The sequence below is a fragment of the Ictalurus punctatus genome, chromosome 14, assembly GCF_001660625.3.
Source record: "Ictalurus punctatus breed USDA103 chromosome 14, Coco_2.0, whole genome shotgun sequence".
Taxonomy (NCBI): domain Eukaryota; kingdom Metazoa; phylum Chordata; class Actinopteri; order Siluriformes; family Ictaluridae; genus Ictalurus; species Ictalurus punctatus.
In genome coordinates, this window is record NC_030429.2 from 5,627,683 (window position 1) to 5,696,705 (window position 69,023).

General features: G+C 39.8%; 1 protein-coding gene and 1 long non-coding RNA gene across 7 annotated transcripts; one reads left to right on the forward strand and one right to left on the reverse strand.

The window, feature by feature from the left end:
- Positions 1-28,596: 28,596 nt before the first annotated feature.
- cxxc5b (CXXC finger protein 5b) lies at positions 28,597-56,375 on the reverse strand. Of its 5 annotated transcripts, none has more exons than XM_017485128.3 (3): positions 56,352-56,375; positions 44,130-45,161; positions 28,597-30,865 (listed from the first exon to the last, which is right to left on the reverse strand). In XM_017485128.3, the coding sequence occupies exons 2-3, from the start codon at positions 44,955-44,957 to the stop codon at positions 30,821-30,823; spliced, it is 873 nt and encodes a 290-aa protein (XP_017340617.1). In that variant the 5' UTR covers positions 44,958-45,161; positions 56,352-56,375; the 3' UTR covers positions 28,597-30,820. The 5 variants fall into 5 exon arrangements, with proteins under 5 accessions (XP_017340617.1, XP_047015757.1, XP_047015756.1 ...); XM_047159801.2 differs by lacking the exon at positions 56,352-56,375 and adding an exon at positions 55,067-55,450; XM_047159800.2 differs by lacking the exon at positions 56,352-56,375 and adding an exon at positions 55,058-55,450.
- A 92-nt stretch (positions 56,376-56,467) lies between these two features.
- Positions 56,468-58,489, forward strand: LOC128634880 (uncharacterized). 2 transcript variants are annotated; one of them, XR_008397797.1, is made up of 2 exons: positions 56,468-56,897; positions 58,271-58,489. It is a non-coding gene; the product is annotated as an uncharacterized LOC128634880 (long non-coding RNA). The 2 variants fall into 2 exon arrangements; XR_008397796.1 differs by having other exon boundaries at positions 56,468-56,860.
- Positions 58,490-69,023: the final 10,534 nt, after the last annotated feature.

Here is a 69,023-nt window from a genome sequence, read left to right on the forward strand (position 1 = left end):
CTAAGAGTTGTTATGGTTATTGTGAACAGGTTGCTTGAGCTTTTTTTTTTTTTTTTCTCCCCAAATTGCCATTCTAGCTTGGTGCAGTTCTAGCCAATCTCTAACAGGGTTTTAGCTTAATGATGTCATTAGACCCTCATTGTACTAGCTTGAGGATATGTTTTGATGGAGACTACAAAGCACTTCTGAAAGTCGTTCTGCATAAGAGCATCTTTCCTCAACAGAGGCGTCACTACAGGACAGGTAGTAGCTTGGGGTCTACAACAGGATACCAGGAAACTCCTAAAAGGGCACCATCTTGCTCAGTGGGACAAGTTTGTGAAAATATTTAAAGAGGAGGCTGTGGTATATGTGGTAAGTGGAATTAAGGATAAAATCTGTAGAGCTATAAAGTAAGGTAACGCTAGCCAGACATCGTTTTGGCAAACAAACAGCTAGTTAGGTGTTGGCTCTCAATCTGGAGTATGCAATGTTAATTATTTAGCTAGATTTCTCAGTTTAATTGGTCATTTTCCTCAAACTGTCTTGGACTTTTAAAGCAAAGTCAATAGTTTATATAAGGTGTTGTGTTGTAGCCTACGTGATGTAACAATGCTTTATCTAATTGGGAAGCTTGATCTAGCACTACATCTAGTATGCGGAATATAGCGCTAACACTTTCAGATGGTCATGCTAGAGTTGTCTCCTCATTTTGAAGCATAAAAATATGCCTATAGTAAAAAAGAAATGCTTTTTTCCTTCTGCTAAATGTTGTAAATATACATTCTGTACATGTAAATCTTACTATCCTATCACTCCTTACCTACTCATGTTTCACTCAATGTTTTCACCTGTTCCCTGTTTCCACCTCTCTATAAAGTTCTTTGTTTTTTTTCTCTGACTTGCGAAGTCTTGCATATGCTTTTGCAATTCTAAACTATATACTTTATTTTCCAATTTACGCTAGATTTCTTTCAGGTCCTGACCTCTGCTAATATGTCTAGTGCATATTAGCATATTAACGCATATTACCTCTGCTAATATGTCTAGCGCATAATATGTCTTTCAGGTCCTGACCATGTATAGCGCCCCCTTGTGGAGAATCTCAACACAATGGAAAACGAGTCAACCGGATTGCGTAAGCGTTTAGATTGAGATTTTAATCAGTATTGTGGAAAAGTCGAACATGTGTCATGGTGACCTCATCAGCTCTGGTGGTGACTGATAACGGTACGCCGCGAATCCTCCTCTATAGTGTGCGCTTTTGATTAGACGCTGCTGCGTGGCTCTGCTCTGCTACCTGGAGCTCTGAATGACCCGCCCGTTCTGCCCGTCCTTACTGTCAACATCACACACAAACACACACACCTTTTGGGATCCTCGCAGAAAGCAAATTCCCCCTCTCTCTCTCAACATCTACAAAGGGTGTGACTGTTTTGCCGTCATGCTCAGATGCTCTAGAGAAGCTTCCGGAGAGAGAAGAGGGGTGGGGGTGGGCCTCAGGGTCGGAGGGACAGGGGTACTCAGGCCTCGTAAACATCTCAAAGCACACACACCCACCCACACACACACACACACTCCCCCACTGCAGTGGGATTCTCTGAAGGGAGATAAAAAGAGTGTGTTGTGTGCAGGAAGAGAGCCGGCTCTGTGACCCCCTCCCGTCGCTCGCTTTCTCTCTTTCTCTGTCACCCAGAGAGAAAAAAGGGAAAGAGAAAACGAGAGAGAGAGGGAGAGAGAGGGGAAAAAACATTGCAGTGCCTGGTGGACTGAGCTGAGCTGATCTTCAGTTCCACTGACCCCTGGTGAGAGAGAGAGAGAGTGTGTGTGCTGTTTGTGTGTGTGTGTGTGTGTCAGTGAAAGTGTGTTTGTGCAACTGCAACATGTGACAGGGCCACTGTGGATGTGCTGCTTCATTCCACCCGCAAACACACACACACACACACACACACGCACACACACACACAGAGTGCCCCCCACACCCCCCCACCCCAATCTCCCCTGCAGGCAAGAGCGGAACGGTCTGCTGTGAGAACGAGAGAACGAATCTCTGCAAGAAAAATGATCCACCGTGTGTGTGTGTGTGTGTGTGTGTGTGTGTGAGAGAGAGAGAGAGAGAGAGAATGTGCGAGTGAGAAAGTGTGTGCGTGTAACGGTCTACTGCGTCGTTTCCCCTCCATGATTAATCAGAGCGAGGGCAGGAGGCCGAGGGCCGAGGGGACTGCAGCAGGAACGCACTTAACCCCTTACAGCCCACAGCCGAGAGAGAGAGAGAGAGAGCGAGAGAGAGAGTGAGTGAGTGAGAGAGAGAGAGTCTGATAGAGCGTGAGAGTGATAGATGGAGATCACACTTTCCACTGGTAAGCCAACACAAAACCAGACCAATGATTTCGACAGAATTTTCCTCAAAATCTCACACCATTTTTCAATCCAGGACTCTTTTTTTTTCTCTGTGAAAACAACATGAGAGCACGACAATGAGAGAAAGAAGAAGAGAGAGGGGGGGGGGGGGGGGGATGAAACGTATTCTCAGAAGAGGGACATGACAGCTGTTGCTGCAAAGTTTGTTGGAGTATTTGAGCAGTAAAGAAAAAATAAAACAGTACAAAAAAACGGTGAACACTGTTGAGTGAAATTAAACTGACCAATCTTCAGTAACCTCTTCATCCTGCTCAGGGTCACTGGGGACCCGGTCAATGGGGATCCGGAGCCTATCCCAGGAATACTGGGCATGAGGTGCGGCCCTCCATCATAAGGCACCATGCACACACACTCTCACACACACTCACACACACACCATGCACACACACATTCCCACGCTTTAGAATGTTCCAGAACCCATGTGGAAATGTGGATAATAAAGGAAAGAGGTCTATGTGCTCTATATAAGATTGTATAGAATATAGTGTGTGTGTGTGTGTGTGTGTGTGTGTGTCTAGACTGAATTTAAATACACAACCTGGGAGTAGTGAGACAGCTCTCACTCACTGCTATCTTTGGCCTCACACATACGCACACAGAAATGCAGGCGTGAGTCAGAGTGGCAGTGAAACGGAAGAGAGTCCATCCTGCTATTACAGGCACTGACACACACACACACACACGCACACCGTGTGGCCTGCAGTAATCTATAGCTCACTGTTCACACACGCCCATGCGTCACACTCTGAAAGAGAAGATCTCGCTCCATTACAAATACAGCCAACACACACACACACACACACACACACACACACACACACACACACACAGAGGCCTTCCTCAGAAAGCCTCTTTGTCTTTCGCTCGGCTGATTGCGCCCAGCTAACAGGAGAAGGACACACAGCACCATGTACCGAGAAACCACAACGCCACAAAGACAGAGAGGGTGGAAATGAGAGTGAGAAAGAGAGGGAAGTGTAGTACTAGCAGGCCCACCAAACTGCCTGGAGAAAAACCCTGTTTTATTTATAGTCCGCCGTAACCATGGAAACCGAAGAGGTCACTGCGAGCCAGACCCGCATTTCACCCCTGCTCAGGGGAGTAGGATTTCACGGCAAGCCTCTCACTCTGTGTGTGCGTGTGTGCGTGCGTGTGTGTGTGCGTATGTGTTTGCGCCTGAGACGCAGAACCGTGACTGATGGTGGTCACGCAGTCCCTAGAGCGAGGAGCAGCTAGACCCGGTGCATGCTGGGATACGTGCAGAAAGGCTTGAGAAGCACGCAGGCTGAGACGCGTTGGAACAGTTTAGCACTGGAACGAACACAAGCACGCACACACACACACACACACACACGTCTGGAATAGATCTGCTTCTGCACATCTCTCCAAGACAGCAGACACCATAGTTGCTGTCACTGCAGGATAGATTGTGTGCAACGATTACAGATGGCAATTATTAGATTAATATCCCAGTTATTATTCATTATCACACGTGAAAGTGTAACAGCATCGAATCTACAGCGTTTGCCTAGTTTTGTTTTGTTTTCCGTTTTGTCTCTTGTTTGTTTTTTTTGGTTGGATTAAAGGACTATGATGAAATGTTTCAGCCTGATCTCTACTCAGTGTATCTGTAGCATATGTGTGATTACCACAGGCACCGGATGTCAACACATCCCCCTGTACTGAGAACAAGAAACAGAAAACGTGTTTATTCCAATTCCACGAGGGCAGTCGTTGAGTTTATTCGATAAACCTTTATGCGAAACATATGTTTTGTAGAATGCTTTCGCTTAAGTTAAAGGTGTTCAGAAATTAAATTCTCGCTTGCCGAGACAACTCTGCTTTCAGGATGAAATGGCAGAATTTTCCACTCAGCAGAATTTCCAGTACAGCTGGGGTAAAATCGCTGGCATCTCCCACACTCCAATATCCAGCCCAGCTAGCCCTAGCAGATTGTTCCATTATTTGAACCCCCCAGGCTTCTGTATATATTGAAAAAGAAATAAAAATGCATATTGAAATACACTAATTATTACTCAAAAGCAAAAAAGATGGCAATTCAAAATACACATAATATATTATATTATATTATAGTATATTACATTAAATTGCACCTGAAGAAATGCAGCACAGTGCATCTGCTCCACGGTACTTTAAATTTTACATCAGGCGTAAAATATTACATCGTATAAGACCGAGGAGCCTTCAAAGCAAGTCTGCAACAAAGTTCCATAAATGTATCAATCAGGGTTTGGTTATAAAAATAAAAAAAATATCCCAAACTTTAAACATTCTGTAAAGCACCATTAAATCTATCACTAAAAAAAAAAAATCTAAGGACAACAAAGTCGTCTACCAAAAGCCAGTGACTGGATAAAGAGGACATTAGTCAGAGAAGCAACCAAGGACCCAATGGTGAAAGACCCACAACTCAGATTCGGTAAGTTTGGCAAAAACCCAATACTGGTCTTTTACCCTGAGAACACTATCTCTGCGATAAAGCATGGTGGTGGTAGCATCAGGTTAAGAGTTTAGCCCTGCCGTCTAAAAACTGACCACATCATATATTAATTTTCGTCCTCTGTGTCCACTGAAGCTGTTAGGTTAACCTAAAGCCAATTTGATCATGTTGGAGACAGAGCTGGAAATGCTGAGCAGTGATAACCCAATCCTCTTGTGGTGAAGTTAAAAGTTGAGAAGTTTTTAGCTTGGAGGCAGCCAGGTGTTTGTTTGGATTACGCGAACATGTTATAGTTTGCACACTGCACCTGAGGCCCTGATTCGCCTGCTAGCACCCACTCTTTGAAAATGAAGGTAGGGTGAGTAACTGTTCCTCACGCGAGCCCTTAGTTCATGGTATGATGTAAGTTGGGCGGCTGTGGCTCAGGTGGTAGAGCGTAATCGTAGGGTTGGCGATTCGATTCACAGCCCACGTGACTCCACATGCCTTGGAAGTGTCTTTGGGCAAGACACTGAACCCCAACTTGCTCCCGATGGTGTTAGCACCTTGCATGGCAGCTCTGCTACCATTGGTGTGTGAGTGTGTGTGTGAATGGGTGAATGAGAAACAGTGTAAAGCGCTTTGGAACCGCTAATGTTAGAAAAGCGCTATATAAGTGCAGACCATTGACCATAGGTCACATATTAAATGATAGATTTCAACAACTTCCATTAGAAGAGAGAAGAGGTTTAAACACACTGGAGTATTCCGTTAATTCATCATGTGCCCTCTGTTTCTCGGCCGTGGTGATATGAGTAGCCAATCAGCGCCCTGTTAGTGTGTGTGTGTGTGTGTGTGTGTGTGTGGTGATGAAATTGTGATGGAAATGCAATTAGAGATAAGGCTGTAAACTTTGTTAGCCTGCGGATGCTGTAGCGTGAGATACAAGGCCAGACGGAGGCACTGCTCTCTCTCTCTCTCTCTCTCTCTCTCTCTCTCTCTCTCTTTCCTCTCCCCTTTTCCTTTCATGCTCTTGTTTTTCTTCCTCGCTGCATTTTTCTCCCACACATTCTCTTCCTCTCGTCTACTTTTCTGTTCACTCCCTCAATCTCTCGCTCTCGCTCTTTCCTTTCTCTGTGCCTCTCTCCCTCGCACATTCTCGTCCTCTTTTTCCCCCCTTTGCTTACACCCCATAACGCTACACCCCCCCCCACCCCAGTCTCACGCTGTTTCTCTTTCCGCTCGAAGCCGATCCGATTCGGTGACGCCAGGCGCGTATTTGCAGACAGACACCACGGCAACACACTGGACTGTGACGAGAAGAACAAGGGCCTCTCAGAGCTCTTCCTTTCAGCCTAGTCACGGCAGGTTCTAACGTTTATACTGCTGCAGAGAAGCTGAGGACTGACACAAGGCTTCCTGTTAGCATTATAACTGTCTCAAATGGTGTACTATACACTATATACAGTACTATACACTATATACAGTTCTACACACTATGCACTGAAAATGCAGTACATGTTTTTTGTAGCGTGGTAATCTCTTCTTGATACCAAAATGGCAAGTTCTCGGGTGCTGCCTCACATCTTTGAATCATGGTGGAACAGTCTCCACAACAACCAACTTTAAACATTCTGTGTATGGGTTACATTTTGGTATCTGGAACCTACAGCGCCCTCTGGTGGCTCCGCCCCTTTTGCTACATAGAGCAGGCAGTGATTGCTTAGTGCATAAAACATCCAATGATCAACATTTTTGAAGCAGTTGTAGGATACTGTCCAGCTATTAATAATGCACAACATCTCTGTTAGTTTTCGCGGTATTAACACACTACTCTACTCTGTAACCAAGCTGGAGTCTCGTATCGTGGGTTGGTCGTGAAATAGCTGGAAATGTTATCATAGATCTGTCAGACATCCAGTGAAGACAAGTCAATACCATCCACACGCAGTGTTAAATAAATCAACCTCTTGGACTATTGTGCAACACAACAGATAATACAGACACTCTCTAACTACAACTACACAAATACACAAAGCAGCTTTACAGACATCAGGATGTAGATTTAGATCACTAAGGTACAAGCCAGAGGTGAGATTGACAATTAAAATCTTCCTGAGACGTCACGAGGAAGGAACCTCGAGAGGAACTAGACTCTAAAGGCAACTCGTCCGCTTCTGGTTCACACCGGATAGTGGGATTATAAATCATTAGTAGAACAGGAAAGACAGACAGTACTGATCATGTTTACAGGATGTTCACTATGAGCAGATTTCTGGGATGAGTACAAGACAGTGTTTATGATTACAACAGCAGCAACAGCTCTTAAGTACAAATCTACAGAGTCCAGGTGTTGATTATCCACTGGAGCAAGGGTGAGACTTGGTACCAATAGGACCTACAGCCATGTTACTACTGAGGTTCCAGAATCTTAACTTATCCTTTCTAAAGTGTTCTACAATTAACTTAACTAAAGGGTTCAACAATAATATTCTTCAAGAACCCTTTTACTTAAGATTGGCCTCGAACCACTTCGTTAAGCCTGTTTTAGAACATTCAATTAAGTTTGTTCTAGAATTCTACGTTTGTTCTCAAACCCTTTAGTTTGGATAGTTCTAGAGCCCTTTAGTTAAGACTATTCTACAACTCTTTATTTCTTTTATTTTTTTTTAGAACCCTTGTTCTCAAACCCTTTAGTTATGATTGTTCTAGAATCCTCAGATTGTTCGTGGACCCTTTAGGTAAGATTATTTTAAAACCCTTTAATTATGTTTGTTGTAGGACTCTTTCAAACAATTTAGCTAAAATTGTTCTAGAATTACTTAGTTAAAATTGTTTTAAGAACAATTAATTAAGGTTTTTCTATAACACTAAGATTGTTCTCAAACCATTTATTTAAGATCGTTCTAGAATCCTAAGTTTGTTCCCAAGCCATTTAGTTAAGATTTTTAGAGCCCTTATATGAACACTTTAGTTAAGATTGTTCTAAAATCCTTTATTTAAAATTGTTTTCAAGCCCTTTAATTAAGATTGTTCTAGAACCGTTTAGTTCAGATTTTTTAGAATCCTTAGATTGTTCTACACACATTTAGACAAGATTGTTCTAGAACCCTTAGTTGGGATTTTTTCAGAACTCTTTAGTTAAGTTTTTTTTTTTTAGAACCCTTAGATTGTTCTTCACACACTTAGTTAAGATTGTTCTAGAATCCTAAAACTGTTTTACAACCCTTTAGTTAAGATTGTTCTAGAACCCTGAGATTGTTAAGATTCAAACCATTAACTTACTTGTTCAATAAGCCTTTAGTTAGGATTGTTCTAGAATTCTATGTTCGTTCTAAAGCCCTTTAATTAAGATTGTTCTCGAACCCTTTAGTAAAGATGTTTTTAGAATCCTTAGATTGTTGTATACACATTTATTTAAGATTGTTCTAGAACCCTTTAATTAAGATTGTTCTAGAAGCCTTTAGTTAAGATTTTTAAAAACCCTTTAGTCTAGATTGTTCTAGAAGCCTTTAGTTGGGATTTTTTCAGAATTCTTTAGTTACGTTTTTTTAGAACCCTTAGATTGTTCTTCACACATTTAGTTAAGATTGTTCTAGAACCCTATAGTAAAGTTTTTTTCAGAACTCTTTAGTTAACAATGTTCTAGAACCCTTTAGGTTTTTTTTCTCTTAGATTGTTCTTAATACTTAATTAAGATTGTTCTAGAATAATTAATTAGGTTTTAGAACTGTTATATTTCTGTATTTTCTCAAACACTAGTTAAGGATGTTCTAGGATCCTAAGATTGTTCTTATTGTAAGTTTCTTTTAATTAACTAAAGGGTTCTAGAGAAATCTCAGTTATATAAAGACACACATGCCAATGAAATATAATAGTAAAAAAAATAACAGCCGTAAAGAAAACAAAACAAATGAATAAAATAATAATTGATCATGAAAAATGTACATACAACATGTACATACAAGTTTGATAGGAATTCAAGTATAAGATTTGTATTTAATGAAGTAGATGTTCTGTAGAACTTTAACTGGCTGATTGAATGGGGTGTTGATCATGTGGAGAGCTGTCTGCTCTTTGTTTTGTTATAATTTTGTCCACAATAAGCTGAAATGAATCTGCTGCAGTCTCACTGCTCACTTTATTGTTGCCTTTGATGAAATTGAAAAACGATCAGCAAGCCTTCTAGTCAGTAATGTCATTGTAGCTGATATAATCTGGTTAACTAAACGGCCATTAAGATAAAAGAATGCTGTAAATCCAAACACATCTGTCGTGGGTTTAACTGAACACTGCTGCTGCTGTTCCATAATGATGATGCAGTTCCTTTAACTGGCCTCACTGTGATTCTTATCTGTTCACTCTGTTACTTCAAACTAATACCCAGGAGAAAAATTCCCAACATGTCCCCTTACAGAAAATCACACAAACGTCACATGAGAATAATCACATGGTTCACATATGACGTTTACACGTGAATTTTTTTTAGATACTTGTACAGTAAGTAATTTTCACACGATTCATGTATTTTCATCTGAATTTCTCAGGTGATTCATTTCACTTCACACGTTCCAATTTTTTCTACAAGCCACCTGTGTTTTAGTTTTCCACGTGTCATTTTTCACATGTTGAATTTCCACGTTTTTTTCGCCCACACGTGATCAAATATTAGAAGTATGATGACGTGTTTACAATACCCAAAAGTTGGGACGCTGTGTAAAATGTAAATAAAAACAGTAACACTTACTTTTCCAGCCTTATGTTGCCTGCGTCCCAACTTTTTTGAGACGTGTTGCAGCCATCAAATTCAAAATCACCTTATTTTTTTTTTCCTTAAAATGGTACATTTCCTCAGTTTAAACATTTGATATGGTTTCTATGTTCTATTGTGAATAACATATGGTTTTATGAGATTTGCAAATCATTGAATTCTGTTTTTATTCACATTTTACCCAGCGTCCCAACTTTTTCGGAATTGGGGTTGTACATGAGTTCACAATTTAAGAGCATACGAAGCTGAAATGTGCCTTCACGTGTTTTTCACTTGATCGCATATTACTCACATTACTCACTCACCCACACCCACCCACACACACACACACCCCTGATTTCCTGGTATTAGGAGCAATTATGCAAAAAAAAAAATAAAAATCCAACAAATCCAGGAATGACCTCACAGATATGCACAGGCATGAGAACGCGCACACACACACACACACACACACACACACACATTGGGGTCAGGGTCAAAGCACAGCTCACTGCATTAGTCACATGGTTGTCCGTTAACGAAGTCAACCTTTCGCTACCACGTATTAATGATTAACAAGCACAGTCGTGCTGCAGAATTCTCCCACTAAACCTCCACACACACACACACACACACACGTTTTCTGGTGCTCTCTGCCCTCCCATGCTGTCTCCAGGCAGCATCACCTGCTTCCAGCAGCTCTTCTGAGGAAAAACACATTGTATCTGTCTCTCTCTCAAACACACACACACACACACACACACACACAAATTCATCCTGTTTGTGATCAGTCTCTCTCACAGGCTCATTTTGTCATAATTTTTTCTCATCTTTTATGACCACACACACACACACACACACACACACACACACACAAACACACACACACATTTTGGCCCATTTTGGTTAGTTTTTGTCTGTAAAAGGTGCACGCTGCTTCAAGGCAGTTTCATGGATTCAGCTGGCTTTCCTAACTGCTAACGATCCACATTAGACCAGGCTAATAATTAGCTTCTAAAACCACACACACACACACACACACACACACACACACACACACACACACACACACACACACACACACACACACACACACACACACACACACACACACACACACACACATATCCTTTTCTGTTTCTCCTGAGATATCCTTGATCCAGGTATAAAACAGGCAGGAAGCTGACCACTGAACCTGATACACAGACTTCATACGTGTCTTAACCTTCTATGATAGGTGTATGGTGTTTGTTTTCTTTTGTGTTCCTCAAAAATCATGCAGTTTTGGTTTTGGAACATATTTCAGTGAATGCTTCAGAATATCATGAAAGCATCCTTGTGTTTCGTGTGACATCACACCGTATGACCACCGCCATTTCGAGGGTTGAATACAAGTCTGCCTGCGTCAAGGTTATTGAATCTGTGCTTCATTAAGAAATTCTCATTGTCATTTATACTGCAAATCGACTGACCTAATACACTTCACTTCAATATAGTCAAACTGGTAATACTTTACAATAACAGTACTTGAATAACCATGCATTAATCCCTGAATTAATCCTTACTTAAATATGAACTAATGATGAGTTAAGGCATGTACTAATCACAAACTAATGAAGAGCTAAGTGAGTCTTACGAATTCATGTGTGAATAACGACCACCTTAAGTACATGTCAGTACATGTGTGTTAGTTAATGTATTAATTAACACGTAGGGGTAAACGAAATCAAGCACGCTCTACAAGAACCAATATGAATTAAACATGCATCATTTCGAATTGTTTTGTATGATCTGCCGCGTGCAGCTGCGTACACAAACATCACTCTATGGCGCTGGATAACTTTCATAATTTACACTGATCCTCCTTATCACATGTAGAAAGACACACGAATAATAAACACCAATCAGTTCAGTTCAACACCGTCCAGTGATGTTTGTGTACGCAGCTGCATACGGCCAATTATACGAACAATTCGAAATGATGCACATTTAATTCGTACTCTTAGAATTACAATAGAGCGTGTTTGATTTAGTTTACCTCGATGTGTTCATTAATACATGAACTAACAGACATATACTTAAGGTGATCGTTATTCAAGCATAAATTCATAAGACTCACGTCGTAGTTAAGGTTAGCTCTTCATTCGGTCGTGATTAGTGTGTGCCTTAACTCATCATTAGTTTATATTTAATTCAGGATTAATTCAGGTATTAGCGCATGGTTATTCATGTACTGTTCTTGTAAAGTGCTGCCGTCCAATTTATCTAGCATTTCCTGTTATAAGATTACTCATAGATAAAACATACGATTATTAAACCTATGTCTGGACTTTGTTTGAACTCATTTCAAGCTGGAAATAGTGTATTATCCTATTGGCTGATAATTTTTCAAGAATGAAGCAAAATGATCGGCTTCCTTCTAAATGATTAATTATCTTAATAAGAAAACTTAAAGCTTAAATCTGAGTAAAAATGTCTCAAAATGTATTTAATAATCATATATTTGCTTTCTTGTCATTTTCTAATAGAAAATACTAGATCAAATGGACTATATTCAAGATATTTTCATTTTGCTAAGATGTCAGTTTTCGCAGTGTTCACTACATATATTATATCTTCATCTTACCTGTGCTGCCTCATAGCTATGTTAGCTAGCTAGCTACATTTTGGGAAAGCTCAGACGTTTATTTGGGCAGCAACTATTGTTAACATTAGCAAAGGTTAGTACGCTGTATCAACTTACTCTCTTTATAATAAGCTGAACTCTTTCAACTCTTTCAGCTGTCCAGTTTTGGTGAGTCTGCGCTCACTGTAGCCTCAGACTGTGGTTTTCTGCTGTTGTAGTCCATCTGCCTTAAGGGTTGATGTTGTTGTGCATTTTGAGATGCTTTTCTGCTCACCATGGTTGTAAAAAGTGCTCATTTTAAGTAACGATATCCTTCCGAGATCAGGTTTTTCCCGGATTCTGATATTTGATGTGAAAATGAATCGAAGCTTTCGACCTGAATCTGCATGCTTGTATGAATTGTGCTGCTGCTACATGATTGGCTGATTGGATAATTGCATGAATGAGTAGGGGTATAGGTGTTCCTATTAGTGTATATCAGGATGTTTTGTTTTCTGCCAGTTTAAGTGGAATCACCAGCTTGGGGGAAATAAAGTTTTCAGAGTGCCACTTCAAAACAAGCTCCTGGACTGAAAACCATTCACATTCACCACTAAACAGAACCTTATTGTTCACCTGAATACTTGTAATTGAGCATAAAAGCAAATAGTCGGTTTGTTTTCCAGACTCAGGTTTGCCTTATGTGATTCGTGTCCAATCAAAACACCACACTGACACCCGTGTTACAGAAAGTCGACTATAGAGGGCAAGGAGCCAAACCTGTGTGCCTTTTTTTTGACGAATCTGATGACACTTTGACTGACTGCAAAATCACAATCCCATAGAAACTTGTGGGATTATTGGGAACAGCAGGTGAAACACCAGAAACTCTAGCTGAATTGTCACCCAGTCAGTGGAAGAGTGAGCTAAAAGTGACAGGAACTGTCTCCAGTTACCAGTGGCATCTTTCTCCATTTCTGGCAGGAATAGGGCTGGTGTTCAGGTGAAGGAAGGCGTAATGAAGTATTAGGAAAGAAATTGCAACTTTTTTTTGTCTTTAAGAATTTTAGAAGTGTTTTCTGAATATAAATGAAAATTGATGAATTTGTCCAAACAGAGCATCAAGCGCATATAAATGTATAAAACTGTACCTTTACTTGTCAATAGTTATAGTGCGTATATTCCACCTGAGATGACTGGACATTAAGGATCACCATTTTACTAAATGAAGCAAGTGAGTAGTATGAAAATTTCCAAACTGTGCAGGGCAGTGGATCCTGTACATTATGTTAAGCAATAAATCACTTTGGGTGAAGGCTGTTAAAGGAAAATAATCGACAGGGTAATATGCCTGCGGCCCAACATAAAGCAGAGTTACTGTTGCCACCTTGAAGTTGATTGTTTTCCAATAAAAGCATGTTCTGGAATGTTTTATTCCTCTGATGCCACCGCATTGATAAACTGTTGCGATTTATTTATTTATTTATTCATTAAAGAACGACACGTCATCATTTTTTGCCATTTATACACAGATCAGCCATAACATTAAAACCACTGACAGGTGACATGAATAACATTGATTATCTCGTTACAGTGACACATGTAAAGGGGTGGGATCTATTAGGCAGCAATTAAATAGTCAGTTCTCTGAGTTTATGTGTTGGAAGTAGAAAAAAATGGGTAAGCATAAGGATTTGAGCGACTTTGACAAGGGCTAAATGATATGATGGCTAGACGACTGAGTCAGAGCATCTCCAAAATGGCAGGTGTTGTGGGCAGTTCCTAGCACAACAAAACACATGATTTGTCTATACTAAACATTTGTCTGTACTATATCTCTGCCAACTATTTTTACTTACTAATGTTTCACGGCACACGGTGGCTTAGTGGTGAGCATGACTGCCTAACATGTCCAGGTTTGTGAGTTCGATTCCCACCACGGCTCTGTGTTTGCATGTTCTCCCTGTGCTGTGGGGGTTTCCTCCGGGTACTTTGGTTTCCCCCAGTCCAAAGTTCCAACATGCATGATAGACTGATTGGCATGTCCAAAGTGTCATATGTGATTGTGCCCTGTAAAGGATTGGTGCCCCATGCTCTCTGGGATAGGCTCCGGGTTCCTTGTGATCCTGAAGGATAAACGGTATAGAAAATGGATGGATGGAATGTTTCACAATAACAAGTTAATTGGAATATACATCAAAAAACAATAGATAACATTTCATAACAGAAATGTTATCTATTGTTTTTGTGTTTCATTGTGGAAAACATGCTGACAGCGCTAGTGTGAACAAAAAATAAATACAATGTTTAATCTGTCACGTTTGTAGTATTCCGAGAACATTTCTACATAACGTTTATAAATGTTCTAACAACGTTGCTGCAACGTTTATGTCTAACTGGGAATATTCCTGCAAGCATTCATGGTTTCAGAACTTTGCAGGAGCAAGTGTAACCTGTGAGATAACCTTACTGAACATTCTGATAACGTCCTCCATTAAATGTTTAGGTTATACAACACTGGTATCAATAATGACATCACAAAAATTCTTTCTAGGTGTGGCATGTTCCTTAGAATACACTACAAAAAATTTTAAAACTGTGATGTCTACTATTGTAAACAAACATACATACATAAAACAGTATTCCTGCCATTTTTTTTTTGACAATTCAGGAACTTTATTTGGTCTTTAATGCAAAATATACAGTGGGGGAAATAAGTATTGAATGCATCAACATTTTTTTTTTCAGTAAATATATTTCCAGTGAGGCTATTCACATGAAATTTTCACCAGACATCAGTATTAACTCAAGAAATAGGGAAATATAAAGAATTCACAACATTAAAGTCCATAAATAAAGTTATGTGTAATAAAGTTTTTCCTGTGTCATTCTGCATTATTACACATACCTTCATTTATGGACTTTAATGTTTGGATTTCTTTATATGTGTGGATTTCTTGAGTAAATACCAAAGTCTGGTGAAAATTTCATGTGAATAGCCTCATAGGAAATATATTTACTGAAAAAAATGTTGATGCGTTCAATACTTATTTCCCCCGTTGTACATATACACATAAACACAATGCAATGATAGGCAAATAGCAATAGTTAATCAACGAAGTAAAAAAAAAACAAACACATTTTCTTATCACTTAATTTGAATGAAAACAAAATCCAATGTCTTTTTCCTCACTTGAATTTGCACAAATTTTTCACATAATAATAACTACTTAAACACTCTTGTTAGTCTTTGTCTCTGTCACACATCTAAAACTTCTCAAACTACCAGGTCCTGTCTCAACCTACTTCCCTGCTTCAAACTTGTTCCTGTTCCATGTCCTTCTCCATCACTGTTCCAACTCTGCCCATCCTGCTTCACAATCTGACCCCGTTTCCTTGTTCCTTCCTTCTCTCACTCCTCTCCATCTCCCCCCATCTCCTGTCTCTGCCACTCTGCCAGGCTCCGGTGCCTGCTGGCGCATTGGCAGCTCAGGCGTACAGCAGCACGGACAGCAGGTGATACGGATTTCCGGAAAAGTGGAATTAGAGGTGTGGAAATCGCTGTCCAGTGACTGTTCATGTGGAAAATGTGGAGCCAGGGATGCAGGAAAAACCAGCCGTGATTTCCAGACTCAAAGATCCGCTCAGCCAAAAGCACATAATGCTTTGGCTTTACTTACTGTAACTTTTTGGGGGGTAGATAGAGATTAAAACCAAGTCATCCAACTAGTTACTAGTTGAAACTGTAGAACTGGTTCCCCTAAAATGGTTCAGAAAAAAATTGTTCAGATAGAAAATACTTATACTGTATAAGCAAGCCTATTTGTGGTTATTTTGGCTTTTTATCACATTTTATTATTTACTTAACAGTTTGTAGTGTTGTTCATAGATTTACAGTTCTCTTGTTTAAGATCGTTGGTGGTTTCACTAAAATATTTAATGATTTATAGTAGTTTTCATAGATTTATAGTTAATTCATTAAAGATTGTTGATTCTTTTGCTAAACTATTTAACATTTGTAATGGTTTCCATAGGTTTATAGTTATTTAATTAATGTCATGTATCAGAGAAGGAACTCTGGAATACAGTTCCCAGCAGCCACTGCACCTCACTGCATCACGGTCATGTGACCACCTGCAACTGAACCACGTTCATGTTGACGAGCACTTATGTGTATATTAGCCACAGTTTGCACTACACTCCTGGTCTTGCATTTGTCTTTTGTTGCTGTTGTTAATGTCTTTGTGTTCATGTTCTTTGTTAATGTTTGATTCTTGCCTTAGTGTTTTGCTTCCTGTTCATAGCTCTTGTTTTGTGGTTTGTTTTGGTATTCAGTAAAACTGAAAATCTGCACTTGCATCCATCCCCACCTCCAAACCGTGAGAGAACGCAAGACATCAACATGGATGCAGCAGAGTACAAGAGACCCTGTATGAAAGGGAAAAGCCAAGTTGGGAGAAGGAGGGAAAATTCTCCCTAATTCAAGCCAATGGCTAGAAATGATGTACTCCATCATTGGGGTATGTCAAGGAGGAGCCTTCCAACCAGGCTGGAACCATCTTCCACTCTCCCTCCCCCACTGGGCATCTTGTCCAGCATGCCGAGTCGACAGAGAACGTTGTTGAGCCTCCCTGCTCGTCTGAGGATGCCGCTCAGCATTCCTGTTCAGCTGAGGACGCCCCTCCGCCTCCCGACGTGGCCAAGAGCTCTGCTTTTCTTCCCTGCTCTGCCACGGATGTCACTATGCCAGGCTCCGCTTCAGACATTGCTCCGCCTCCCTGCTCGGCTGAGGACGCTGCCCCACCCCCATGCTCCGCTGAGGACATCGCTCCTTCTCTTTGCTTTGCACCATATGTCGCTCCCCTTCCTGCTACACGGAGGACATTGCTCCCCCCTCATGCTTCACGGAGAGCATCGCTCCCCCCTCTGGCCTCGCGGAGAACTTCGCTCCCCCTCAGACCTCGCGGAGAGCGTCGCTCCCCTCTCTAGCTTCATGGGGAATGTCGCTTCTCCCTCAGGCTTTACCTTGAGATTTGTTCATCCCACTGGCTGTGCAGTAGCCATCGCTCTGCATTTAAGCCAGGCTGGGGTCATGTCATCATGTCATCTCTCTGTGGTGTGGAAGAGACTGCCCCACATCTGAGCCTCAGAGCATGCCCAGTTCCTGTCTGAGGTCGACGACATGGCCAACCAAGTTCTGCTCACGCCAGAGTCTGTTGACACGGCTGACAAATTTCTGCCTTCCTCTTCTGCTGAGGACGTCGCTCTAGATTCCTGTTCCACTGAGAACGTCACTATGCCTTCTCGCCCTGCTGAAGCTGATGACCCAGCTTCCCATGCCGGGGTGCTGTCTAGCGACCCCGGCAAGCCAGCCCCAACCTCATGCCTGCCCCTCGGCTCATTGAGGACCCTGCTATCTGTTGGACAATGCCTGCCTCAGGACCTAAGGGACTATGAAGACATTTTGCCCAGAGGGCCAGGACTGCCAGGGGAGGGAGTGTTTTCTGGCTCCGTTAGTAGCACCTTTAGGGGGGGTTCTGTCATGTAATATTAGAGAAGAAACCTCGAAACCATGACAAAGATTGTTGATTGTTCTACTAAAATATTTAAAGATCTGTAGTACTTTTCATAGACTTTTACTTATTTATTTAAAGATTGTTTCACGAAGATATTTAATGATTTGTAGTAGATTTTTTTTCATAGCAGTTTTCATAGATTTATGGATAATTCATTAAAGACTGTTGACTGTCCTACTAAAACATTACTACTAATAATACTACTAGAAATATGATTTGTAGTAGTTTCCATAGATTTATAGTTAATTCATTGCAGATTCATTATAGTTAATTCACTAAAATATTTAATGATGTCACAGTTTTCACAGATTTATAGTTATTTCATTAAAAGTTGATAATTAATACTCTTTTTTATAAGTATTTTCTTCGTAAAACGCTGAGATTTTGCGCACAAAATGAAAATGTCATTATTAATAATAGTAATATAATTAAAGTTTATTAATAAGACTGCTACTATTTCAACAGTTTCTACAGTCGCATGTACATGCTTAACCGCAATTAAATGTGTAGCATGAGAGAGAAACTTGAGCAGGGAATTCAATAAATATAGCAGCAGGTCTTGGTTTCTCTTCCTTTGTGAAATCCCCAGTACCCTCACAACCTTCCTGCACATCCACACACAGCTCCAGGTTGTGTGTCCACCATCTCATCACTATGCGGTAGTGTTGCTCGCTTTGTCTGGGCTTCAACACAGCCGGCTGAATATCATATAGATCATCATATAAATTCTGATCACTATATAGAGTTATATAAAGGAGTGAGAGAGAAAGAAAGAGAGAGAGAGAGCCCCAGGGTGTTAAGTGATTCACCGCATCCTTCCTTTGTTTCTGTGCCAAATGGATGTACAGCCATGGGCTACGCTGTTAGCTGGGCAAAACAATACATCAGTAAATTGATACATAATACAAAATCTATCAATATAAACTACAAAATACTATGAATAAAATGTATGAAAAGAAAATAAGGGGGGGGGGTGATTGTAAGGAGGACATGAGATGATAAAGGTAATGCTAGCAGTCTAGTGTACGGTAGCTAGTGCTAATGTTAGTCTTCCTTCAGAAACCACACTGTGGTCTGCACTAAATCATTAACTGACAAATATTCTGTCTTGTGTCTTTACCACAAATGTTAACCCAGTATCACTATTTAAAGAGCCTTAACAATATCATAGCAGGGTTTTTTTTTTTCTTGCTAGCTAGCATCCACCGCTAGATATCCAGAACCAACAGTCGTGGATAGAAATGAGTCTGTCAAGATTTCCATTTCCTTCCTGGTGAGTCGGTTAAGCGTTTGTAAGCTGCTGTTCAGTAAGGTACTGTTTTTGATAAGTTTTTAGCACTTGGGAGTATTTCTAGCCGAGCAGCTGCTGTTGGGTGTTTAGCAACACAACGTAACTTAATGGAATTGCTTAATAAATTATAATGCAACCAGTTTTAATTTTGTTTTAATTTAATTTAGCTTGAATTAGTTTTACAATGTTGAAAGAAAAAAAAAAAACACTAACTAATAAACAATATATTGTATATTTCCGTAATTGAATTATATTAACTGACTTAATGACACTTTTCTTATTTGCATTACTGTAGTGCTTTTAAGTTGCATGCATATTCATTTATTCATCTTTAGAAACTGCTTTATCCTGGTCAGGGTCATGTGACTCTGGAGCGCTGGACATGAGGCAGGAATTCACCCTCAATGGGACACCAGGCCATATCAGGGCACTGCACTTAAAATACATTATGTAGATTTTTGTCTGCATAATATTAATTCTTAACATTTTACACAATTTGTCGAATTTAATAAAATATATCAACATTATTCAAATTTTCAGATGCTGTCAAATATTGAAACGTAATCAGGCAGGATGCTAGGATGAAACTAGTGGCTAAAGTTTCTAAGTCTAAAGAATGACTTCTTTTTTCCCCGCACGTGCCTTTCTCCTCTGTAATAAATAACCCTTGTAAATCTTTTTACAAAAATCAACATTTTTAATACGAGAAAACATGCATTGAACCATACAGTAATGTGTTAATCCGTGTAAGGCAGCGCTATATCGCACACGTCTTTGCTGACAATTTTGCTGTTGTATCAATAACAGAGTTTTTTACCTTGGAAATAACAACTACACAAAATCGGGTTAGCTTGCATCCATGTTAATGGCATAACAACATTAAAGATATTATAATTTACTTATTACGTACTTACAGGTACTTAAAACTTTCAAAGTGACTTAATCGGCCGATATCACAGTATCATTGAGAATAAATGATAGGAAAAAAGAACTTACTTTTCTTCTTACCACAATCCTCAGGAAATTCAGATGACGCAACTTCCTGTTGACTTGTGGAATATTCCACATTTTCCTAGGGGTGAATGTGGACAGGAAACAGGGCTGAGTGAACGCTGTGAAACTAAAATGTACATTTTTCGTATCCTATAAATAATGACTCGTAGAAACAGATCATTCGAGTGTGAGATCTACACATTAATGTAAAGAATACATTTCTGATGTATTTTAAATATCATGGAATCACCAGGTACAGATTTCTACTACTGATGTATCTTTTAGGTGAATGTTAAGAGTTGACTCACATATGTTAGCCTTTTTTTTTTTTTTTTTTTGCATCTGTGGGCAATGTTGTTACTCCTGTAGTGTAATTTAATCAAAATGATTCAGTGGACACATCTGAGCTGTGTCTTGAGTGTGAATTCATTCATCTTGAGTAAGCACTTTATCCTGTTCAGAGTCAGAGTGATGTTTGATGTTACTTTTGTTTCTTTGTGTGTCCATGAGCGTCCGCCATGTTTCAGTTTAAAAGCATCACTAAGCCACGTGAGTTGCGTGTTTTTCATCATCGTTTATTACTTAAACCTCTTATCACTGGCAAAAATATTTTTGTCTTTGTCTAGTATAGAACAAAATGACAATTTGGGACTCGACTTTGATTGGTGCGCTGAGTCAAATGGCCTGACTCTCTGAACAGATGAGAATTCTCATCCTTAATTTGTACAGGTTTTAAAGAGTAACTTCAAATGAGTAGCGTGATGACTTTTTCCAGACAGTAATGAGTAGTAATTACGTTTTCAACAGTATTCATTACGTGACTCAACAATGGTCAAAACACAAAGCGTTTAATGATGTTTGAAAGGACAAATCTACACAACACGAAAGCATTTCGATTACATACTTGGTTCGTCTACAAATGTATTCTTCATTACTCTAAACTGTAACATGTCTTTGACATGCATGCATCCCTGCTTGGAGCTGACCTTCTGTTTGACATGGTTCACTTGCGTAAAACCTTTAAAACCTTAAAGGAACTAGCCTCGTCTGTATCAACTCCAAGTGAATAGCGTCGAGGTAGACCAGTTGTGAGTTTTGTCTCTGGACCATGTGACGTGTTTTGTTTTGAGGCTACTGATGACCTCAGTAATGCGTTACTCACTTAAATCAAGTTTCGTCAATAATAATAAGTAGATATTCAACCCTTTGATGATTTAGTTGATGTTAGAAAAGAAATTCCTCGTCATCTGCCAAATGAAGGTGAGAAGAGTGTTCGAGAGAAGAACGATAAAAAGAGAGAGAGTGAGCGAGAGAAGGAGGTAGTGAGCTGGAGAGAGAGATGGTGGAAAGGCTTCTGTAATTGGCAGTCAGTCTTTGTTGGAGAAGGCCGCCGGATTTAATAGGCTCTGCTGGTGACTCGAGCAGCGTGGCAAAAACCGTACACACACACACACACACACACACACACACACACACACACGGCCACCCCTCCCCCAGCCCTCAGAAGGGTGCCGAGTGCTCCTGACTGCCCCTCAGCAACCCAGCAAACCTCACTAACCTCCGATACGTACAGTGTAGGATTACATCCTATCGATGTTACAGTTCCTCACTTCCTTGCACACATTTCAGGAAATCAGAAGTGTCTGCTATCAAATGTCCCTACACATTTCTCAGAAATGTACAGGCATTCTGTAAATCCTAAAGTGAAATAGATTGCAATACCTATACACTCCCCCAACACACACACACACACACACACACACACACACACACACACACACACACACACACAAACGTACATACACTCCTCAAAATGAATTATTTAGAGCAAAATCCCCCCCACACACACACACACATATATCATACAAACTTCTACAGCAAGCCATGTCGTTGCACACTGCGCAGATCTATTGACAATACAGCTGTCACAGTGCTGTCAAACTGCACGAGCATGTTGTTCTAATATTTATTTATTTATATTCTTTGCATTCTATTCATTTATGTAAGGAAACAGTCAGGACGTGTCTTGTAAAAGTCATCAACGACAGGGTGGTGTGATCCGTTGATTCGTTCCATTATCAGCACTTCCTGAAGTGTTTTATGCCCCTTATACCATAGCAGTTTGCCAAAAAATAACACATTTTGACATATTTTTAAATGAACAAGATGTACAGTACTGTGCAAAAGTTTTAGGCACATGCCAAGAGCATGCTGTAGTGCAAAGATGCCTTCAAATTAATGAAATTAAATGTTCCTACGTTTTTAAAAAAAATACTATAAAGAGCAGTAAACAGTAGTAAATGAAGCAAAGTCAATATTTGGCATGACAAAAAAATTAATTAATTAAAATAGTAGTCTCAAGTACAATGTGTGTAGGTTTATAAGGAAATGAGTTGTAAGTTTAATTGAGCGTCTTACAGAACCAGACACGGTTCTTTTGGAGACTGTCGCACTCGCTTCGTATTTTTGCAGCGAAATCCAGCAGCCTTCATTGTGTTTTTTTTTCTCTGAAAAGTGTCTCTTACGTAATATGCTGCTTTCTTTACTGACATACAAACATTTTCCACTAATGTTTGCGTTCTAAAATGTTTTTTGTACAAACTCGATAATATAGAAGTCATCCATCCATCCATCCATCTTCAACCACTTACTCCTTTTCAGGGTGACAAAGAACCTGGAGCCTATCCCAGGGAGCACCGGGCACAAGGCAGGGTACACTCTGGACAGGATGCCAATCCATCACAGGGCACACAATCACATTCACACATCCATTCATACACTCCAGACAGCCTACCATGCATGTCTTTGGACTGGGGGAGGAAACCGGAGTACCCAGAGGAAACCCCCGCAACACGGGGAGAACATGCAAACTCAACACACACAGGGCTGCAGGAATCGAACCCCAACCCTGGCGGTGTGAGGCGAACATGCTAACCATTAAACCACCGTGCGCCCCTAACGTAGAAGTCATAAAATAAAAAAATATATAACAAAGCTTGTACTGTAAAAAAAAAAATAGGGTGCCTAAAACTTTTGCACAGTACTGTACTTTATAACTGTTTATTAGTTTATGTTGTTTTTAAAGGTTGAAGTTTACTGACTGTTACCAAGCAATGACACTGGAGAGTCCTTCCAAAAACTACACCATATAAACGATTATATGTTTTTTTTTTTCTTTAGTAAACAATTTTACCAGATTACATTTCTTATAAATCTGGCTAAAATTGGGAAACAAATTAAGATAGATATATGCTTATAAAGATTAGTGACGAGAAGTTCGGATCGTTTTACTGACTCGGATCTTTGAATCACGTTCAGCAAAATGAACAAATCTTTTTTCAAGTCATTTCAACAGAATATAATTAAAATGTTACACGTTAAATTCCCCAACACATCTAATGCTTATGCAAACGTTGATCACATCTGGAATAAAAAATAAATTATAGGCCAATGCAGCCAAGGCCGATTTATGAGAAACAGAAATGATTCATTAATTGCTTAGCTGGGTCTTCAGGCTATGCAGTTTGTTAGTTCACCTCACCTTCCAATCTGAGTCATTCTTTCGATTCATCTGTTCCCCAGAAACAGAAATGAATAGTTCACCTCTCGAGTCTTCAGGTTCAAATCATTCGTTCATCCTGTGACCACCCCATAGGCTGAATCCAGTGAGACTGTGACGTGATGAACCAACAATTCGAACCCAAAGACTCGAGATGTGAACTAATCATTTCTGTTTCCAGTACTGCATGGTGCATTGCCTATGCGGCGGTCACCGGAAGAACGAACAACTCGAACCTGAAGGTTCGAGACCTGAACTAATCATTTCTGTTTCCTGTACAGAACCTATGGGGATGTTGCATGCACATTCAGCAAAAAGACCGAATCGCTCTCTGAGACGAGTTCCTGAGTCACGTTAATGATTTGCTCAAAATGATCGAACAGTTCATGAACGACACATCGCTAATAAAGATACCGTATGTCTCTGATCTTTTATGATGAAATTTTTGTTAACCTGCAAATTACTCAGACATTTTCTTCTCACACATTTTAGGGAAGAGTGTCTAAAACGTACGCACACCTTTAGCAAATCTTTGCATAATTATGAGCAAATGAAAGGCTGCATCCAAATCGACGAGCACTCTGTCCAAAGTGAAATATTTACATCAAAATACCATGTGCACTTATCGTACACAACAGATCGTTTATTTACGGATTTAGTCAATAAAATGTAAGAAGGAACAAAATGTGCACCACACTTTCACTGAAATGAATGAATGAATGAATGAATAAGACTTAACATTTTATCATTCATTTTTCTGTTTGCCCGAAGATCTTTTTCTACACGTGATTTTTCTCTCCAGCCAAACGTTCATGCCCACCTCACATTCACAATTACAAATTCTGGCATTTGGCAGACATGCTTATCCAGAGCGACTTACAGAAGTGATTTGAAGTATCTATCAATAAATACATCTCTCACACACAGAACACACAGCTCAATCATGTGGCTCAACTTGTCTAGCCTGACTTTCATTTGAGACATCATTTGAGGCAAGATATTACTTGTGTTGTTCCTTTTCTTCATACTCTACCTCTGTACTCTCCTCATCGTCTATCCTTCTCTAACGTACAGCAATTAGTAACATTTTTTACGGTGTACGTGTTCGGTCGGGTCCGGTAATCAGGTTTGGAAGCTCTTTGGCTGTGCAGCCATTGCGTGTAATAAATTATTGTAGAAACAAAATGAAAATAATAATGCATAAATGTATCATGCTGTAACTTTGCATCACTTTTTTCATTCGGTAGAGAATGATAAAGAAGTTGAATTTTTATTAGGGGGATAATAAAATGGCAGCTCTGGTACAGCTATGGGAGATTTTGGAGTGGAGATTGTGTTAAATAATTGTAAATAGTGTCTAATTATTGTCATGCTATGTTATGAAAAGACTCAGACTAGCCCTTTTGCAATCGATTCATTTCTGCTTGTGTTGCATTTTTTTTTTTTACATCGTTTGCTTTAATATTATTAATATGTCAACGATATAACTTGTTTTTATATATATATTGAATGCTTGATGCACATTATGAAACTGTGTGAGAGTGTGCAGTCTCTACCACCCTACCTAAAAACCTAGCCATGCCCAAGTGTGTCCAAGGGTGTGCGTTTGACCAGATCTGTATCCGTAAGTGGTAACAGTTTGGTGGTAGGACTTCGATAGATCCTTCATTAGATATTAGGACACGAGGGCAGTGGTTAAGGCATTGGTCTACTGCTTAGAAGGTCATGAGTTCAAACCCCAGCACTGTGAAGGTGCCATTGTTGGGCCCTTGAGCAAGGCCCTTAACTCTCAACTACTCAGATGTATGAATGAGATAAATGTAAGTTGCTCTGGATGAGGGTGTCTGCCAAGTATCGTAACGTAAAGGACATGAGTTTGGTGTGTGTGTTTGTGAGAGGAATGAAGGTGGTGAGGAATATCTGACAGGTTTGACCTTGTGGGGACATTTAGCTGGAGCCGCAGCTTTTATTTTAGAACCTAAAAGGTTTCCTTTTGGTTCCTGAGGTTAAGATTAGAGTTGGATTTAGATGTAGGTCTTAGACATAGCATTAATTATAGTTGTATTAATAATGATGCCACTGGAAGTTCCTCACAAGTATAGTAAGACAAACATTGTGTGTGTGTGTGTGTGTGTGTGTGTGTGTGTGTGTGTGTGTGTGTGTGTGTGTGTGTGGTGCACAAGGGAAGCTGAATTAAATGGCTTCCTTGCAGAGAGAGACCTGAGCCTGTCCTGCTGCTGCCTCCCGCCACCACACGCAATTAAACCCAGACATAGCCTAGAGAGAGAGAGAAGAGAGAGAAGACAGAGAGAGAAAGAGAGAGAGAGAGAGAGAGAGAGAGACCAGCAGCAATCTCTAGATCTCTGGAAGAGGAGAGAGGAGGGAGAAATCTCTCACTCAGTGTGTTCACTCATGCCTCAGCGTGTACGCTCAGACAGATTGAGTTACAAAGGTGCTGCACGTGATGTGTGTGATTTCAGGCCTTGGGGGTCATCAGCATTTTTAGAAGGACGCTAATTCTGAACACGGCTTAGGTCGTCCTCCTTGTTGTTGTTGTGTGTTTTTGTTTTTAAATGGGTCTCTAATGATTCGAAATGATCTGTAGAAATAACATTTCAGGTCTGTGTGTGCCAGAAAGTCACCTGAGTCCCCACTTTCTGACACACACACACACACACACACACACAGAGAGAGAGAGAGAGAGAGAGAGAGAGAGAGAGAGAGAGAGAGAGAGAGAGAGACGTTTGATCTCTTGAATATTTTCTTTACAAAACAATTTTATAATCATCAGAGACCCATTAAAACATTTCCTAAGTGAAAACAAGCCGCAGAGGGGGAAAAAAGAAACAAGGAAGGAAAGAGCAGGCCCAAGGTCTGGGTTTTTTTTCTGCCTCTCTCAGCAGGAGGGGGTAACATCGTGCTGACACACGCACCTGGAAGTGCCGCTACGCTGCCTCGCACCAATTATAGCGCAATGTCTCGCGCTGCCGTTACCATAGTAGCACCGCACTACGTTCCCGCCTCCTCCGAACCCGTGCAGGAACCGCGGGGGAGCGAATATCTTATCATCCATCGCCCTGGATACCGTTCCTTCCCTCCCCCCTTTCATCCCTCCTTCCTCACGCACGCCCAGTCACATGAGCGTCAGGCCGCTCAAAGTGTGTGTGTCTGTGTGTGTGTGTGTGTGTGTGCGTGTGTGTGTGTGTGTGGCCATGTTTTTATTTCTTGGTGGGGGCCAAATGCAGAAGTATAGTTATCTGAAAGGGACATTTGGCTGGTCCCCATTAGAAAAACTGCCTTTTTTTGTTTGGTTATTTCTTTTTTTACAAAACACTGCAGCTTTTTTTTTTTTTTAAATAAAGTTTCCTTTTGGTCACTGAGGTTAAGGTTCAGGTTAGATTTAGACATAGCGTAGCATTAATTAGCTGTATAGAATTATGTCAACAGAAAGTCCTCAATATTTATGTCAATGGAAGGTCCTCAGTAGGATAGTAAGGCAAACGTGTGTGTTTGTGTGTTTGTTTGTCTGTGTGTGTGGATGCATACCTTACAGCACTAGAGTCTGGGTTGTGCTGATAACGTTGAAAGGGTCTCCAGCCCGTCCCTCAGTGTCACCCGTTCTGTGCCCACAGGTCACACACACTGATGCATGCAAGCTTTTTGGACAAGAGTTGGATGGTGAAATAATGTCTAATGAGTGTACACCTGTAGCGCACACAAAAACAAAACACAGCACATGCACAGGGACGAATCACTTTGTTCTAACAGTAAATTCGTATCGGGTCATGTGATCACCATGTTTATGGAAGAAGAAAAAAATAGCCTACCACCCAAACATTTTTAACTCTTGTGGTGCCTGTAATGTTGAGGGATCACAATCTGAAGATTAGTGGTCGATGCTACGCATCATTACAGTCCAATTTTACTTACAAAATTCTTTTTTAGATGCGATTTACCAACACATCTGAGGAAAATGTTGATATTCCGGATAGTTTTGTCTCATTTTCACAGTCACTGTGCCTTTACATTGACCGTATACCATACTTATCGGCTTGGTGATAGCTAGCTAAATCATTATCCTCATTTAGAGTCAACAGCAAAGTGTCTTTAGGTGTTCCCCCATTGTTTTGTCAACAGTGTTTTCATGATTCTGGCCATTGAGAGTACCTCACAAGGACAAATTTCTTTGGTGGTGGAATTATTTTTCCAATAGCTCAGATTCACGATATAGCATTGACATTTCTCAATATGGCGGAAACCCGTAGACGTTTGTTGTAGTCTGTTGTAGTAATTTTTCATAATTAAGCAAGACATCTGATGAAAATTTCAATGGGATATTTTTTGACATGTTTCCACTGGTACTAGTCACTGTTACTAGTACTAGATTGTTCATATGGACTATGTGCTAGTTAGCAAATTTTTGTCTCGTTACCTGTTAATGGGATGTCCACAATACTCTTTGCTATCAAGATGAAGGGAGATAACATTTATGACATTGCTATTCATATAATATTCCACATTGATCCAGCAGCCATCCCAAATAAAAGGATTAGCTAGTCATGATCACCAGCTAGCTATGCACAGCGTCCATGTTTCTCGGTTGCCTAGCAACCGTATTCCCTTTAACTTTAACTACTTGAGTGGCGTCGTGTTTTTGTCTTCCCATGTCATAAGCACTACTTCACAGTTTTCATCTGAACACGTCTTCAGTTTCCTTAACTAGCGTTCTTGTGCCTGTCCTCTCAGAGGGCCTCATTTATCAAACTGGATACGAACGAATTCATTTATCGTTCGTAGGAGCATTTACACAAGAAACGTGGTAGTCATGAAAATCCAGTAAAATCGTTAAAAATGTAGTAAAATCATATCCTAGGAGAGCTCCTGAGTTCCTGAGGTGACGAAGTAATGTGAACCCCGATTGATCGGCTTCGGTTCATATAACTGGTGATTAGTTACTGTAATTTTATACACGGATTACGCAGTCAAGTTTAAATAGCTTATTTATTTCAATAACACACAAATTGAATGAAAATTTTGTGAAACGCAGTCATTTCATATTAATGACTTAAAGCAATCCAAAACAAATCCATAAATCAACACAAATAAGACTAGCCATTCAATTAGGTCAAAAGAAATGGCGCCCTATAACAGGAGGAAGAGTTAGTGTGCATTTAAGGTAGCTGACTTGCTGCAGTGGCTGAGCTGCTTTACTAGAAGATTTAATGCATGTCACACTTAGGAGGCGCTCTTTCACCGTTTAATTGTCATTTTGTCGTTTTCCGCTCTGTCAACTTTGCCTTTTCTGTTGTTTTGCGGACGTCGCTAAATATAAATCAGCTGTGCTGTGAACACTCTTGGTAATTTATGGGTGATTGGCACTTATCAACATGCGCAACAAAGAAAACCAGAATTACAGAAACGTTTGTAAATCTGGTGGGAAATTTTGGCTTATGACAACATTTACGCACAACTTTACTAAACGATTCATAAATGAGGCCCATTGTTTCTGTAATAGGCTGAAGATTTAATCCAGACAGAGCTTACACAGAGAGAAAAGAAGAGAAAAAAAAGACAAAAACAAACCCCAGACCTAGACACTCATTCACTCCTACCCTCCCAACAAAAAAATGCACTGATGTGACTGCTTTTTCCCACATGCAGGCTATAAATCCTCCCTACATACTAGTAAACAGACTGTGACGTGGGAATGTGGAAATTTGACTGGGTATCGATTTGACCCTGAATGACCTTTGGAGCAGCACCCTATCTATTTTCTAATTAGCCTTCAGATCCATAAAACTTTGTACTTCAAGTCACACATTTACATATTCCAGCGGCAAACAGTGTAGGTTGGTATCTCTATTTATTCCAAAGCTGAGGAAAAGCTGCAACCTCAGAGCTGTCGGTTTCTGACACAGATACATGCATTCGTTTATTCAGTTTACAAACGCAGCCCTCGGGATGGTGGCTGTGGAAACATGGATGTCGCACTGAAGACCTTCAGACATGTTAGGGACCTGGGCTTCATCCATTTCTAGCCAGGCTTCAACACTAAATCAGAACAGAACACCACCAGCGTGACTGATTAAGCGGATTGTGGTCAGCCATCCAAGATGGCCTCCACCATGTGGTTATGGTGCAGGAGGGAGGGATGTCTTTTGTCCTTGAGCCTTTTTAATCTCACTGGGAATCTCACGATCTAGGTAAACGTACAGAGAGCTTTCTGACGTGGTTTGGTAGTATAAGGGCCACCACGTTTTGTTTAGAGATCTCGGCTGTGTCAGTAATTTCCGTTTGACCAATCAGGATCCAGTAGAGCAACAACCTGCCGTGGAAAGTAATCTGATCTGTAAACGCCGCCGGCTGGTGTTCGTGCTCCTTTTTCCGTTTGTCTCAGCCATCCTTGAATGACGTCAGTGCAGAACTACATTGATTCTGTTTCACAATACAAAAAAAAAATAACAGTAGATGGGTTTTTTTTTGTTTGTTTGTTTGCCAAAAGGGATGCTACATCATAATGATTTCTGTCTTTTCATCTGGTTTGATATCAAACATCGATCTGAAAATCAGTTTTTATGACAAACTATTCCCCCCCTCCCAAAAAGAAAACAAAACAAAACAAAAAAAAAAAAAAAAAAAAAAAAACAAGAACATAAAAAAGCCAAATCCAAATATACTGAAGCAGTCAGTAAGAACGTCGGTGCTAACTGTACAATAGTGCTCTGGATTAATAACTAGCTTTAATACAGAGTCTCGAGTTTACATTCTCTAATGCAAATACAGCATTCCTCCACACATGGACAAAACACAAAAAACACAGAAAATAAAATGATTGTACATCTTCTGTTTGGCAGTCCAGAGTTCCCAAAGTGTCCAACAAAGGACACGACTCCTCAACGATTCCCGATTGGAACATAGAGAACAACGAACGAACAAACAAACAAACAAACGAACAAAAAATAAACAAAGCAGTGACATACTGCCATGGCAGTCTATTTTTGGTTCAGAAGAACTAGCTTCGTCCTCGTTTAGTGCCTTCTTTTTTTTTTTTTTACCTCTCTCGGTTCATAGAGGCTGTTTGTTTATTCTTTTTGTTATTTGTGGCCAGTGTTTATGAGCCAGCAGCAGTCCGAGTGGGCGTTGGCGTTGCACGTGATTGGCAGTTTGTTAATTTGAGCTCGCCAGGGAGTCCGGCTGGCCGTCGTCCTACTGGAACCAGCGGAAAGGAGCTCCGGTGGGCAGCATCACCTTCTTAGAGACACAGGGAAGTAAAAGAGGGGGAGGGGGAGAGAAAGAGAGAGAAAGAGAGGAACAAGAGTAGTGGTCAGTAAATGAAGCATTTTGCGCTATGTTTAAATGGATTCTTCAGTGTCTTTCAACCTAATCTTTCAGACATTAATTTGAACACATTATCCTTACCAGAGGAAAACACCAGTTTACTCGAAATTCACTTTTAATGGAGGTCTAATGCCAGTTGTTGACATCCATTAAAAAACATTTATAATATATATATATATATATATATATATATATATATATATATATATATATATATTTTTTTTTTTTTTTTTTTTTTTTTTTTGCTAAAATACCTTTATAAATTCAAAGGTTTCTCTAAGCTCTCAAAGACCAGACTACTTTTTCAAAGGGAATAATTTGCGGATCTGATCGCTCATGGATACAACAACACCTTTGGAAAAGAGTAACGCTGAAACCCCTCCCTCACTTGTTCACTATTTACTATATCGACTGCTCCGTATGCAGCACTATATAGGAAGAAAGACTCAATTCAAACTTTAGTGGTCATTAAACAACAATTTAAAAAAAAAAAAAAGATTTCAATTTATATTCCACTCTGGTGTCCATTCTGACCAGTCATTTTCGAGCTGAAAGAACTCGCAATGGCCTGTATATTATTATTCTAGTTAGTATTGTAGTTATTGTTTTATTATTAATATACTGGTATTTTACTATGGGTAATAACATACGAAGGGAGTAAACCTCAGTCTTCCACATGATACGATGCGATTTTGACAGTGTTGTAGTTGAGACCAGTTCATCCGAGCTGAGTAGGTGGAGTTAAGACTGAGACCAGAAGATAGTAGAGTCCGAGACAAGACTGAGTCCAAATGCTCCCGAGTCCATGACAAGACCAAGACCATGAAAATATGGTCTTGGGACCGAGTCCGGTCTCGAGTACTACAGCACTACTCCATATAACCACCTGAATCCTGACTGTGTGCAGTTTTAAGATGTGTGCAAAAGAAAATAATCAGTCACTGGTTAGTATTGGATGTCAAGTCAGTCATTGGTTAATATTGGATGTCAATCAAGTCGTCAATTTAGTGAAAATAATAATAATAATAATAATAATAAGTGGGCTTTTTTTTTTACTCAACTGGTCTCGGGAATAAGTCAGATTCCATACTTGTTAGAGTCCAAGTCAAGACCAAAATCTCCCAAGTCCCTGACAAGACCAAGACCATGAGACCGTGTCCAGTCTCAAGTACTACAACATTAGATTTTGATTCAATATTTGATAATATCACCGAATCTGCTACAATACGATTCGTTTTATTAGATTCCAATCGATATGTGATCCAACGCTTTTCAGAATTTAGGGTAGGTCTATCCTTAAATCCTTAATTAAAATCCTTAATTTGCGAACGATAATGATGTAGCGAAGGACTTTATTTCTGTCAGAGTTATGCGCAAATCACCTCGCTAACCTATTTACACATCATTTACACCACCAGTTAGCATCATCAATCGTCTGTCCTTTGTTTTTTGGGCAATAATCGATTCATGTTTGTTGCCTCAATTTATTTCAATTGTTGCCTTTTAAATCAATGCATCGGTCCAGTTCACCCTCTAACATAATAGCTATCAGGGGAATAGAATGAGAATTCGAACAATGCTATAAAATGTCTGCATACCAATTAGTGCGCTAGTAGAAAACGAATGCAGACACGGCATTCTAGAGCTACTTTTTACTGTACAGTTACAGGGCTGGAAATTGGAACTCGTATCATTTTTGCAAAGTTGGAAACAAACATGGACGCCTTTGTGTTCATCTTTTGCTAGCAACAAGCTAGCCAGCTAACTGTCATGAGCAAACTGTATGGTCGATTTAACAAGCGAATATGTGTGTATGTTGATTGATCTAAAGCAATTCATCTCATTTATACAGTAATGAAGTGCTACATTATTTACTGTTGATGTGTACAGCCATGTTGATTTGACGGCACTTGCTGAACTCGGGGTTGAGGAGTTTTACATGTTCTAAGGATTTTTTTTCCCCCAAGTCGGAGGTCAGAAATTCAGACGTACGAGGTTTTAAGAGTTTTAGTCGAATGCAGCAGACGACCTTCAGAGTGTAACAGTTGTTTTATAGTTTTGCGTTTTGACGGACTTCAACAACTGTGCTTAGATTTCCATTATCCGCGAGTAAACATGTTTTCTGATTTTACGCGGAAATGTGTTGAAATTCTTGTCTGTGGTAATCACAAATACGTTTAGTGGAAAGGGATTAGATGGAAAAACACTGGAACATTCCTTTAAGGTAAACATCTGAGAAGAAAACAGCTGCTGACAAACTTCCCAGAGACTGGAGCATTAACACCTGTGTTGGACTGTGCTTTGTTTTTGTTCGTTCCTTCGTTCCTCTCTCTCTCTCTCTCTCTCTCTCTCTCTCTCTCTCTCTCTCTCTTCCTCTGCCTGATTTACCCCCTATTAGTCACGTTTGCTCACTCACCCCTCCCCCATCTCTCACTCTCTCTCTCTCTCTCTCTCTCTCTCTCTCTCTCTCAGTGTGCGGAGCTGGACTCTGAGCCTGTGGAGCCTGAAATGCCGCAGTAGTGGTGGATTTTTCCCAGCATGCCCTGCGGCTGTGGGGGCCGGCCGGGCGGCGGTGGGACGTGGGGACTGGCACTGACAGACTCAAGCCAACTGCAGCATTTCCTGGAAAAGCTAACCGTCATCACATGAGAGAAAGAGAGAGAGAGAATGAGACAAAGAAAGAAACAAGGAGGAGTGAAGTTGCTTAATTATGAAGTAACATGGGCAGACAATGATTTCACCTACTGTGACTTAATAACCTCTCACACTCATACACACACACACGTACTCTCATACACACTCTTTTCCTGTCCTGGACATCCTCTCCCTCTCCCTCATTACTCTCCAAGATAGCTGACAGGACCTTGGCATATCTGCACACACTCACACACACACAAACACACACACACACACACACACACACACACACACACAGTTCCCCTTATCCTTCCATGACCCCCCTGACAAGCCAACACAGATGGACGCCCGGCGCAAGCACATGGCAAATCAGTCCCTGGCCACACACACACACACACACTTACACACAAACCAGAAAACACTCATCCTTCCCACGTACACAAATAAATATGACACTGCAGACAGTTTCGGTCGTTATTTTTCTCACTGTTATTTTTAATTTTCTCTCACTAAATCACACACACAAACACACACACACACACACACACACACACACACACACACACACACACACACACACACACAGACATGTTCCTAAAATACCTCATCTGTCTGACTGTTGCTTAAGCTCTTTGGGAAAGGGGTGGAGCCTGGATTACTGCCATCCTTGTCTCCTCCCACACACAGCTGTCAAAGGTTTTAAGTGGAAAACATTACGCGCACGCACACACACACACACAAAGATATGGTCCACCTTTACAACATTTTACACATATCAATAACCCTATATGCAACAAAAATGAAGACAAACTATGACACACACACACACACACACACACACACACACACACACACACACACACACACACACACACAAACAAAACCAACTCACACCTTTCCTCTTTCCTTCTCCTGTCAATAAAACCTTGCATGTTCTCCAATCACCATAACCTTTGTAGATTCCCCCACTTCATCAATATGAGCCTGTTCATATGATACACACACACACACACACACACAGCCCAGTCAATATATGCAACACCCCCCCTGTGACATCAATAAGGGCTCTTTAAGCCGTATAAGCCTCCATGCTTTCATCATCCATCCCTTCTTACTGCCAATACGACATCATAACACAGCACAGCTGAGCGATATGACGATATTATGCTAATATTTTGATGAATGATGTCACAATACACTTATCTGTGAGTATCAAAGGTATCATAAATAATCCCGTTTTACTCATATTATACATCCTGAGGCTAATAAACCGAGAGCGAAACTTACTGACTGTTACAAAGCAATGACACTGGAGACTCCTTCCATGAACGGTGATTAAACGTCTCCTTACACAAAACGTCTTAAGTTTTTCTCTGATAAATAACACTATCTTTTAAACATTGGTCTATCGTTAGGCTAAAGTTACATAATTGTCCGCTTTGAGTTACAGTCGAGGTCGTAAGCTTACATACGCCTTGCAGAATCTGCAAAATGTAAATCTTTTTTTTTTTTTTTTTAAAGAGAGATCATTAAAATTGCATTTAGTTTATTTATTTAGTTCTGCCCTGAATAAGCTATTTCACACAACAGATGTTTACAGATGTATAACTGAATTTACACAAATGAACCAGTTCAGAAGTTTACATATGCTTGATTATTAATACCGTGTGTCGTTACCTGGATGATCAACGACTGTGTTTATGTTTTGTGAGAGTTGTTCACGAGTCCCTTGTTTGTCCTGAGCAGTTACACTGCCCACTGTTCAGAAAAATCCTCCAGGTCCTGCACATTCTTTATTTAGGATCTTCTGCATATTTTGCCCCTTTCCAACAGTCTCTATATGATGTTGAGATCCAATAGTTCACACTGAGGACGTCTGAGGGACTCGTACACGACTATTACAAAAGCTGCGAACATTCACTGACGCTCAAGAAGGCAACACGATGTATTTCCGGGGAGGGTGTGTAAGCTTTTGAACAGGACGAGCAATGTAAATCGTTTTTTTTTTGTTTAAAAGACTTATGTTTTTCATTTAGTACTGCCATTCAGAAGATATAAGATAAGATATATACGTCATCCTGTTCATAAGTTTATATCCCCCTTGGCTCTTAATGTAGCGTGTTGCGTCCTTGAGAATAGAGCGAGCACATTAATATACTGTACACCTGTGACATGTATTGAACTACTGTCGGAGATGCTGTTATAGAAAACGAATCAACACCTTCTGACCCACAGTATTCTCTGACAGATGTTCCGCATACTCTAATAACCAAATAGTATAATTTAAGCCTAAAAATATAAACATTAATATGGTAAAAATGAGATGTTCATTTAAATGCTTTGGAAGGAGTCTCTAGGTCAGCGTTTTGTAAAAGTCAGAAGTAATGCCTTTCCCTTACACATTCCACCTTTGCGCTTTCTCATGACAAAGGTTTTTAAGAGCAGTAGTTAAGTGTCCCCTCTGGTTCCTGTTACTATAGTTACTATCATCGTACATGTTATCTGCTATTGACATGCTGTATGTTTTATTGTAACTAATCTACAGGATGTCTCAAAAGTTAACACTTTTTAGCAAAATGCCCCCACCCAAATGCCCCCACCCAAACGCACCCCCCCCCAAATGCCCCCACCCAAACGACCCCCCCCAACAATAGCCTTGAAGAACGCCTTTGACAAAAGAAGAACGCACTGAACGTATCATTCTCGTGGCTGAATCAGGAAGCTTTCGCAAGCTTGTGATGGACTTTAACAGGAAACATGGCAAGCACATCACACACAACACTGCTGCCAGACAGGAAGTGTTGCGAACCGACCGAGACGCAGTAGACGTCCACGAACATCCGCTGACGAAGGCACAACCGACATGGTGCTGCCGTACATAATCCACCATATATGCAGACTTTTGGGACACCCTGTACATTATTGCTCATGCACTGTTGTTGTTATTCATTTTATTAAGCTTTCTTACACACTTACAGAGAAAAAAAAAAAACCCGACTGTCTATAGCTGTTAAAAGGTAAGTGATAACAGGAACAAACTTGTCTTGTGGACCTTCCATATCTGTAACTATAAATCGTTAAAAAAAATAAATGATGAGTTCTTTAATTAATAGAAAAATGCAACGGTTGGCAAATTCCTGTGTTAGAAGGGGGTACAATACTTCGGGATGTGCCGTAACTCCTCTTCACAACTCCTTTTCAGTTGTGTTTTACTCCTTACTTATCTGACTTTTACTTAGTAATGTTACTCTTACCGACTATTGAGTAAAAGACGACATAGCGGTGCTGTAAAGTGACAAATACAAACAATTAGCTCGAATGATTCCTCAGATCAATCCTACAGTCATGTATGGTCATAACTAGAGATGCACCAATGTATCGGCCAGTAATCTTTATCGGCCGATAAAGGCTATTTTTCCCGCTATGGGCCATCGGAAGATAGTTTAAAAACATCCGATGGTCAGGGCCGATTATATCCTGTCAATCAAAAGAGGGCGGGAAAACACATGGATTTCGTGCTGTGTGTAAAGATGATGTCTCTTGTGTGGAATGACGACAAAACGGCAGTTTGTAATCTCTGCACTGATAAAATTTTACACCGGACGCTGCAGCAGTGAAGCGGGAGTTTCAGCGTCAAGTCTAATTTTCTTTTGCTGCGTTGCTCGAGCTGGTCGCGCTGAATAAAGCTCCAGTACACCGTTGAAAGATTTAAATGAAGATGAATTGACAGAAAAGTATATATTGCATAGAAAAATATATTTGTAGAGTAGTATATTTCATATCCAGTTAATGTTAATATATATATATTAAAAAAAAGTGTATATTATATATTACCAGTCTGATGTTAATGATGAAGTAGAAATGCTTTTGTTTGTGGTGAGTGAACGTGAGACTAACAGGAGGTTTTTTTTACAATTCAGTCAATGTTAATATGAATTAATAACATTCAATAAATTAAGAAATCTTACTTTAATCTTCAGAATTGAGTTCATGTGTTAATGTTAATTAGAGTAATGTGTTTTCGGTTCATGAGACCAGTTACTGTGAAACAACTTGTTGAAATGGAGAGAATAAAGTTTTTATTTGCATTTCTTTCAGAATTGTGGAATTAATTATTATTCATTTATAATAAAGCATAAATGTCAGAACTATCGGTATCGGCCGATATCAATCTGAATAATCGGTTATCGGTATCGGCTGGGAAATTTAGCATCGGTGCATCTCTATTCATAACCTTAGTTCCCACCTCCAATTCGTTCCCAATTCGTTTTTCTGTTTGATCCCCAAAATTAGAAGATAAACCTATTATCCATGGTATCGTCTTATCCTGTCATATACAAGCTCTCATTAAATGTTTAACCGTTCTTGGAAGGAAACAGCAGTGATTGTTGGTTCATTGTGATGGCTCTAAGTAGCTAGTACAGTTAGGTTCCCTTGCAAATCTGCCACTGAAGATAGTATGAAGCCATATCAAGTCAAGTCAAGTCGACTTTTATCTACAGAGCACATTTAAAACAACAGAAGTGCTTTACAAAATCAATCAAGCAAATAAGCTTGTACACGTAAACATCAACCTACAAGCAGCACGTGTGAAAGCAGGGTTAGCTGTCAGTAACTATAACTATCTAACTAGCTGTCTACAGTCTCTTACGTGAAGCACAGCCCGTTTTCAAACGTTGTGTCTGGAACACAGGTCATGTTTTTGGGCTGCATATCTATCTGCATATATATCTATAGCAGAGCTATCTGCTGATTGACTAGTCCAGTTGTAGTTTACAACGCATTAAACTAAACACACACACACACACACCTTTAAGCCTTTTTTCACGACCCCTTTAACTCCCATCAAAATCCTCCCCAGAGAAACTGGAGCATTCAGCAGTCCCATGTACACACACACACACACACACACACACACACACACACAAACATACACGCACACATACTTACACACACAGACAGATGCTCAGCAACATACGTGCGAGACTACAATCATTGCTTAACAGCTTCATATCCTCTGTAACTGATTAAAAAACACAACCAGTTTGATCTATAGCTAGAGCTGTGGCATTTACAAACACCATGACTAGTGAAGGGTTGTGTCTCTCTGATGCCAAATGACACACAAACATACACACAGGATTCCAGGCCACACTGACACCTGGTGCTCCAGATGACAGCCGCAGTGGCCAGATGGACCGGGTAAGACTCACACACACACTCTCTCTCCACCCCATCCCATCCCCCCACATGCACATGGTGTACGCTCAGACCAACGGACACAGCCGCACACCACGGTCACTTTTACAGGACACTGGGAGGAATTTACAGTTTAACTATCACTAGGTGTTGTCTAGTGATAACTGATGGAGCTCTTTGGATGTGTAGCAAAACATTCGCAAGATCATTTTTGACACGATGACCTGGAATTGTGACCTTCTGTATCGTGATGATGTGGTTATTAAATATTTGTCTCCTCTGTGATAAAACCATAACAGCCAGTTGGTTACAAATGAACGCAAAGCATGCAAGTTTCTTATTGTTTACTTCACACATCATCAGACCATTACATCACTTAAAGAAAACTATCATCATGATATGGTACAATATATGAATATAAACTCAGATTATTTTTTACTGTCTATTTTTTTTCCCTATTGAAGTATTTCAATTACTTAAATAGCATTTACGCATATTATTAGCAATCGTAAAAAAAAATAAAATAAACAAATAAATAAAAAAGTCCAACACACAATGAAACCTCTGCTTGAAACATCACGGAAATGGCTAACTGGATGACACTAAAACGATCAGACCACCCTCGAGTGAAAAAAAAAAAACAGCACCTGCAAAGGATCATATTGCCTCAGCAGTCCGTGTAAAACTAGAACTCTTGCATGATATAATGTTCAAAGGACCCCAGATTATAAAATGGTGCTGTAACAGAGAAAGTCTATACACAACAAGCCAAATATATCAAAGCAAACAGATATTCAGTCCCTCTAGGATTTTGTGATCAGGGAAATTAACGCCAAATCAAGGAAATTCCGCAATATTCGGACGAGCTTGCAATTTTTCTAAATTACTGCAGATTTGAACCAAGGCGCATCATGTGACGTCATCACAACGCGCATTCAACCAAAGAATTCTTCGATTCACGTGCGTTGAACATGAGTACAGCTAAAAGGTCTCATTTACCAGCAAACATCACTGGGAAAGTCTGTGTATGTTGGTATATGCGAAGAGCAATTCGAGTAGTTTTCCGTGCAAAAAAAAAAAAAGCACAAAAAACTCAGCAAGTTGCATCGCAATTTTTTTTTTTTTACATTTATTTAAAGGTACAGTAGTTTTTTTTATTATTATTATTATTCCTTACTAAATCAAATAGCATGGACAATATATAGAACATGATTAAAACAAAACAAGCCTGTGGCCTTAACAAAAGTGTATTAATTCACTGAGAAAATCCATTGGAAAACCGACTTCCGGTCCGGAATGCTTGTTTGTGCTTGGATGCACCTCCTCATTCAGTAGACACTCTACTCTACAGGCCACAGTAGATCCTGGGGGCGGAGCTTCGTGAATGTGTTCAGGAGTTATTAAAATGTTGAATCCACCTAACCGTTAAGAGACCTAATTTTGAAATTAATAAATAAATAAAAGACTAATCGTCCCTAATGCGCCTTTGTATTAATTTTCTAACCTTTGAGAATTGAAGGTCGTGTCCACCACATATGACAAAATATTATGCGGATTTATCTCACAGTTACAATTATATATCGTGTAATTGCACCCAGCAAAGGTGAAAACGTGCAACAGAGCCTACCTGAATATTCTTTACAGCGAGAACTGGACCCTTTTTGTCAACTCTTGTCACAATTGTATGATAGTGACTCGTAGCTGTGAGATAAATCTGTGGAACACACTTTCTCATATGTGACGGAAACAAGCTTCCACTCTTCTTGTGACATCTCGTTAAGCCAAAAAAAAATTAATCTTGAAAAAATATTCCTCAGGTTTGGAGCGATATTTGCATATTGTGTATAGAACGGCTTTCAGGTCTATGCTGATACCTGACCCGTTGTTAATTATTTACATACTTTTAATTAAACACAGTCCGGAACCTTTTAGTGTGAGAACTGTGTGAACGATGAAGGTTGTTATATAAAAAAAATTTTACATGCAAAAACAAGAATCAGAATCAGACATAATTCAGACTGCGTTGTTCTTTATTATATTATTTCATTAATAATGAAATGACTGTCTGCTATCTATTGGGGAAAAAGTTCATTTTTACAGTTAGTTACTGTCACACTTGTGGCCTGTAGAGTATAACTGAGCTTGAATTGATTAATATTTTTACAAATCTTTTTTTTTTCCATACGATTTGGCTATAAGCAATGCAATAGTAAAAAATTTAAAATAAAAAACATTTAAAAAATTTTTTTTAAAAAAATAATTTTTAGATAAAATTTTTTTAACTATCTAATTTATTTATTTTATTTATTTTTCTTTCTCAATTTTTACATATTATTTCATATATTAGTTTTTGTTGTTGTTATTGTGATATATATTGTTATTATTAGTTTCCTTTTGATGTAGTTGTATTATTTGTCTGCACATTAACATGTTGTTTATGATATTGAGAAAATTTTACATTGTTTAGGCTTTAAATAAGCCCTTCCCAGTTTTCTGCCTCTCACTGCACTCTAAATATTCGTATTTTTGCTGTTTCTTGGTATATATTTTAAATTGTGCAAAACAATAAAAGACAAAAAGACTGGTGACTTATCTTGTAGACAACGAAACTACTGAATAAAAAATATCTTTACAACTAGGGCTGAATTTACAGAATTTCAGAATCATGGTTATAAGCTAAGAAGTGCCACAAGTCTACAATCATCATCAAGTCAAACCCACATGTTGGGTTAATTTTGGGTGATTTTTCCTGTCAAATGCAGACTCTATTATGTCGCAGGTATTCAGGATCTTTTCAGAAATAGAAAACCAGTCTCCTATAACAGCGGTTTAAATACCACAGCACTTTAGAATATTTCAAATAAGTGTATTCATTTTTTAAAAATTCACTTATGTGATGTGAGTTTGTTCGTTTTGATGTCAGAAAGTCTGTAATTACTTGACGACTCGACTTGGTTTTAATGTATTTGCATAATTCTAATTGACTATCATAACCCCGGCTTACGACAGTCAATTAGAACATGTTAACAACATTTGACTTATAGCTGCGTTGCAAAACTGAAACAGTCAAATTTGGCCACCAAACATGTCTTAACTTGTCTTAATTTTAGGTAAATGATTTTTTCCCCCTTCAAATATACTGTGTATTACATTGCAAGTATTCAGCTCCTTGTTCAGAAATAGAAAATTGGACTCATATAACAGTGATTTAACAAACATTTATATTTAAAACTGTTTTTAAGTACAGAAATCTCTTCCTGCTGTGTGGAGGACTCCATCCTAACCAAGAGAAGAGTGAATGTTGATACCACTTTGGATATTATTACATTTTTGTAAATTAGCCACGTGTTCATACACACACCTGATCCAACCTATTGAATTTATTACAGATAATAGCAAACCTTCCCATAATGCAACTCTACCTAGCTATCAAGTACAAGTTCAGGTCAAACCTTCTGTTCCCATCATCCTGCCACCAAAAAACACCTTAATGATTTAATTACTTAATGGACGAAAGTATATAATCGGTGCAAATTATCCATATAACCAAATTATGACCGATTCTAGATAAGCACTCTTACTCGGAGAAGTTTCCAGAAGGTCCCCATGGGCAGATAGTGTGATGGTTTTGGAAGAAGTAAAGAGCAAAATAATTTCCTGCATTAGCAAGGGGTCAGCCACAGTGGAACCTACAGCGGTTTCTCCATCCTCATGCACAGTTCAGTAATGTTACTGTCCAAACACTCTCCTGATTCAGCTCAGGAAGAACTTTAGACCTTTATCCACTGCCTACAACAACTGGAATTTATGATCAAATTCAAACTTGAATCGAGCCTTTTCAACTGGCTACTGATTCAGTACCAAACTTTACAATTGTACAGCTTTTGGTACCTGATCAAGGCTGATACAAAGAAGAACTAATCGTACTTGGGGGCGGGGCTAGCAGTACTGTTCACTGCTGATTGGTTAGACATCACGCAACATGTCAAACCATACACACAGACAAACAGAAAAAATAACACCAAAAAAAAAAAGCTAAATAATCTGGTTTGTCTGAGCAGTTTATTTTTACTGTAGAGGTGTAAAAAAAAAAAAAAAAAAAAAAAAAAAAAAAACACTAAATTAAGCTGATTTATTTCTCTAAACATTAATTTATAAAAGTTTTTTTTTCTTTATTTCTTTTACAGACCAACACAGCACGAACAAACAGAAAATACAGAAGTTTTGATTTTCCGTCCATCAAATTTTTTTTGGTGTATTTTGAATTTTCTTCGCATTGCTAGTTTCTTGTTTTCATTTTATCGTATTTTCATCAACAATGGGTCAAAACAGCGGTTTTGTTTTTGTTATTGTTGACAAAATTTAAAAACCCTTCATCATCAAGTCTTTCGTCATTCATTTTGGTGCACCAAACAGCCAATCAGACAAAGGAGTAATGTTAATCATAGGACATCTACCACGTTCAAGCTTAACAGTGGTGACGTTTTGAGTCACAATGATGAATCGGTCGCTTTTATTGTTGTTACTGTACCCGTTTTCGCCATCTCTTAAGTTAATTGAAAATGAACTAGAACCACATTCTCATTTTCGTGTTTTTGAATGTGCATTGGAAATATATGTTACAAATTAGTCCATGACTAGAATAATGGTGTGTTTTAAATGTAATTAAGGAACGCGTGTACTTCTTAAATGGGGATTGGGACATTTTGTATTGGCAAAGCTGCAAACATGTGCCTGTGAAATTTATTTCTTGTGCTTCCTTAGCTGAAGACCATCTACTTTATTATAACAGAATGATTTCACAGAGACTTCATCAGTTTGATGAGTTTGAAAAGGAGAGCCATAACTCTTTGAAATACAGGGTATAAGTGATGATTGATTCTTATTGTACTTATTCCAACCAAAGTTATCTACAGGGTAATGTCCAACAGTTTCAAATTCAGCTGTTTTCAGATCAAGAAAGAGTTTGTACAAGGGAAGAGCTGTGGTGTCAATAACCTCTGGTCTCGAACACTGCGGCTCATAGCCTCTTGTTGAGAAAGTCCACCAAGGCAACGTCAAGAAAACAAATAACCCATCCACATAGAGTGTATAGCTTTTACATGTTACCTATATATTAAATGTACCAAACAGAATGTATGATAAAATCCTGTAATGTGTAATGTTCATTTCTAAAAGCTGCTGTACATGCAAGGTCGTGTGCAATATTCTGGGTGTCTACGGCAAAACTATTGGAGCAGCACATTGGTGCGCCCAATTTCTTCTTCATCGTTGGAAACCAGTGATTTGTCAGTTTGTATTCATAAATTTTTTTTTTTTTTTTTTTTTTTTAGCATTTTACCTCTAGACCTCCAGCTGGTTTCTTCTTGAGCTCCTCACACTTCCTGAACTTGCAGATCTGGTGGCCGGTTTTGCGGTTACGGCAGCTGCTGCACTGCTCGCAGTTGATCCTGCGCCTGCAGGGCGGGCACAAACCGCAGCGTTTGCGCTTCTTCTTGGCGTTGGCGTTGGCAGCCGCTGCCATCTCACTGTGCGCTTGCTGCTGCTCAGAAGCTCCCGTCACCTGTGACAGTGCCCCATCAGCCAGGAACACTCCAGCCGGCGTCATGATGAAGAGGCCCGGGTGGAACGGGAAAGTGCCCCCGACACCACCACCATTGCTCAACAACGGAAAGTCTGTCACACTCCCCAGCGAATCAGAGGCTGAGACTGCCTCCATATCCCCACCCACACCAAGGCTGGAGGAGTCAGAGACAGGAAGTAGCATGCTAGCTCGTCGTAAGAGCTCTGCTGCCTGGGCCAGATGCAAACCGCTTGGAGAGTCCAGAAGGCTAGAAACCAGTGCACCCCGGTCCAGTTTGGAAAGTCCCACCTGGCCTCTGTGCTGGGCGTCTACTGAGTGAGACTTAATCCCTGTAGTTACTAAGGAACTCTGGGCAAGTCTGTTAGCATTAGCATTAGCAACTGCAGCTGCGGCAGAGCACGTGGCGATGTACTGAGAGAGCGCTCGGGAGTGTTTGAGGCTCTTGCTGAGCGGTGTGCTGATGATCCCGCTCCGGTTCCTCCTCTCCACCACGGGCGACGATTCTTCATCAGCGCAGCAGCTGTCCCGAGCATCCTCGTCCTCTCTAGCTTGGTTTCCCTCCATCAACCCCCCACTGGCAGACATGGCCCAAAGCTCAAGGGGGAGGGAGAGGGAGGAGGAGGGGAGGAGGAGTGGAGGGTGAAGGCAAAGGGCAGCAATGTTCTCACTGGTTGGTGCACGGCTAAGATTGACACCAGCAGAGGTGAAGAGTCGGCCTCAGGGTGCTCTCCTACAACTGACAGTACGCCGTGTTTGCACACATTTTAACAGCCTTTCCGACTTTGAGACCTGGGAAAGAGAGGGGAGAGGGAAGTTAGAAAATATATAATAATTAGACAGCTGATTTTCCAAGCTAGCAAAGATCTGCCTGTTTTACCCATCCATCCATTTTGTATACCACTTATCCTACAGGGTCATGGGGAACTTGGAGCCAATCCAAGGAAGCATGGGGCACAAGGCAAGGTGCACCCTGGACAGGGTGTCAATCCATAGCATAGGCACACTCACATACTACAGACACTCAACCTACCATACCATGCATGGACTGCCAGAGGAAACCCCCGCAGCACGGGAAGAACATGCAAGCTCTGCACACACAGGGCAGCGGCAGGAATCGAACCCCCAACCCTGGAGGTATGAGGCGAACATGCTAACCACTAAGCCACCGTGCACCCTGTGCCTGCTTTATGCTACATTCAAACAGCTTTTAACTGCCAGTATGTTAACATTATTTTTGACAGGAAAGAGAAAAAATTCAGCAAGCTTTTCTCACAAGCTTTATATTAGAAAATCACAGTGGTTTATATCAGAATATTTTCATTTCAGTCAAGGGTCAAGGTTTAATGCCATTTTCAAGGACAACGAAATTATAGAATCCGAATTAAATGGTTTGTGTTCTTTAAATATATTTTATGCAATAAATATGACATGATGTCATATCTTATATGTTATATATGATATGATGTTATATAAAACAGATACAAATATGAAAGACTCTTAGCATTAATCATATTTAGCCAAACCGTTTATCTAGCTTGCGATCATTGTTTAAGACTTGTCTATGATGAAGGGAGGGGCGCTGCTCAGCTGGTTTATAGTCAAAATTAAATTAAAACAGCGTATGTTGTATTAGTTTGTTTCAAGATATTTGTATTTATTGTTTTGGAATATTTTACAAGAATATTTTACAGTATTTGGTATTTCTTGTTTTGGAATATTTAACAAGAGTCTGTGTTAGTGAAAGCATGAAATATGTTGACCTGGTAAACTGCGACTATGTGCAAATATTTGTATTTGTATGCTTTTAACTACAGATGGTATATAATGCATAGCAATAATAATCCATCCATCCATTTTCCATACAAGAGCCTATCCCAGGAGGCTAGGGGCACAAAGCAGGGGACACCCTGGATGGGGTGCCAACCCATAACAGGAGAGAATTGCAGACACATTCACACACCACAGACAGTTTGGAAATGCATCAGTCAGTCTACGATGCATGCCTTTGGACTAGGGAAGGAAACCAGAGTACCCCGAGGAAACCCCCAAAGCATGGGGAGAACATGCAAACTCAAGTACACGTGGGGCGGAGGTAGGATTCAAACCCCCAACCCAGGAGGTAAACATGCTAACCACTAAGCCACCGTGCCAACAATAACAATAATAATATAACCATAATATTGATATAACAGTCATCTTTACAATATGATGTATTTACTCAGTTACTTTTAATGTGATATAAGCTTGAAAGATGCTTCAGTTTTATGAAATAGCTTATTACGGTTTCTTTGTGCAAATGTTATCTTTGGCATACTAAGCTAATGTGAACACTGATGGTGCATTCTTCATGTTCACAGTTTCTCAAGGCATCCCACCAGTTGTGCGGCAAAGCGCGTATTTCTGCCACAAACCTGCCTAATCTAATCATGTCTAAGCATTTGTGTGGATGCGATTATACACTTGTGTTTTACTCTTCGACTTGAGCTACGTCTAGCCAGTTCTGGTGACCGGTATGCAGAATCATTATTTCGTTGTCACAAGACAGCCATTACTCCAGTTGTTCTGAGTACAGTGACAGTAAGGAGGGTTAAACACCGACTTGTGTAGGTAGTTAGACTTGTCCAGGAGTTGAGGGACAGGAAATTCTGCTGTTGTTTCTGCTGTTTCTGTTGCAAGTCTTGTCATTCACTCACTGGCTAGTCAGCCAGGTCCCAAATCCAGTGTAATGGGGTATTCGATTTGGTGTTCAAATTGGTTGGAATTCATTTTATTACAACTCTTCTGCCCTGCTCAAATCTCTCTGCGTCCAGCTTTCCTGCCAGGTGATCATATAACAGAGCATTCACAGAGATGATGGGCTTCATTTGAATCAATATACACTTGGGAACACACTATGTTCCCTCGCTGGCTGATTACTGGACCATAAACTGTCAGGAAAAAAAGTATTGCGCATGCAGGTAGACTATTGTTCCCCAAGGTACAATGTAAATGATCCCCAAAGGTACACGTTGAGGGTGCACTGCAGCCACTTTTCCAGGTAACTAAAAGTACAGATGATGTACCCATAAAGGTACCATCTCAGTGAGAAATGTTTGTACCCTGAAAGGTATAGACCTTTTTTTCTGGGAGAGCTATGAGCAGTCTCAGTCAACTTACACAGCTGTACAGGTACTCATGGTAAAGCATTCCAGGGTCCATTGCCACTCTATACCTCTATAAATTTGAAAAATTGGCAATTCTTGAGGGGTTCTGAGGAAATATTTCCCCAATTGCTTTGTAAGCTTTACGAATAGATCGGGCAATGATTAAAAAGGATGGTGTATTTGACTGGAAATAATACATTACCAAAATGGTATCTGTGTAAAAAACTACACTCAGGAAAAGGCATTCCTCAAGGGCTCTTTGAATAGCGAATGGCTTCCTAAAGGGTTTCTTGGAATGAAACTCATAGAACCATTAATCGTTCCCTAATGTGACTACTCAAAGGACCTTTTGGGTTCTAGATTTAACGTTTTTTTAATAAGAGTTTATATAGACTGATTTGAGGTATTAATTGTAATTGAAATTGAACCCACAATTCTTGGGTTCTGGCTTACAATGCAGTGATGCACACGCTGTGGTTGGGATAATAGTCAAGGGTTCTTAGCAGGGCTGCAACTGACGATTATTTTCAAAATCAATTAATCGTCTGATTCTTTTCTTCGATAAATTAATCGATAAATACCATTTTTACAACTATAAACTTCAGACCAAAACTTTACATTAACACAACTGTTTGTCCAATTATATATATATACACATGTACATATACATACATATAACTATTATATAATAATATTTATGCATTATTTGTAATAGATGCAGTGATAATTAAACTACAGTCCTAAATTAATAATAAAATCTCATTACAGATCAGACATTACATTACACATCTTACACGCGTTTCACTGTTCATCACCACGTCTACATTGCGAGTGAGGAGCAAGGAGGCGGAATAGATCACTTACGTTATACTAGACTACAGAATTTACACTGCAAGCACGCAAATGCCACATATCATGGCAATAAACTTGATTTAAACTAAACCTCTTAAGCAACTCGCACTAGTTTCCCCAAGCCCTTGCACACAGTGGAGCGTTTTGGATATAAATGTAAGTTTGTGCTCGTGCATCACTATAGTGTTTCCGTGCTACACAGGCTCCACTTTGTAAAGTTTGCAGGTTACAATCTTCTACATTACATTTAATATAAAATGCTCCCATGCCTTAGAGGACTTTGGTCGCACACTTGACGATTATGCCTCCGTGTGAGGGTGACTGAGGTCATGTTGGGCATAAAAGGTAACGTTAACTCCGGGTATCTGCTAAAGCTAGCGACATCGTATTACGTGTGTTTGACATCACGTGTCATCGTCTGGGAAACGGCTCATACTTCTGGTTACTAAAACCCACTCGTGTTCCATTTGAGACGATACTACCCTTCTAAAATATACACTAGCTGGTATAGTGCATAGTGTAAGTGTATAGTACGTCATTTGGGACACAACTTTGGTCTGTACTCTCCGATGCGTGTTTTTGGAACAGAAGTTACACAATGAGTAAATGTGCCCAGTGCCACGCCCAGACCAACTAATCGATAAAGAGATTCGTTGACGGCGATTTTCATAATTGATTATTGTTGATTTGATCAATTAGTTGTTCCAGCTCTAGTTCTTAGTTTTCAAAAGGGGTTGTACTTAGAACTCTCTCTGATGGAAAGAAGTTGTTGAACCAAATGTTGTTGGTTCAACATTGAATTTTTGACGCTGTCTCAAGAGGGACAAATGAAAGAACAGTTTAGGGTTCTAGATTTAACCTCTTGCTCTTCAGTGTGTAGAGTTAATGAGAGGCTACTTGCTGTCTCACTAACATCACCGATATTTATATTATCCATTTCTCCTGAAAGAGATTTGCTTCTTTGGAACCATCAGGCCAATTAAGAAGAAGTCACTCCAGAACAGTGGGGAGCTGAAGAGATTGGACAGCATCAAATGGTGTTGCCGTATGCAGGTGGAAGGATTAGGTTTTTTCACCCCCATTTCATCTAACAGCTTTAGAACGCGATGTGGAAAAGCCACACTCCAAATCCAGACCATTGTTGAGCCAGAGCTTGTCCTTAACTGTAATTGTAACATGTGTGGGGTTGACCATTTGGAAGCTACTACATTGTAGGATGTACTGGGGGAAAATGGTGGGAAGAATGGTGGTTTTTTTTATGGAGTGCTCACCATTTCCATTATAAAGGCACACATCAAACACAAACTTTGTTCACAAGCTTCTTCCAAACAAACAGAAGTGGTCTCTTGAGGCTTTCAATCTGAAGCTAATTCGTGAGCTATGTGACAGTTATAATGGAAAGGAGCAACGTTTGTGTCGAAGACACGACTACAGCGAAATCTCAAACCTGGTCCAGTTTACAGGTTGTAAAATTGATAGACAGTGGACGTTGAGCAAAGACTGACAGATGTGTGGAGATAGGTCGATAGGTTAGTGGATATTTCACAAAAGCCTGCTTATGATTTGCTTGCTACGCTCATTGTTGATTCATCATTTTACTTCATCATCTTTATCATACATGCTCTTAAATTCAGTTCAGCTCATTTTATTTGTATAGCGCATTTAACAATGGACACTGGTCACAAAGTAGCTTTACATGAATATATAAATTCATTTAAATTGAATATACATTTAAATTTATCCCTAATGAGCAAGCCAGAGCCAGACCTTTATATTCGGTTCGGTCAATTCCTCTAAATAATCGAATCAAACAATGTTTGCAGTTAGTATGTTAAAATTATAGGCTGCTTTACACAGTTCTCAAAATGTTACTGATTTATTACTTTGCCCAAATATCATCTAATCTCTCAATATTTATATTTTCCTTAGCCCTTGATCACACTTCCTACAAAAGAGAAGATTAATACACTTATTAATGTAATTATTTATAAAAAGGGGTTACTTATCATTCCGAAGGTAATTATAGTGTGGTTGGTGATCCTCCAATAATTACTGTGTTTGAGTCTATTATCTAGTTTTGCCTAAAAGCATACTTACTAAGACACATATAACATTAATTTATATATATTTACATATATTTAATTTACAATATTTACATATAACAATATTTACAATTTACATATAAATATTTACAATTTACATATAACAAAAATTAATACATGAATTAACTCACTGGCGTACTCTAATACCAAACACAACAAAACTAAATGAACCTGAATATTTCTGTCTTCTTGGCCTGCCTGTGCAGCTGCAGTGCCATCACTTTGTTCAGGCCCGTCTTCATTCTTGCCTGGTGACCTCAGCTACCCCACGCGGCTTCATTCACACCCACGTAAGCAATCATATTTATAGTCTTACACAGTTATAATCGTATCGAACATCTGATATCCCTACCTTTGAATACCTTTGTATTTGGAACGTGATTGTTGTTTCCAGGTTAAGGTACTAATATCTATTAAATGTATGTTTGAAATAACTTACATATTACAGAATCTTATTTATGGAGAGATTTGTCACATATTGTGATTGAAATACAGTAGGGCTGATTATTTTCATAATCGATTAGTTGGCTGATCCCCCCAGCCCCACCCCCACCCCCACCCCACCTGACTGCCCCCGACTGATCGATTAATCAGATGGGGCGGGGCAAACTTTCGATACCATTTTTTTTTTATTTATTTAAAATAAAATCTACAAACTAAGTGTTACAAATATAAACTTAAGACTAAAACTTTACACAACTGTTTGTCCAATTATATAAGACTGAAAAGAACCCAGTACACACACTACACACACCAGAATATATATTATTCATTTAGGATTGTAGTTTAATTCAGTGCTTTTTGTTCGTCCATAAATATAATTCATAAATACTTATATATAATATAAATATAAACTAATATATAAGTTGATATATAACAGTATTTATGCATTAGTTTTTATGAAAGGTAACATTGATATAAACAGTAAACTGAAGAAAGTTATTCTTGCGTATGACGTCATGCGCCATCGACTAGGAAGCGGCTTATACTTACGGTTAGTAAAAAAAAACCCGCTCGTGTTCCATTTGAGATGACATTACCTTTCTAAAATTCATACACTAGACGGTAGAGGACATAGTGTATAGTGTAAGTGTATAGTACATCATTTAGGACACAACTTTAGTATTTACTCTCCGAAGCGTGTTTTCGGAACAGAAGTTACGTAATGAGTAAATCTCCCCCGTGTCGCGCACAGACCAACTAATCGATAATGAGATTCCTTGACAACGATTTTCATAATCGATTATTATCGATTTTATCGATTAGTTGTTGCAGCTCTACAATGCACTGGTTCTTTGATGTGGCAAAAACTGACCTACAATATTTTATCAAAATTATCCCTGTTTCTCGCTCTCACACTTGTGAATTTGACTTAATTTATATGAAAAGTTCAAAAGGTTAAGATTACGGTTAAAGGTGAGTTTAGACTTTGTACCATTTTGCACAACCAAGGCCCCTTTCACACATATATGGATTTTTTTTTTTTTTGCAATTTTTAAGAAAAAAATGCAGTTTTTTGTTTTCACAGCAGTTTGCCTTTCTGGTTTTTATGGGTCACTGAAAATGAAAGGTGGAAAAATGTTAAAACTCTGTTTTCACTGTTTACGTGTGGATTCTTGAGGTGTTGCGTGTTGCGCTTTTGTGTGTGTTATGAATGAAAAGGACACCTTTTAACAAGGCCGTAATAACCAGATTATTACTTTGTGGTCTGTAATTGTGTGTTCGATAATGTATTTGCCATTTAATTTAATATATTTTATTATTACACCATTTGTAGCACAGAGGCACCAGAATATGATATTCACTGGAACAAATTCTGGATAAGACCTGGGCGAACTAGCAGTTGGTGAGACAATTTCCAATCAGATGTTGTTGTAGCTGGTGTAAAGAGTGCATTTCCACGTTCCGCCTTCTCTAACAATATGCATGCTCTTAATATGATTCCTGAAGCGTTTAACGTAACAGTTTATGCCGTACCATGACCACGTACCGAACTGGCGTGCTTTATGTGAGCGTTTTCAAATCGTTTTTGCCTTTTCGTATGGACGAACATATTAGAAACTTTCATTTGTATGCAACCGAGCAAAATCCAACCACATCATCCTTTCTCTTTTGAAAAAAAAAAAAAAAAAAAAAAATTATGAGCTCAGGTCGACTCTATCTTAGCCCTAATCCTATCATGGCATCTTGATGTTCGGCTCAGGAGGCAGGGGATTTAGAAATGAGTCCAGTCTGGTAAATAGGATATGGTTATAACTTCTTAACCTACACTTCACTCACACACACACACACACACACACACACACACACACACACACACACACACACACACACACACACACACACACACACACACACACACACACACAGAGAGAGAGAGAGAGAGAGCTGGTGCATGACGGGAATGCAATGTTGGCCTCAGTGAGGAGGAAAAAAACGACTTAACAGAATTCTAAGGCAGGTAGGCTCGAATACACCCCCCACCCCCACCCACCCCCAGGCAAGTGAGAGAGAGAGAGAGAGAGAGAGAGAGAGAGAGAGAGAGAGAGAGAGATTAGACCGTCACGGTACTCACTCAGACGCATGAGGAGAGAGCGCGCTCACTATTCACGCACGCATGCACGCGCCCTGGTGAATTAACATTTACGTAAGGTAGACATAAACAATAAACAATAAAAGTGACATTGACAGCATTATCAAGCAATGCCACTATTCAAAAACACGTATATTGTTTTGAGTCAATTCGTTTAAAGTCTTTTTCTTTTATCAGTATGGGCAGAGTTGCATTAAATACCATAAGTATTTTTCTTTTCCTTTGAAAAAAATAAAATGAATAAAATACAGTCACCGACTAAAACCGTGTTGTGAGCAAGTATGAGACAGGTGTTGGGCTATGAGTCAGGTGCTGTTGTGAAATCACCGGGTAGCTCAAGCAGGCAGGACAAAGGGCTCGAGCTCGAGCTCGGGGCGCATTACCATTCGGAGGGGTAATAAATGATTGACGTGACAGCCAGATAAGTTCCGTCAACTGTTTAGGGGGTTATATAAACGCCGAGAGGAGCTATTGAACACAGAGGATGGGTAAAGAAAGGAAAGACACAGAGATTGCGTGATGAAGCGTTATCACGAGCTGCGCTTCAGAACCCATCAGCCTGATCCGACATCTCTGCGCTCGAGAAGAGAAAAAAACAGCAAAGCACCACGTCCGGTCGCGTATTGCGGTGGTTGCGGTGGTGATGGGGGGGAGTTTTTTGGGTTTTTTTTTTTTTTTGGGGGGGGTGTCACGGTGAACTCCCGCACGAGCGAGGGACAATAGAGCGACGGTCACCGCGCGGGAACAATGAACCCAAAGTCCGTCCTCCCTCTCTCTCTCTCTCTCTCTCTCTCTCTCGTGTCCTTCCTTATAAACGCGTTCTAGCTAAATCTGTTCTAGCGGAATAAATCACGCACGAGATCTCACCGGATAAGAATCAGCGCACAGATTATATCCCGGCCTCGTGCGTGCTCTACAGTACGAGCTGTTCATATGAATGCACGGTCAATAAAAGGAAACGAAGAGAAAAAGTTTTCCCACCAACTCATCTCGGTTCAATCATTTAACACATGACGGTCAATAATGACTCACTGAGCGCGTGCGGCTACCAAACCAAACCGACCAGACCGGACTGGGGGAAAGGAGCGAAAATGCTTAACAGGGTGTTTATTCACCGGTTTATTTATTATCGAGCTCACGTTTGTTTGTTTTTTGTTTTTTTGTTTGTTTGTTTATTCTCACATTAGCACTCGCAACCAACAATTCCCCCTTATGCAAATCCGATTAGTCACATTACTAGTGGAGAAGTTGTAAAAAGCCTGCGTGTTTGACTATAGTCAAATAAACCGTCGGTCACTTCTAACGGTCATTTACAGAGGAAAACAACAACAACAACAATAATAATCTCTATTGTTTCACAGGCTGGTCTGAGACCGGTGTGTCCATGGCGACAACAACAGCGGTTCGGTATGCGCGAGCACGTACACAGAGAGAGAGAGAGTGAGAGAGAGAGAGAGAGAGAGAGAGAGAGAGAGAGAGAGCGAGCGAGCGCGAGCTGTTTCAATTCACCGACATTCTTTCCGTTTATTCCTTCTGCGCTCGCGCTCTTCCGGAAGAAGATGTCATTGTAACTTTGAATAGTCCTCGACAAACTCTGATCCCTCTCTCCTTCCCTCCCTCCCTCCCTCCGTCCCTCAAATACTATATCTGCATATTCACAAACACACGAGCCCCGGGTTTGTGGGTTTTGGGTTTTTTTTCTTTCCCCCTTTGCTCGCACCTACCAACGCGGTCGCGAGCCGAGGGGAGCGACGAGCGACTCAACCCGTCCGAGCGTCCAAGCCGGTGATTAATACCGACAATAATAGGCTCAACAAAACACATACCAACATCTGAAGTAGAGATATCATCATCATCATCAACAACAACAACAACAAACAGTCAACACTCACCTGGAATTAGTGTCCGAGCTTGCTTTCTTTTTATATATATATATATAAAATAATAAATAAAAAAAACACACACACGCGCGCGCGCACACACACACACACACACTTTGTTTACTGTATTATGAAGAGCCGTCGGGGGAGAAAACGGAAACGGTGCTAGGATTTGGTCGGAACGGACGCGAGCGCGTGGGCTCCTCCAAGCCGTCGTCGCCTCGCGCTACCCTCCCACCTCCTCCACGTCCCCGCTCCGCCGAGAGCAACATGCAAACACATTTCATAGATTTTTGGAGCTTCACGCAAAAACCGAAGTGGACTTTTTTCCATCCCGGCGAGAGACGCGCGCCGAGGAAAAAAAAAAAACCCACTCACACACAGGCTACACACGTTCACAACATCAACCGACGCGTCCTTAATAATAACAGCGCGTGCACGTGACGCAAGAGCCGACTTTACATTTCTGTAGCATATGCACGCGTGTGCACTGTAGCCTAATGAATGAAGTATAGTTATGGCAGAGAGAGAGAGAGAGAGAGAGAGAGAGAGAGAGAGAGAGAGAGAAAGCATAGTGAGCATGGATAGGTTAGACGCAGCCCATTGTTGACATTATTCTTGATGGCTGTTGGCTGATGATTTTTTTTTGTTCCTCCCTACATGAGCCACATGGATTTTTATAGGCTGCCTCTTTAAGACACAAACTTTTTTTTTTTTTTTGCACATTCATGCTTTCCAGGAACTTTGACCTGCATCTTATAATAATATTATAATAATATCCAGGCAGGAAGAAAGGGGAGGTGTGTGTGTGTGTGTGTGTGTGTGTGTGTGTGCGTGTGTGTGTGTGTGTTTATATTAAACATGAGCTCCTGATCGAGAAAGATTGAGAAAGACAAATCAGTTGTATTATGACATTATTACATACCACACAGGCCATCATGGTGCTATGTGATCATATTCGGCTTACTGTTTAAAGATTGTGATGGACATGTGAGGTTTGTAAAACAGGATGAAGTAAAATGCATGCCAGAACAGATGTTCAAAAGATGTTCAACAAATCAGAGGTCAGTCTGAAATGCTGGAATAATAGCCTAAGCCGTGTATATTTATGATCTATTTATATAAGCACCTATATCAGTTTAGTGCAATGCAGTCTGGATTATTGTTAAGCAATGTGTCAGAACAAATCAAATAGTGTGTGTGTGTGTGTGTGTGTGTGTGTGTGTGTGTGTGTGTGGGTGGGTGGGTGGGTGTGTGTGTTTAAAGAATACCATGTGACCATGCAATATATAATCTATAGGCTAACGCATGTATTTTTAATAAGCAGTAATTGGCAGACACTTATTACAAGACTAATTGTAAATATGGCTATTCATTATGATATTGAAATGAATGAGATGCCTCGTTACCATTAGCCAACGGTGCGGGTTTCTTTGTGCTTTGAGTGGGGTCAGATCCGGGTCCGGTGCTGCACCGGGTCGTCTCGGTACCGGTACGGTAATAGGTACTTGCAGACCCTTGCGCCTCTCTCCTCTCCTCTCCTCTCCTCTCCTCTCTACTCCTCACCTCCTCGCTCCGTTCCGTTCCTCCGGCGCTGTATCCGGCGGCCACTCTTGGTCCACTCCACCTCTTCCGAGCGTCCTGTGCGTTTGGCAGGCGGCCAACCGAAGCGCGGGGAAGCGACACCGCCAGGGCGGCAGAAAATTTTCCCCTCCGTTTCGGGCTCCTTCCCCAGCGGCAGGCGGGCGGACATTGGCTGGAAAGTGGAGCAGCTCGTCAGGGACGATCAATGAACATCGATCCACGCTGGCCGCGCCGAGGAGGCTTTGGCTACTAAAAAAAAGAGAAAGAAATAAAGCAATGTGCTGCATGAGGATTTCTTTTTCTTTTTTTTTTCACTCCTTAATTGCAAAAGAAGGTAACTATAAAGTTTGGAACAACATCATGACACAAAGGTAATGTTTGTGTAATAAAGTTTGTTATAGGATATATATATATATATATATATATATATATATATATATATATATATATATATATGCTGGGGATCATGCTGGGAACTTGTCCATTTTATTAGATATTGTGCTGTTCTAGGATAATAATCAATGGCTACGTTTACATGGACAGCAGTAATCTAATTATTGACCTTACTCTGAGTAAGATAATAATGTGATTAAGGTGTGTACATGAGCCGCTTTTAGAATACTCCTGTCATGTTCCCGTTTTACATGTTATAGAACATAATTAGATTAACGGCACACGTCATTAGCGCCACGCCGTCCCTGCAGAATTTCACGTATCGACATAGAGTTCGTCTTCGTTATGGGACCGTATACAGTTTTGGGTGTTTTTATTAAATTTTTTTACGCTTTTAAATTTTTTAACGCTTTAAGTGCGGTTAATTATTTGTCATGCTGTACGTGCTAATAGACGACCGCTTGAAGACATGGGCTGCTTCCCAAACTTACCGTTTATATAGTAGCCGAGATACATGTATTTTTCCCCACTACAGGCCTATAGTAGGCAAGTAAGCGGTTTGGGAGGCAGCCGAACTCTCTTGTTCGCTGTAAAATGTTGAGCACTGCCGTGTGTGATCGTGTCCTGTCGCAAAATGCGGTGAAAACTCTCACACTACGTTAATAATATGATTAAGGTGTGTACGTGTCTGTAATACACGTCGATAATGAGACTAAAACAGGAATACTCCACATGTCTTAATTCAATTAGTGTTTACTTCAAGTATGACCTTAATCAGATTAAGGTAATTCAAAATTGCTGTTTACATGGTAGTATCTTAATCACAGTATTGTCTTAATCGGGTTAATAGTGGATTATTGTTGTCCATGTAAACGCACTGAATGACAAGGTGGTGCGATACGAGCCCTCATGGAGCTACTGCTACTCAATTTTTATTTGTACAGCGCTAGTGGTTAACACGTTTGCCTCGCACCTCCAGGGTTGAGGGTTCAAATCCTGCCTCTGGTCTGTGTGTGTGGAGCTTGCATGTTCTCTCCGTTTCCTCCCAGTACAAACACATGCGTTATAGGCTGACTGGCATTTCCAAATTGTCCATCATGTGAGTGTTTGTGTGTGTGTGTGTGATTGTGCCCTGTGATGGATTGGCATCCCATCCAGAGTGTCCCTCGCCTTGTGCCCCGAGTCCCCTGGGATAGGCTCCAGGTTCCCCACAATATTGTGTAGGATAAGCAGTACAGAAAATGGATGGATGGATGTATAGCGTTTTTAACAATTGGCATTGTCACAAAGCAGCTTTAAAGAAGTATATGAAATCAGGACATACATTTAACAATTATAAATGTATCCCTAGTGAGCAAGCCAGAGGAGACGGTGGCAAGGAAAAACCCCCTGAGACGATATGAGGAAGAAACATTGAGAGGAATGTGACTCAAAAGGGAACCCGTCCTCATCTGGGTGACACCAGATTATAATTATGCAATTATAGATAATTACTCTTATAGAACTGTGTGCTACATGGCCAGAATGTTGTGTAACCAGGAAATTCATTATAGTTTTAACATGAAGTCTATTTATTCTTCTTCTTTCGTTGAAGTTATCAACTGTTCACTCATGGAGACTTGAGTGCAAAACTCTGTGGGGCAATTGCAATCCTAAAGCTATCAAAGAAAGTCCCAAGCCATTGCAGCAAAACTTTGTATGCTACTGTCTTATATGATGTGGAAATGATAATATCCATAATGCTACCATTATTATGTAGCCATCTTGTGGAGGTCTTTAGGTCAGCTAATGGCTCGTTGCTTTGTTGTCCGTTGCATAAAGTACATACCATTGACAATGGTGAACATATTTTTGAGTTGTTTTGAACTTAAGCTAGGTTATTCAGTGCAATGAGCTACACATTAACTCACACTAGCTGCTGACACACTCCACTGACTGTTGGTCACTACCAATTTTTTTATTTTGATATCTTGAAAATGTGATGAAACAAAAACGAAATGGACATGTATTTCCTTAACGAGTTATTTTTTAAGCTGATGTTACAATCCGCTGATGAACTGCGCTTTGTTTTCTTAGTAAACAAAACTCACAAATAAGAGCGTTCCATCGAGGCAATCGATTAAGATCAGTCAGTCATTAGAAAGTAAAGAAATGAATGAAATTCTCAAAAATAGTCAAATCTGCCAAACATGTACAATTGCATTGGGGGGAAAAAACAGAACTAATGGTAACACGTCAGAGACCAGCAGCAGGTTCTACAACATGAAAGTTACTAAATGTGACAAAACTAACCAGTGAACATTACAGTACTTAGACTGGCAGGCTTCAATCCCACTCCAACACTCAAAGATCCATAATATAACAAAGAGCACAAGCATGGTCCCCACTAATCAATGGGAAACAGTAATGTGGTCTTTTCCTCTATCCGGGTGTGGTTACATTTGGAGAAACCCAATGTTTGTCCAACCACAATGTTAAACGTGGTGTTGCATCCATAATGGTATATGCAGCCATTTTTTAAAGGTCATTAGGTCGCATGATGGCTTGATGCTTTGTTGTATGATGCATAAGGTACTGTACATATCATTGACACTGGTGCAAATATCTTCCATTAATATGCTTCCAATATGTTATATTTAATGATATATATAAGTACAGTTATATATTTAGACCTCCTCCCAATCAATTTCAAGAGCGGTTTAATGATCTCCTGACATCAGCCTTTGTCTTCCAGAGACTTCTTTCTTGCTTTTACAACTCAGGACTTCAAGAATGGCCAAAGCTGTTCTCCTAAATGTCCCTCATTTTGCAATGTTGTTCCCGCTGCTTTCAGGTCGTCCGGCAACTCATTTTAAGTGACTGCTGGATCGTATTGCAAATGTTACGCTGTTGTAAGAAAATAATCAACGTCAAGGTACAGTAATGCAACATGACGTGAAGCATAGTTAATGCTACCAACCTTAACGTTGATTACTTTCCTACTGTATAACAGAACTACTCCTAAGTGTTTTATTCCTCTTATACCACAGCAACCTGCGAACAGTTTATTAATGAACAGGTTAGGCTTCTCAAATGTTTACAGTTACATTTAATCAGTTCCTTTTCAATTAAAAAAAAGAAGCATAAAGTCCCCTGTCCTGATGGCAGAAAACTTACTCAGTACGTTTACATGGACAACAATAATCCGATATTATCCTGATTAAGACGATACTCTGATTAAGAAACTAGCATGTAAACAGCGATTATTGAGGACCTTAATCCGATTAAGGTCATACTCGAAGTGAACACAAATCGAATTAAGACATGTGGAGTATTCCTGTTTTAGTCGCATTATCGACGTGTATTACAGACATGTAAACACCTTAATCACATTATTAACATCGTGTGAGAGTTTTCTCCGCATTTTGTGACAGGACACGTACACACACGGCAGTGCTCAACCGTTTTATGGCAAACAAGAGAGCACGGCCGCGTCCCAAACTGCGTACTTACCTACTATATAGTAGGTGAAATACACGTATTTCGGCTACTATACAGACGGTAAGTACGCGGTTTGGGACGCAGCCCACGGCCTCAAGAAGTCGTCTATTTGCACTTACAGTATGACAAATAATTAACTGCACTTGACGCGTTCGTAAAAATTAAAAATGAAACACCCAAATTTGTATACGGTATTATAACGAAGACCAGCTGTATGTTGATACGTGAAACTCTGGAGGGAACGTCGGACGGCGTGACATGGTGACATAATGACGTGATTAATCAATGTATGTTCTATAACATGTAACACGGAAACATGAAAGGAATATTCTAAAAGCGACTCGTGTAAACACCTTAATCACAATATTGTCTTATTCAGAATTAGGTCAATAATTAGATTACTGCTGTCCATGTAAACAGTCACTGACTGTTTGTTTTTCTTTGTTAAACGACAAAACATTTTAATCTGTTTTCTGTGATCCATGTCTCTGTAAACGGGTTGTTGCTATAGAAATGATAAAACTGTTAGAACTTTCATATATTACTATATTTATATTTGAATTACAGCCGACACTGCTGTCAGAGCTTTTGTTATAGAACATTAAAAACACCCTCTGATCAAACAGATTTGAGAATTCAACAGTGACATGGTATAAATAAGAATATTACACCGGAAAGTTAATTCAGGTTAATAACTACACACATTATTCACATTCACATTTCAATCCAGAGCGACTTTGAGTCAATCCCAGAGCTGAGCAGCTAAGAGTTAAGGGGTTTGCTCAAGAGTCCAATGGTGACAGCATGTCCTGGCAATCTTAACTGCTAAGCTACCACTTCCTGTTCACAGAGAAACAGATTTCAAACATCTTTATCTGTAAGCACTTTGGTCCAACATGAGTCTCTTCGTTTAACCTTAAAAGAGTACTCCATTATTTTTCCAATTAATTGCATCTGCAGTGTATGGGAGAAATAATACGGACCATGTTTTCCTGTTCTAGGAAAATTACACAAAAAATATTTATACTAATCTCAGTGATAATGAAGGTCTAAGGGAAGTTATTGAACGCACTGAACATTCAAACTGTATTTTTCCATGAATTCAGTTAAAGGTTTTCTCAAATGAAACTATAATCTATAAACATAATCCTTTCTGCAATGAGACTTGTATTTGTATAAGTTTAGTAATTCCTATTGACAGAGAAATCTATATTATTGCTCCTAAGTAGTATACAGGTATGGGTATATTGCCACAAATTGTCTTCCGCTTAACTTTTTTTTTTAATTTCTTTCTTTTTTTATTAAAAATTTGCATTTCTTTGTTTTTATTACTATGTGAATCACATAACTACAGCAAGCAAGTGAGCTAACAACGTCATATGAAATGAATAATTAGCTAACGTGAAGCTAGTTAGGATTTACAATGGACATTCAAGCTGGATTTTGTCAGATTTACATGAATAATGATCAAAAGTGTAAATCCATTTTTCTACGTTGTCAATTAAAAATGTTGCATAAATAGGTGGTGAGCATTTCCTAGTACAGCAGCTATATAAGCCCTGAAGACCTAATGCTAGTATAAAACTCAGTTCACATAATCGGTAATTCAGGTTCATTCAATGTGGTGGCATAATATAAATATAAATAAAATCATCCACCCATCGTTTATGGTGGTTTAGAGGAACTCTGGAGTTTAGAAGAATTTAGCTCCCATATTACAGGCACTAGTGTAGCTGATCAAACCAAGTGTGTGGTGAATTAGTGGTCATGTGCCTTGGTGGTTTGGGGATAAAGATTCTCTACATGCCTCCTCTACAATGATAACAAGAGTGCAAAACAGTGGTTGATTTCATATACTGTCAAATTAGTTCTGTATTAATGAGCGCTTATCGTTTGAAAATGAATAACCACGCCTCAAAACACTCTTGGTAAGCAGACAATTAAATAAATAAATAAATACATTGTAATCCATTTTTTTAAAAATCACCAATGCCTATATTGTAGCAGGCAGGTTATATATTGTAGATTCTACTAGCAAACATCACTGAATAACTCAAAATGAGCTTCACATCTCTCCTGAGGCCCCCCTCCACTCCTACACCTCAGCTGCTGCCTGTGTGAAGGTTTTTTTTTTTTTTTTTTTTTTTGGAGGGGCGGGAGGCTCTGGATTAGCATCACATGGTGTCCTCCAGCAAGCAGACACATGACCCCTGGCACAGCAGCGGATAAAGCCCACTTGAAAGACACCGAAAAGGAGATGGAGGGGTTGGGAAGGGGGAATTGTGAAGCAAACGTCCGGTTTCACAGACACTGAGGAATGCTGTCAGTCGGCAGAGGAATGCAGAGGACTCGGTTTTCCCCTGAGGACCCAAAATTCTCTTTCTTCCCCCCCAATTCCTCCATCTCCACATCCAAGATGAAACACACTCCCTCTCTCTGTCTATCTCACCACCTGGAAATCTGCACACCTTTACATCAACTGTGTATTGTAGCTAACCAATATCAAGTGATGTATATACTGTATACACACACGCGCGCACACACACGCACACACACCATACTATATAATAAAAGGTGCCTTATTTAGTGTCAACATCCATGTTATTGCCATAGCCAATAATTTTGAATTGGTGGTTAAAAAAACAACAAAAAAAACAGCACTTCATTTGAACATGAAAAGATGCATGATCACTCATGGCAGCTAATTTCATCTAACTTGCCTCCTCACAGCTCCAGAACGCCGGGATTATTCCTGATTTCTCAGGTTTCTCTCTGTGTGTGTCCCATATCAGAATGTGTATGTGAACCAGGAAGTAAGAATTACCTATGCTAAATTGCCTCTAAGCGTGAATGTATGTGTGCATGTTGCCCAGCAACGGACTAGTGTCCCATCCAGAGGGTATTCCTGCTCACTGTTCCCAGGACAGTCTCCGGATCCACCACAGTGCTGACCAGGATGAAGTGCTTCCTGATGATGAATAAATGAAGAAATCACGAATCTAATCCTGGAAGTTTGAGGAAACAATCAAGAGGCTGTGACCCATTCTTTCTACAAAAAAAACAAACAAAACAAAAACCAAAATGTAAGGTCTGTTAATTATTAAGTAGGAGTCATACTGAAATTTAGTCACACTGTTGTCTTAGTGGTTAGGACGTTTGCCCCGTACCTCCAGAGTTGGTGGTTCAATTCCCACCTCCACCCTCTGAGTGTGGAGTTTGCATGTTCTCCCTGGGCTTCAGGTAAACCAGTTTCGTCCCCCAGTACAAATCTGATTGGCATTTACAAATTGTCCGTAGTGTGTGAATGTGTGTGATTGTGGCCTGCGATGGGCTGGCACCCCATACAGGGTGTTCCCCACCTTGTAGCCCAAGTTCCCTGGGATAGTGATCCTTTGTAGGATAAGCGGTACAGAAAATGGATTGATGGATTCTACAGTACCTCCGAATATCACCCCACATTTTGCTCCACCTTTGTCAAGAAAAGTGGTAGGAAAAACTATATGTCTGGACTATCTGTCCAGTTCACCTTCAACCAAGTGCATGAAGGATTATAGATATGTTGATTTCTTTCTTATAAAGTGAGTCATCCTGTTGAGTTGGTTCTGCATGGTAGTGTAGTGGGTAGTGTTCCCACCTCACAGCTCCAGGAATCCCCAGCTTGATCATGAGCTCAGGTTACTGTCTGTATGCCATGTTTTCCCTGAGGGTGCAAAGGTTTCTACACAGTTCTCCAGTTTCTTCCTACCTCCCAAAGAAAATGCCAGTAGGTGGTTTGGTTAAGGTAAATTGACCCAAGGTGTGAATGGGTGTGGTGCCCTGGAACCCCTGGAGAGTGTTCCTGCTTCGCACCCAGTGTTCCCAGGATAGACACTGGATCCACTTCAACCACGAGGGTGTGTAAGTTTCCTGCCAGTTCTAGAGTTTCTTCCAACCGCCCAAAGAAAATTTCAGTAGGTGGTTTGGTTAAGGTAAATTGACCCAAGGTGTGAATGGATATAGTGCCTTGGAGCCCCTGGAGCGTATTTCCCGCCTCGCACCCAGTGATCCCAGGATAGACTCTGGATCCACCGCAATTATAACCAGGTTAAGCGGCTATTTAAAACGAATGGATGGAAGTAAATAAAAGCTTAATTTCCTGCTTGAGTTAGCAGCTCGTTAGCAGCTCAGGTTAATGTTTGGCAATTACCCAGGCATTGTTATTATGATGCTCAAGTCTAAGAAAGACAGGTTTTGGATTTGTCTATAAAGCAACTTGACAACTTCTAATATGGGTTCCTTGGGTAAAGCCTTAAAGGTTGTATGGAGAAACCTACAACATAACTACTTTTCTTTTCAAGTAGAAGCTGTTCATATTCATAAAGCCTTGGCAGCCAATGACGCTTTTTCAGTCCCTCCAGAATTCTGCGATTTCTTACAATCACAGAAATTAACGCAAAATCTTAGCAAACTCCAGGGGAGCCTGCAAATGTTCAAAATGACTGCAGATTTTCCACAGATTTGAACCAAGACGTGACACGTGATGTCATCACAATGCGCATTTACCCAAAGCCCTCTTCGATATATGTGCGTCGAACATGAGTACAGCTAAAAAGTCGTATTTACCAACAAACACTACAGGGAAAGACCGTGTACAACAATTTTGCGCAATTGCAATTTTGCCAGTTCCAGCCATTTTCTGCAAAAAAATTAAAATAAATAAATAATAAGCTCAATAAACATCACTTTTTTTTTTTAAAGCATTTTTGGCTGAATCAATCACAAATAATCCTGTACAGACTGCTTTTTGAATGTAAAAAAATATTTGAAAAGTTTCAGTGAACAGTTAGAAACACTGACATTGTGGGTACCTCAGTAACGGTGGCCTCTGGCAAAGTCGTCCAGAATTTATTCGCAGTGAAGTTGTTCAGAGCAGCCTTGTCAGCTGATTAAAGGGCCTCATTGTGGAGCATGAAGCACATGGAACTCGTTGTATAACCATGACTTCTGGTTTGGATGTAGTCTGGTGATACCAACTACCTCACCACGACATGTATACTGATGCATGCAGTCACAAACCCGCAGTGATAATGCTGACATTCCTGTCAGTCCTGTAAAAAGAGTTGTGTCAGCAAACCCAGGCCTGCGGTGATGCTTTATTCCTGAAATAATGGCAGAGGGAACAATAAGATCAGATTGTGCAAGGTCGAAGTTTAGGAGATATTTTGTATATTGGAGTAAATTTAGCGTTTTCACTGTGGGCTGGACAGGTCACACACTGTGGAAAGCTGTAGGCCTGACTCAGGGCTTTTAGATGACTTGGTACATTGTGGCTCTCCAGCCACGGTGGCTAGTTATTTTCCATATTTAGTATCCAGTCTGCAATTTCCACTCGATAAATCACTGCAAAACAAAATGTCACTGGGGTAAATCCACGATTGGGGGTGCCATTTCTTTCTCACTGAAATTACATACGCAAATGTATAGGTGCATGTTTCAGATTAGATTAAACTACAGCACTTAGAAAACATTGTTGTTTTTTTTTGCTGGTCGCAGTCCACCATGACACTTTAACTTAAATATAATCACAGAAATAGTCGCAGAATCATATTATTCGCATTGATGTGTGAATACATGTAATATCTCTTGCAAGAAACATTATTTCCTATTAATAATCCATTATAGGTTTTCAGTCACACACCACAGCATTCACTCGACCCTGCTACCTGAATACATTCACCCCCGTGAAATATTCGGAATATTCCAAAACAAAACAGAACGCAAAACGCATCATCGGAATTTCCTGAAGGTAATGATATTGTGATGTTGACTGATGACGTCACTTTGAAAGTACAGCCCTGTTGCGAAAAATGACAGAACATTAATAGGTTTTGTATAAATCATTACAATGTCCTTATCGTCATTATATTGTTAGCATGGATGCTAGTTAACCACATTTAGTGTATTTGCTAAAACCCCCCAAAATAACCTTCAACCTTGTTACACATATAAGCAAAGTGCACCCAGTGAAGAAACCATGTAAAAACGAAATTGTGTTGCCAGGGATTTGTTAACATATTTTTGAACAGAAATGTGAAATGTGTGTTTTCTCAGATGAAAAATGTTCCTTTTTTTGTTCCTTCAGAGGCACAACGGCTAAATGGAAGCAAAATCGTGAAATTGTGTTAATCTAGGGTTTACATAACCACAATTGGGCTAAATTGCTTTGCTGTACTAGCTACAAATGATGTGCTTCAGACTCCATTATTTCCATAATAACACCAACCGTCTCGACGAAATGTTAGCTGGGTCTTTTCAAACCATCTCTAAGTGCCTACATTCGTGCTAGCTAATCAATTGTAAGGTGACGACAGATAAACTGTATAGAAACCATAATTTCGATACCTAGCCAAGAGTGGAAGCTTCTTTCTTCAGAGATATATCTTATGCTGAGGGAAGAAATGATGGAGTGAGTACACAATGTTTTTAAGATTAGCAGCACCAGAGTGGCTAGTAAAATGGATAGCAGTATTAAATGCTAAATCTGACTAGAATTTGTTGGGTGGGTGGACAGGCGTTTGTTTTAAGCACTTGTTGACTGTTTTAACGTTTGCTACATTAATGTCACTAACATTGGTAGCAAAAGGACGTTAGCTTTAGCACTTGGATGAAGGCACCTGCTAGCAATATAATCAATAACAGTAAATGTACTTTGTTTACAGTAAACTAAAAAAAAAAAAGTGATATAAATATGTCGAAATAATCATATATAACCAGTCTTCCTGCCTGCTCAGAATCAAATAAACCCATCTGCTACCACGGCAGCATTAGAGAAGCCCTCGCTAAGCTACATTTCTGTAAACACTAAGATAAGATCCTAGTAATTCTTGATACTGTGTGGAGTATTTGTTTAATTAGATACATTTTATTTCAACAGACCCGCTGAGAACAAGCCACTGTTGTGTGATCTGGCTCAGTTGAATTTCTGCCTGCACACACGCGCTCTCTCTCTCTCTCTCACACACACACACCACCTCTGACATCTCTTTGTCCAGTTAGCGTGCTCACGCAAAGCCGGGGCTTGTGGGCCTGCCCAGAGGATTTTTTTTTTTTTTCTTGTCGGTTAAGCTGTTTCCAGTCTGCTGGATTACAATGTCGTCTCACACACACTGATGCAATTCTTTCCAGCAATATTTAGATCAGGGAGTCAACTTAGTCTTCATTTTGTGCTTATGTACATTTCATCACGTCGAACCTGAAGGGAATTGATACATAACTTGGAAAACGATTAAAAGCGGGTGAAAAAAAGCATAATTGTAATAATATAAGATAAAGTGCGTATAATTCTTACAATGTACTCAACAAAATAGTAAAGATTCAAAGCTATCATATTTGAAATGCTTTGCAAAGCAAGTGCATTCTTACCAGCAAACAGTGTGTGTAAACGTGTTTCGTTATGAACTTATGGCGCCGTCTGGTGGATGATGGATGAATTGCTGCATATTATATACTGAGGAAGACACAAAATTTAAAATAAATAAATAAATAAATGAATAAAAAGGCACGTGCATCCTTTACAGGTGTATTACCTGCTTGGTTTAAGTAGTTTACGCGTATCAGAGTCACATATCAGAAATAAAATGCAATAAAACCTTATAAAATCTTATCAAGATTATTAGCAAAAAGGCTGCCAGTGTTTGCCGCTTTGTTTTTTGCCATTTCTGCAGAAGCCGAGAAGCTAAATCAACACCTCTGCTCTAAGATATTTTATAAATATTTGATGTAATACTGTGCTGAGAAAAAAAAATAGAAACCATCATAGAATTTGTAATGGTTTTAATGGTTATAAAGGGAATTGGTTTGAATGGAAACTGTAATGGTCTCTGTCGGTCTCTACTGGTGATTAGTTGCCTCACTATTAGTGAACCAATAAGAACCAATAATAATAATGGTTTTAATGGTTAACTGATGGCTTGTAATGGTATTTAATGTCAAAACCATTAGAATTTCTGTGATGGTTTCTATTGTTGTTGTTGTTTTTTTCAGCAGGGTAAGCGCCGTTTAATTCTCTGTTCTGATTGGTCAGAAGGTGTTGATTAATTTTCTCTGACCGGTACTCCGACAATAGTTCAGGCTCTAAGGCAAATCACAGGTTAATATTAATGCCCTAATTCTAATGCGTTATAGCTTCTACACTAACAACTCACACAGGGCCTTGTATGGTGGACGTGATGGGATTTCCCCCCATGGGAAAGTCATGACAGAGGGCTTAGTGGATTTATTTATTTATTTATTTTACATCAAGTGAGGCTGGTGAGAGAATTAAGTGTATGAAGCGTCGTCCTTTAATTAATAGAAGAGCGGAAATCTTTAAGATGGTAACGGTAACGCCACATCACAAAGCCGTGTTGTTGTGTAGTTTCCAATGACAGTATGCTTCCTTACTTAATCCTTACACCATAATGCTATTCATCTTTTAACCGTCATCAAAACATGAAGTCAATGGTTTTAAACTGTCAAAGCGTTTACATTTTCAGTTCTTCGGCTGTACAAGCTGTTACGTGTTCAGCCAGAATCACTTAAGAACATCCATCTATTTTCTGTACCGCTTACCAGGGAACTCTGGTCACAAGGTGGCGAGGAAGGGG

Bases quoted from the DNA above. Each gene is read 5' to 3' on its own strand.
- cxxc5b (XM_017485128.3), bottom strand. From the start codon at position 44,957: ATGTCTGCCAGTGGGGGGTTGATGGAGGGAAACCAAGCTAGAGAGGAC. The intron at 30,866-44,129 runs GTAAAATGCTAA...TGTGTCTCTAAG, and splicing joins AACCAGCTGGAGGTCTAGAG to AAGGTGATGCTGCCCACCGG.